The following is a 72,089-nucleotide window of genomic DNA, read 5'->3' as shown; positions in this document are numbered from 1 at the left end:
GAGGAAGGGCTTATGCCCGAAACGTCGAATTTCCTGCTCCTTGGATGCTGCCTGACCTGCTGCGCTTTAACCAGCAACACATTTTCATTTCAAAAGTGGCCAAGCAAATAAACTGTGCAACCGAAACATGATCTCCCAGCTCCTATACTCAATGCACTGCCCAAAAACAGCTAGCATACCGCACACCATCTTCACTGACCTGTCTACCTCAACCACTCTTTCAAGGAACTATCAAACTACGCTGCACGGTCTGTTTGTTTGTCAACACTTCCCAAGGACTTGCTATTAAGAGGTTGACTCCTATTCTGATAACATCTTTCTGAAATCGGGGAGACTACAATTGAATGCAGTATTCTAAAACTGGCCTCACCAATACCCTACTCAGCCACAACGTGACCTCCTAATCCCTATGCTCAGTGACAGAATCCCTACAATGTGGAAGCAAGCCATTCGGCCCATGAGACCATACCAACCATCGCAACAGCATTCCACCCTAACTCTGTAACCTACCATTACCCAAAGCTAATCCACCTAACCTGCGTGTCTTTGAAATTGTGGCAGGAAATTAAGAGCACCCAGAGGAAGTCCACGCAGACACACAGGAAGAATGTGCAAACACCACACAGACAGTGGAATCGAACCAGAGTCCATTTATTCGATCAGAATGTTCCAAATGCCACGTTCAGCACCTGATCTCCCTGAAACTCTACTTTCCAGAAACTATGCAGTTGTTCTGTGACCTTCAGGCGGAATTAAGCTGAGGAGGAGAAAACAGGGACAGGGTTGAGTTGTCGATCTATAAAATAAGTCTCCATCTTCCCCCTCTGTGTTCCCCCGTCTCCTCCCACTCTGTCTGTTACCCCCTCTCTCTCGCCAGCCCTTTGTTGGTCACCACCACCCCTGTCGCCGCCACCCATCGTTCTGTCCCCCATCTGTCGGTCTGTCGCGCCCTCAGTCTTTCCCCCTCTCTGTCAGTCACTCCCCGTCGGTTGCACACCCATCATTTCCCCCCCTCCCTATGTCAGTTGCACCCCCTCGGTCTGCTCCCCCTCTCTGTCGGTTACCCCCCTCCCCCCAACCGTCAGTCGCCCCCTCTGTTCCCCTCCTCTCTAATCCTACTTTCTGTCCTCACCCATTTCTGTCCCACCAGTCTCGATCCACCTACCCTCTCTGTTCCTCCGCCCACCCCCTCCCAGTCCCCTAGTTCTGTACTCCCCCACTGGAGGGAAAATATCTTCTCTATTTACCCTATCCATGCCCGGCCTGATTTTAAAAGTCTCTTTCAGGTCACCGTTCAGCCTCTGATGCTCCAAGGAAAACAGCCTATCCAACCCTGGCAAAATCCTATAATTCTGTTCTGACCCATTTCAAGTTTGAGAACATCCATGTGATCGGAAGGAGACCAGAATTGCATGGAATGTTACAAAAGTTACCGAATCAATGTCCTGTACAGCCGCAATATGACCTCCCAACCCCTATACTCAATGCTCTGACCAATAAAGGCTAGCAGACAAACTGCCTTCTTCACTAATCTATCTACTTGCTACTCTACTTTCAAGGAAGTATGAGCCTGCACTCCAAGGTCTCTTTGTTTAGCAGCACTCCCCAGGAACTTACTATTAACTGTATACGTCCTGCTAAAGTTTGCTTTTCCAAAATGCAGCAGCTCACATTTTTCTAAATTGAACTCCTCAGCCCATTCACCCATCTGATCCAGATCCTCTTGTACCCGGAGGTAATCTTTTTCACTGTCTACTACACCTCCCATTTTGGTGTCATCTGCAAACTTACTAACAATACCTCTTATGTTCACATCCAAATCATTGATATAAATGGCGAAAAGTAGTGGATCCAGCACCGATCCTTGTGACACTCCACTGGTCTCAGGCCTCCAGCCTGAAAAGCACCCGCTGCCTTCTACGTTCGAGCCAGTTCTGTACTCCATACGATCTAGCCTTGCTGACCAGTCTCCCATGAGGAACCTTGTCGAATGCCTTACTGAAGTTCATGTAGATCATGTCCATGCTCTGACCTCAGCAATCCTCTTTGTTACTTCTTCAAAAAAAACTGAATCAAAATCATGAAGTATCATTTCCCATGAACACAGCTGTTATTAATATCCAGGATTTAACTCTGTACATTGGGGTCTGCGTTGCCCAGTTATAGGTGTTAATATTCTGGATGAAGTTCAAGTACACCAGCATTTTGTCAGTGACTGTGTATTGAGTCTTGTTAATGTCAGCAACCCAGGTAAGTTCCTTTTGAAAAGCAGTCCCTGTATCCCTTGCCCACCAGGAAATAGTGTAAGTGTCCTTACCTCTGGACTAGGAGGATCAGGCTCAGAGTTGAGTAACAGCATCTTTGAAGAGGCTGATTAGTAAACGTGCCCAAGCCACCAGGCCATACTGCCTCCCAGCTGTCCCTGCCTGAGCCTCTAAACAGAACCTTCCTGTAGTTTCTCTCCTGTCAGACTCTCCCATTGCTCAGTTTGTCCAGGATTCCCTCCTGCTGCTGCACTGCTCCTGTCCCTCACTGACCTGTCCATCCCCCAGTGTCCTCCACATTCATTCATTGTTTACAATCCCATTACCATAGTTCTCCAGCCCCGCCCCTTCCTGTCCATAGAGATGGCTCAGTGGTTAGCACTGCTGCCTCACAGCACCAAGTACTCTGGTTCGATTCCGGCCAAAACCTGAGTTTGTGCATTCTTCCCGTGTCTGAGCGGGTTTCCTCCGAATGCTCCGGTTTCTGCCCACAATCCAAAGATGTGCAGGATGGCTGAACTGGCCATTCTAAATTGCCCATTATATTAGTTAGAGGGCATGGGTCTGTATAAGTTACTGTTTGGAGGGTCATTATGGACTTGTTTGGCCGAAGGGCCAGTTTCCATACTGTAGGGATTCTGATATATTGGGCAGCAGCTGCTGTCAATCACCCAGGCTCCTGTATGATCAGGAGCACGTACTGTAGGAGTGGAGACCAGTGTATGGGCACAGTGCTGGGCAATTGTGGGAGTATGCACAGTGCCTGGGAAGGAGGCTGTGGTTGTGAGGGATTCATCTGTCATTGGCAGCTTCCTCCCTCTGGGATCAGGACCCAGGGGAATGGCCTTTTTCTTGCTATCCTGACATGTGATCAGACTATCAGTGGTGCAGCGTTTTGCAAAAAGTTATCAGAACTTTTCTGTGAAGATTCAGGGTTGTTATGGAAAGGGACAAGGATGGGGCTGCAATTAGAGTTCTAATTTGGCTCATTTTAGTAAGATGGGTCTTGGCCAGAGTGTGCAGGATGGTTCTCATCAGGAGCTAGGAAACTGAATTCGAAGAGAGAGTGTGAGAGAACAGGGTATGGAGGAAAGGAGTGGGGGAATTGGTTTGGATTTCAGCTCACAGAAGAGAGAAATTGTGAGACTGAGGTTTAAAGCTTTGGGGGAACAAGGAAACTGCAGGTTAGTACTACAATTGTCTTATGAATTTCCATCCTGTATTAACGGTGGTAACTTGTGTGCTCTGTTGTCTGGTACTGAAAGGGTGGATTTGCAGATGAGAAATTCAAATTGAACTTCATGTTCAGTTTTGATAGTTACTTGATCCGTGCCAATCTGAATATCATTGGCCTTTTCATGTGGAAGGAAAGGTGTGTATTCTGTCCGTGGGCGAATATTTCAAATCAGTGTGACTGCAAAAGTACTGAGACACAGCCAAGTCCATGTCAGCATGGTGAGTGTGGAGACAGATTTAATTTGTTTTTGAAAGTTTGAAAAATCATGGCACATCTCCCAGGAACAATTAAGCCACAACTTTGCTTTGTAGAAGGACAAGTCTTTAATTAACCATGCAACCAGAAAGACACAAGGATACCTGCACCATGGGAAATACTATGGAAACGGGATTGTTGTAAAGGAGTTCATTCTCGATCATGGATTGTAATCCATGGGCGTTGTCGGTTCCAGCGCCGTGGGGCAATACTGGAAATATGAGGAATGTAATGTAGGTTTCAGTTATTAAACTGTAAAAAGTGCAGAACAATTTACAAGGATGTTGGCAGGGCTCAGGGGTCTGAGTTATAGGGAGAGGTTAGACAAGCGAGGATTTTTTTGTTTAGAGCAGAGGAAACTGAGGGGGTACTGTTCTAGAAGTGTATAAGACTATGAGAGGCATGGATAAGGTGAATGCAGTCAGTCTTTTTCCCAGGAACCAAGGATTGGACGGCTTGATTGGATCAGTTGAAGGTTAGAGGAGAAAAAAACAAAGGGAAGCTGAGGGGCAACTGTTTTACCCAGAGGGTGGTATGTATATGGACTGAGCTGCCAGTGGAAGTGGTTCAGGCAGGAACACTCAACAACAGGTAAAAGACATTTGGAACAAATACATGGATAGGAAAGGGTCAGAAGCAGATGGGCCAAGTGCAGGGAAATGGGGTTAGTGTGGATGGACATTCTGGTCGGCATGGGCCAGTTTGGGCCAAAGGGCCTGTCTCTGCTGCAGGATGCTATGACTCTAAGTGCATTTGCTATTTCTCCCCCTAACCCTGTTGGTATCTTGGGATGTATTCCGTCAGGGCAATGAGACTTGTCTACCTTTAGCTCCATTAACTTGCCCAGCTCTAACACTTTCACGATAATGGTTATTATCGAGGTCGTCACCTTCCTACGTCTCCTGATCAATTACTGCCATGCTCTTTGTATCCTCCACTGTGAGACTGACTGCTGTGTACTCATATTCCTGAACCCTGCTGGATAGGAATAACTCGGCGCAGAACTTAGAGGTCTTCTTTGTGTCTTTATTGATGTGGAGAGTGTACATGCAAAACACCTCCAGGCAGCATCAGGTAACTCCCCGCCTGTCCGATGTGCCACTCCCATTCTTATAACTTTGTGGCTTGTGACTTTGAATAGAGACTGTCTCTCAGTATTATTTCCATGGCAACGGCAGTTAGAAAGTCTAGTTCAGTTCAGCACTTTATGGTTAAATCACACACCCTCCCCCCACGCCCCTATGGATCCCTAAAGTATCTGACAGGCGCTTCAGTTTCAGTGGGGCTGTCTATCAGGATTCTGATGTGGAGGAGCCGGTGGTGGGGTGGACAAAGTTTAAAAACCACACATCACCAGGTTATAGTCCAACAGGATTATTTGCAAGTACAAGCTTTTGGAGTGTGCTGTGATTTTTAACTTGATCAGGATTATCTCTATGGTAACAGTGAAGTGCTTCAGCAATTACAGAGGCCATATGTTCCCCACACGATAGGTTCCCCTCGAGCAGTGTAAACTGGTATTCTGGCCCTGGGGATAGCTACTCATCACTTTTCTCTCCCAATCCCATCTAGCTTTCTGTTGATCTTTAAAGTTTTTCTAATCTCCTTGGACTTTGGCAATTTGTATGCATTCTATTTCAGTTTGATAGACTCTCTTATTTCCTGAGCCACCCATGGCAGATGACTCCTTTTCCTACAGTCCTTCCTTTTCCCTGATATATACTTTTGCGGAGCATTTCAAAAAATTGCTTTGATATTCCCGCACTCTCTGTCAACTTTCCCACCATAAAGTCTTTGTTTCCAGTCTACGTTAGCCAACTCCTGCCTCATCCTATTGTAGTCTCCTTTTGTTTAAGCACTGGATCTTGGGAGTGGATCTAATCTTCCAGCTTTCCATCTGTGGCCTTGGCTTTGTAATAAAATACAGGATAGATATTCTCAAAACTCTGGATGCTGCGAATGTACTACGCAGTCTAAAACCATAAATCCCTGTCTCCCCTCAGTTTAAAATTGCAAAATCATTATCTCCTACACGCGTCCTTACTATCTAAGATTGGAATGCTAATCCACCCGACTATCTGTCATTTTCCGAAAATCTCCTTTGGTGAAGGTAGTGATTTTTGGATTCAGCTTTCCAGTTATTACCGTAAGAAGATAAGCACTGGGCACAGGAGAGGCAATGCAGCCCTTCAAACCAGCTCCACCATTTAATACGGTGATGATTGAGCTCACCTCGGTCTCAGCTGGATGTTCCCACCTGCTCTCTCTCACCCTTCATCTCATTGCAAATACAACATCTGTATCTCTTCAAATTGGCTCATTGTCCTGGCATCCACCACATTTTGAACAGGGAATTCCATAGATTCACAACACATTGAGACAAGTATATTCTTCTTCATGAGAATAGAATAGAGTCCCTATAGTGCAGAAACAGTATTCATCCATCGAGTCCACACCAGCCCTATAATGAGCATCCCATTCAGACCCACTTGTTCCCTGTAACATTGCATTTCCCATGGCTAACGTGCATGGACACTCAGCAATTTAGCATGGGCAATCCACCTAACCTGCACATCTTTGGACTGTGTGAGGAAACTGGAGAACTGCACGAAAACATGCAAACATGGGGAGAATGGGTAAACTCCACACAGTCACCTCTGGTCTCTGATGCTGTGAGACAGCAGTGCTAGCCACTGAGCCACCTCTGCTTAAAACCTACTGCGCCTTATTAACCTCCCAATTCTCCAGTTGGCTGAATCTATGTTCCTCACGTCAGAAATCCGGTTGTCTAAGCGGATGTCTCAGTAAATCCCAGTGACGGCCCACATGTCCCGTGTGTCTGAAAGGGGATCCGATACACAACATCCTCCATCCCACACTTTTCATTCACGTTCCAGAGACAGGGCTCCAGTGGCTGCATGAGGACTGCAACTCCCAAATTCCGAGGCAGGGACCAAACGTCTGTGGGGAAACGTGGCACTGCACACGTGCAGAATGTGGGTGGGTTTTGGAGCATGTGCTTTGGTGTAACTAGTGGAAAGTATTTCACACAGTGATTGTCTGGAGGAGGAACGTATTTGCTTGTAGCATTGGTCTGTTGGGGGGTTAAAGTGTCACCACACCCACATGGGACCAAGTTACATTCCCAAAAGTCATAACCCTGGAACCGACCAATGAGAAACAAAGAAGGCTCTGACCTATTCTCCCAGACTGAAGGTTCCTCTTCTGTCCAGGATCTGCCACCACCCTTTCTGTTTCCTTTTGTTTCATTCTGCTGTTACATTATTGACTTGCAGTAACTGAAGGGAAAGGAAGTGAACCCAGAAAGGTTGCAGAGTCCAACCAGGGATGGGAAGTGGTGGCATGGATCTGTTTATCAACAACTCCATGAGAATGGGGAGGGTGTACACTCAGGAGTAGCAGAGCCAGAATGGTGGGAGAGAGTAAGTGGGCTGGAGGGTTACAGCTTTGGGGAAGAAAGGGAAAAAGATATTCTAGAGAAACTAGAATTGTCTGTTCTGAATTTCTCATCTGTACATATTCCTTTATACAGGGTGCTAGACGGTGAAGATTTGCAGACTGAAATCTCAAAATCATGTGCAGATTGTGATTAAGTTGCCTAGTGCTTAAAGAACCAAAGATGGAGAATGACTCTGCCAAAATCCTGCAACACTCTCCCTCCCAGCATTGTCAGTCTATCTATGCCAAATGGACTGCGAATGGTTCAAGACAGCAGCTCACTCCATCTTCTCAAGGGTAACTGGAGATAGGGAATAAATGCTGGCTGAGCCAGTGATGCCCATATCCTGGAAATGGTTGCTATCTCTAGTTGCTGAAACCCAGTTGATGTTACTGCAGGATGATGAGGGATGCTGAGTGCATCCTCCAGGAGGCAGCACCATCACATTACCCCTGCCTACACCCACACAGTAACACCGCAACATCACTGGAACAAAAGGCAGTGAAGCCAAAGGAGGACTTAGATATAGTTCTTCGAGGTAGAGTCATGAAAGGGGATTGGAACACAGCAGGAACAGGAGACTGAGCTGGGTGGTCAGCTGTTTCCCATTGAATGGTGGAGCAGGAGTGAAAGGCTGAATGGCCTCCCGCTACTATCTCCCAGGTATGTATATAGTCATGGAGCCTGGGTCGGAAGGTGTGGGCAGGGATTCTGCAGGAGATTGCACCTCCACATCAGTTTTCAGTGAGGGATGGTTTGGTGGATTTTTAAAAATATGTCTTTTACAAGGTTTGTGAATTTGGTTGAAAAATATTGTAGCTATTTATTCCACTATAAATAAAACTAAAAGAAAAGAAATGAAACTATCTGGACTTAAGTTTTTAAGAATTTCAAACGTCCTGTAAAACAAAATCCTGTCTATTCCCGGACACCATCACTTTCCAGTTATTCAAACTCCAGGGAAATATTTAATCCCTGTCTGAACCTTTGGTTTGATTTAACTGCTTTTCAATTCTCATTCTGTGAGCTGTGAAGTGTTCTCCTCCCCCCGCCCCCTCAAATTTCTCCGACCCAGAAGTGTTATCACACACAGCTGAGCAACCTTCCCTCGTTCATCATTACGCCATTTTGGGTTTTGTTAATATATAATCACCAGCAGGAAACCACCCGTGTAACCAATTGAATATTTACAAACAAAGCCCATTACGGGCAAAGCAAACCATTCCATGTGACAGAGTGGGAAGGGACCAAATCAAAGTAGAGTTGGGGGTGAGGGGGCAGCGGTGGAGATAAAGCACTGTATCCCCTGCGATGCCCACCTCTACCTAAACACATTGAAACATTGATACATACCACACGATCCTTCTCCAAGGACGCCCTGCTTTATCCACTATCATAGAATAGAATCCTGATAGTGTGGAAGGAGAGCATTGACCCATCAAACCCCACCAACCATTCAAAGAGCATCCCACCTGGAGCACTCCGTCCTTGTAACACTGCATTTCCCATGGCTGATCCACGGAGTCTGCACAATCCTGGACACTGTGGACAATTTCACACAACTGATCCACCTCACCCACAAATTTTTGAACTGTGGGAGGAAACCAGAGCACCTGGAGGGGGCTCTCATAGGAGAATGTGCAAACTCCACATAGGCTGTTGACCAAGGCTGGACTCCAACCTTGTACCTGGTGCTGTGAAGCAGCAGTGCTATAATCCCAATTAAATCAAAACAGATGATCCCTGCTCATTGTCACATTGCTGTTTATTGCCCAGAGAGTCTGGGAGATGCTGCAGCCAGAAAGATTTCCGATTATCTCATGAGGAAGAGAATTCAAAATTCGGGCCAGTGACTCGGGGCGCAGTGAAGTCACGGAGGTCTGGGAACCATCAGAAATGTAACAGGTTGTGAGCAAGGTGGGTTGAGACAAGAACAAAAAGACAGTGTCACACAGGGGAAGGCAGGAGAGATTAAATTGCAGAAATGGTAGTCCCTCAAGGCCATGGGGAATGGAGTTAGGGCTGGGAAAGAAACCAGGAAACAAGGTGAGCAGCTGTCAAAGAAATACATTGAAAAAACAGATTATAACAACATAGAGGGCAGAGTTCACAGTCTGAAATTGTTGCTCTCATTGGTGAGTACAGAATGCTGTAAAGCCTGGGTCATTCTATTGCAGTCAAGACATGCAGGATTGGCCAAGTGGCCTCAATATGTGCTGTAACTTTCTGATCAATTTATTGTGACATTTGGAATTCAGGTCGGATGATGTTCATAAATTCTCAAATTGGAGAAATGTTAAATAAATCACAATGATCACATTCTGCAGACTTTAGTCCGCAGCCCTGCCTGCTCCAGCATCTCAGTTACATCCATGTCCTTTTATTCTAATGTGATGCTGGTTACTGCCTCTGCCACCCCATCAGTGAGTTCCTGCTCCCCACCATCTCCGAGTGAAATGAATTCTCCCCTCCCCTTCTTTCAGAGAATTAGTTTCAATCTAAATCCTCCAGTTTCTGACCTCTCTGTTAGAGAATAGCTCCTTCCTATCCACTCAATCTGGATTCCTCAGCATTTTATCACTTCAATTATATCTCAGCTCATCCTCCTCGGAAATCATCCCCAGCCTATCCAACCTTTCCTCAGAGCAGAAATTCTCCAATTGTAGAAACATTCTGATCAATCTCCTCTGTACCCTCTCTGGTGTGATCACATCAACCTTGGAATGTGGGGATCAGAAGTGTGTGCAGTACTTTAACCGCAGTCAAACGAGTGTTCCTGACATTTCCCATGTCACCTCCGTGTTCTTGTGGTTGTTTCTCTCACAAAAAAGAATCCTGGTTTTCCCACATGGAACTGGGTGTGCACTCCATGGGTCTTGGATTCCCTACCATGTGTTTATTTGTTAAATAATCCTAAATTAACTTCAGATTAAAACAACATTATCAGCTACCCACCAATCAATTTCTTCCATTATACTCAAGTCACCTTACTTTTAAAATTTCTTTAAAATTATTACTATCGAAACACAACAGGCTTAAATTTGCTGATCAAGTATTCAGATGTCTCCACTGTTACAATCACTTCAAGATTGTCTTTACCTTCAGCTACATTGGTGAATTGAACATTGATTGTAAATATATGAATATCAAAAGGACTTGGGTTTTATGATAATTAATCCAGTCTGATGTTCTTGTTTGTTAATATCTTGAAGAAAACTGTCCTCAGAACTCCAGCTGTGCTCTGATTTCATTCACAACAGGGTGTGGCTGGACTGCAGATCTTAGATCTGTTCAGTTGTTTTCCGGATTGCTTCGCTCTGTCTATCACTTGTCGCTTATGCTGTTTGGCACACAAGTAGTCCTCTTTGGAAACTTTATCAGGTTAACACCTCATTTTTAGGTGTTCATGCTGCTGTTACTGGCATGCCCTCCTGAATTCTCTCAGTTGAACGAGGAGTGATCCTCTGATTCGATGGTAAGAGGTAAATTGGGGGATATGATGGGCCATGATTCTGTAAGTTTTGTTGGAGTACAATTCTACTGCTGTTGGTGGAAGGAAAGAGCTAAACTCTTACACTGTTGGCCCCATATACTACATGCAGTATCATGAACACTGATAGGCCAAGACATGAAATACGAGCAACACTGTACAATGATGCAGGATCACACCTGCAGCAAGGGGAGTTTGAGATCCAATTTGACATAGGAGTAGGGAAAGAAGCAGCTGATCAGATTGTCTCATTCATTGTCATAAAGAGACTCTATAAGATTATTGCACTCTTGGGGTAAGGATGGAGGAGGTTGGGGAGATGGAGAGCCCTTCAAAAGAAACTAATCTGCCTGAGAGTTGTGAAATAGAATTGATAGCCATGCATTTAACAGAAAGCTAATTGAAACTCTTTTTATCCCCAAAAGATAACAAGACTGATGGTGCTTCCAATCATCACCAGAAACAAACCCCAGAATACATGGTTCGGAGATGGATGTCAATTGCCAATCAACATCCAATTCCTGCAATCATTGAGCAAACTTACATGTGATTAACCAGTTCTGATGAACCAGAAAATCACTGTTCACTCTGTGCAGATGGACAGCGAAGTGGGGAAGTATTGACTGAGTGGTATTGTCGTGAGACAGTTAATCTATAAACCCCAGATAGTGTTCTGGAGACCTGGATTCAAAGCCTGCTGCAGCAGATGGAGGAATTTGAATTCAATAAAAAAAAACTTGTGAATTTAGAGTCTAATGATGACCATTAATCGATTCTCAGAAAAACCGATCTGGTTCAGTAATGCCCTTTCAGGAAGGAAGCTGCCATCCTTCCCTGGTCTGGCCTACATTGTGACCTCAGACCCACAGCAATGTGGTTGACTCTTACCTGCCCTCTGGGCAATTAGGGATGGGCAGGAAATGCTGCCGGGCCAGCAACACCCTCATCCTGTGAATGAATAAAGGGAAATAAAAGTCTCTACCTAGTGTGAATCTGTACATGTTCAACAATGTTGTGAACATTTCCAAAGCTAAGATCTCTGTGTGCAAAACTTTGAGCTGCCAAAACCATTGTTCTTTACTTGGCGTGAGAAAGAGAAAAAAAATCCTTCAACTTTGGCTATCAGTAAATTCCCTGGTGTCTCAGCAGGATGGATGCCTGAGTGAATCCCTCCCCCCCACACGCACAGAGCAGGTGAACAGCTCCCCAGTCTGACTGGTTTGGCCCATTTCCGGATGGGATGGGTAAAGAATTCCCTTCTGGCATTCCCCACATTTCCAGAGTCAGTCCCTAGTGTGACTGCACTGGTGTTTTGCCATTTCAGATAAATGCTCGCAGATTGTTACACACACTGTTAGCACCCCCCACCCCTCAAGGACCCAGTATAAAGCAGTAAACATTATCTCCTGCTGTGGAGGGACAGCCTGTATTGGGCTGTGTAGGAACACTGAGCAGATTTCCCTAAATGACAACTTACTTGGTGACCAGAGCAATTTAAGCAAGTCCAAATAAAATGCAGTAGAGCACAGAAAGAGGCCTATCAAATCCAAGCTGGCTCTCTGTCGCAAAAAATCCAATATTCTCATTCCCCATATGTACCCCAAACTCTGCAAGTTTATTTCTCTCAGAACTGATCTAATTGTTTTTATCAATCATTGAGCTTCTCTACTTGCGCCACCATAATAAGCAAAATGTTCTGCATATTTCCAGCCAATACAGTCAGTAGAATCACTTGCTCATCTCCGGCTGTCTCAAAACTTTACATCTGACCTTAATTCTTGTGCCATCACCTATCAAATACAGATATTTTTGTCTGCTATATCTAGGTCTATTATTGGACAGCCGGCGAGAGTTTCAAAGCAATCTCTACTTGTAGAGACTCTTCTTTGAATCTCTGCCTTACCCACAGTCTGTGGGCGGCACGGTGGCACAGTGATTAGCACTGCTGCCTCACAAGCGCCAGAGACCCGGGTTCATTTCCCGACTCAGGCGACTGACTGTGTGGAGTTTGCACGTTCTCCCCGTGTTTGCGTGGGTTTCCTGTGGGTGCTCCGGCTTCCTCCCATAGTCCAAAGATGTGCAGGTCAGTTGAATTGACCATGCTAAATCGCCCGTAGTGTTAAGTAAAGGGATAAATGTAGGGGTATGAGTGGGTGGCGCTGTGGCGCGTCGGTGTGGACTTGTTGGGCTGAAGGGCCTGTTTCCACACTGTAAGTAATCTAATCACAGAGACAGTATATTTAATAGGTACTAGACAAAGGTATATCAGTCACATGGGCGATTGTCATTACTTTGTTTAAAGCAGGTATTTATGAATTTACAAAGCTTGATAAATGATGATGTCCTGTGATAACGTGTGATGGATTACAGAAATTGATTATCATATTGTTCATGATTATGTGTTGATGGGAAGAGATTAAGGCAGAAAGGTTCTTCCGTCAGTAAATGGGGGATTCACTTACCTATGCTAATATGGAGGGGAGCTAAGACAAGGGAGGGGAAGGCAGTTTAATAGGGTTGTATCCAGGGTTCTCAGTCTTGTCTGGAAAGGGCACATTCCTCTGTCTGGGGTTACGGGGCAATCCACACGTGTGGCTGCAAGAGGTTCTATGTTGACATACTGTCAGCCTCCCCCCTTCTGAGGTGTTCTGTCTGTATTCTAAGAGTGTAGGCTTTCAGTTGATGAAATAAGGCCTTTGGCAAGGAATGTTTAATCCTTGAGTCCCCACGGTGTCCTGAAAGAGAAGCAAAAGGTACGGAACTGGCCCCTCTATGGTATTTTAACTTCCTCATTCTGACCAGGAATCTGTTGACCAGAATTGGATGCAATGATTGACTGTGACCTAACTAGAGCTTTGTCCAGGGTCAGCATCTTTTCCGTGAGTTTGTTAGTGTTCCCACATTAATGAAGCCCAGCATCCATTTGTTTTACTCAATACACTTTATGTTCTCTCTCCTTTAATGATTGGTACACATTGTCCCCCATTCCTGCTGTCCTGCTCTCTGTATCTGTGCCATTCAAATATATATTCCCTTTTGACATTGCTTCTCTCAAAATGCACAAACTTACTGTGTGTGCTAAAGAAGAGACATATTCTACTCAAAATATTATCTCTCGCTCCACACATTCTTCCCCCTGGAAAACAGAACAGTACAGCACCGGAATAATCGGCCCACCATGTCTGTGCGGATCATGATGCCATTCCAAACTAATTCCACCTGCCTGTACATGGTCCATATCCCTGCCAACCCTTGCCTGATTATGTGTCTGCCCAAATGCCTCTTAAAAGTTGTGATTTTTTTCTGCTTTTCCCATCTCTCAGGAAAGTACATTCTTGTCATTTACCACCTTCTGCATAAGAAACTTGTCTGACACAACTGTCTTTAACCTTGCACAGATGTTGTTGGAAATGCTCAGCAGATCATGCAGCATCTCTGAAGAGAAGTCAGTTCATGTTTCGGGTCTGGTCACCCTTCCTCAGAAACATTAACTTTAATTTATCTTCATAGAAGCTGCTAGAGCTGTTGAACTTTTCCCGATAATGTTTTTGTTTCTGGTTTACAGCATCTGCAGTTGTTTCAGTTTTCATTTCCTTTAAAATTGCCCCCACTCCCCTAAATATATGGCCTGTAGAATTTGCCATTTTCATCTTGGAAAAAGATTCAGATTTTTCACACTGTCTGAGTCTTTCGGATCACCCGCAGCCACTGACTTTCCCAAGACAAAACTCCAAGTCTATCCAACCTCTCCCAATCCAGGCAACATCCTGGTAAACCTGTTATCACGCTGTTCAAAGCCTCCACATCCTCCTTTTTATGTAGTGATCAAAACAGCACACAATACTCCAAAGGTGGCATAATGACAGTTTTATATTCACTCCCCTGACAGAAGAAGGCATTTATGCCATCCACCTCCTTCACCACTTTCAGGGAGCTGTGAACTTGCCCCTGAAGATCCCTGTGTACATCAATGCTGCTGAGAGCCCTTTGGCTTAGTGAATGCATTCCTCTGGCAATGAGCCTCTCAAAATACATCACCTCACACTTGTCTGGATTAAAATCTATCTTCGTATGGGTTTTACAACTGATCTCTTTTTTGCTTTATCCTTTGACAACATTCTTCATGATTCATAACTTCATCAATTTGTAACATCTAGAAACTTGCTAATTAAATCGTTTACATTTCCATGCTAATCATTGATATATGTTACAGACAATAGATGTTCCAATTCTGATCCTTGTGCAACAACACTGGCCACAGAACTCCAGCCAGCAACGTGCTGTAGAAGGAACATATTTCATTTAGTTAGTCAGTCAGTCAGAAAGCATTCCAGGCATTGGTGTGGCATTAGATGTTTCAAGATAATCACAATCCTGGTAAAAACATCCTGGAGCAGATTTTCAATTCTGTGTACCCTACCTGGGGACTCCCCCAGAACCAAATATAAAGCTGTATACATTATCTCCTCCTGTGGAAGGACAACCTGTGTTGGTCTGATCATGAACACAGAGTAGATTTACCTAAATGATAAGACAAACAACCAGAACAAGTTAAGCAAGGACAAAAAAATGTATTATGGCACAGAAAGGGGCCCATCAAATCCAAGCTGGCTCTCTGTAGCAGAATCCCTTATTCGCATTCTCCAACTGTCCCCAAAACCCTGAAAGTTTATTTCCCTCAGATCTGATATAATCGTATTCGTTAATCATTGACCATCTCTACTTGCACCATATAATAGGCAGCATGTTCTGCATATTTCCAGCCAATACAGTCAACGGGAACACTTGCTCATCTCCCACTTTCTCAAAACGTTATATCTGGTCTTAAATTTTGAGCCATCACCTATCAAGTGCAATTTATTTTATTGTCTGCTCTATGTAGATGTGTTATAATTTATCCATTTTATTCTATCAAGATATATTCAACTTGATTTCTTCAAAGAAAATAACATTTGATTTTTTCCAAATCATTCCAGGGACTGCATTTTCTTCATCAGTGCACCACACCAGTAAGTCTGTACTCCACACCGTGAAGATCACTCAGATCCTTCCTGAGCAGGAATCTGTTGACCTGAATTGGATACAATGATTGACTGTGACATATCCCATCAATGAAATTGCTTAATGAAACCCAGGATCCCATATGTTTTGATCAAAACACTTTGATTATGTCCTCTCTCCTTTAAAGAATTGTACACATTGTCCCCCCACCTTCCCTCAGTCTCTACTCTTTGTGTCTGTGCCATGCAAATATATATTTCCTTTCTACATTGCTTCTCTCAACGGTGTGTTCTAAAACATATTAACTCTCGATCCACACGTTGTACCCCCTGGAAAACAGAACAGTACAGCACCTGAATAATCGGCCCATCAGGATGCCATTCCTAAACTAATTCCACCTGCCTGGACATGATCCATATCCCTGGCAACCCCTTGCCTGCTTATGTGCCTTCCCAAATGCCTCTTAAGCATTGTGATTATTTCTGCTTTTACCACCTCCCCGGAGAGTACATTCTAGTCATCTACCACCTTTTGCATTAGAAACTTGCCTGACATAACTCCCTTTAAACTTTCACGTTATTGGAAATGCTCAGCTGGTCTTGCAGCATCTGAGAAAATAAAATTCCGTTAACGTTTTGGGTCCTTCATCAGAAACGTGAACTCTGATTTCTCTTCACAGATGCTTCCAGACTTGTTGAGCATTTCCAGAAACTTCTGTTTTTGTTTCTGATCAACGGCATCTTCTGTTCTTTCGGTTTTTATTTTCTTTATATTTCCCCCGTCCCCTGAAATCTATGGTAGAATTTGTCATTTCCACCTTGGATAAAGATTCAGATTATAGAACATAGAACAATAAAGCACAGAACATGCCCTTCAGCCCTCAATGTTGCACCGAACTGTGGAGTTTTCTCAACTCGTCCCCCTACACTATCCCAAAATCATCCATGAGTTTATCTAAGGATTATTTAAATCTCCCTAGTGTGGCTGAGTTGAATACCTCAGCAGGTAGGACATTCCACACACTTACCACTCTCTCCTTGTAAAGAATTTGCCTCTGACATCTGTCTTAAATCTATCACCCTTCAATTTGTAGTTGTGCTCATTCGTACAAGTTGACGACATCATCCTAAGAAGAAGACTTTCACTGTCTATCTAATCCATTGATTATCTTATATGTCTCTATCAAATTCCCCCTTAGCCACCTTCTTTCCAATGAGAACAGATCCAAGTCTCTCAGCCTTTCTCATAAGACCTTCCCTCCAGACCAGGCACCATCCTGATAAATCTCCTCTGCACCTTTTCCAAAGCGTCCACATCCTTTTTGTAATGGGGCGACCAGAGCTGTACACAATATTCCAACTTTGGCCACACCAGCATTGTGTATGGTTGCAGCATGATATTGTGGTTCCAGAACTCAATCCCTCTACCAATGAAACCTAACACGCCGTATGCCGCCATAACAGCACTATCCACCTGTGTGACAACTTTCAGAGATCTATGTACATGGACTCCAAGATCCCTCTGCACATCCACACTACCAAGATTCTTTCCATTGACCCAATATTCTGCCTTCCTGTTATTCTTCCCAAAGCACATCACCTCACATTTAGGTGCATTGAACTCCACTTGCACCTCTCGCAAGAAGTGAGACAAATCAGACATGATATAAAGATCCAACAGAGTCACTAAATTCATTTGGCCATAAAGAGAACATGATTATCTTGTATGTCAGTGAGCAAAGGTTTCAAACAACATTGTGTGTGGTCAAGCACCAACAATCACTCACACACACACACACACACACACACACACACACACACACAGGAATGTGAGTGTTCCAGTGAACTGACTGCAGAAATTATTTAACATTATCCAGTTAACAATCTAAAAATATTCACAGACAGAGAAGCCATAAATATGTTGTGTTTATGGGAAAGGATTCACCAGATCATCCAACTTGGAGATATGCGAGGAGATCAGCACCATGGAAATATCTGGATTGTGAGAAGGATTGAAAATTCACAGACCACCTGGAGACTCATTGACACAGACATTCTGTGTGAACAGATTTATTTTGTCATCCAGCTTTGTGTCACACTGTTGGTTTTACACTGACAAAAGGGTTTTCCCCTGTCTGTAGGGGGAAAAAAACTTTAAGATCTGTCAAGGTCTTAAATTCAATGGTCTTTATTTAACATCACGCTATTCACATGGGGGAGAAGTCATTCAGCTGTTCCATGTGAGGGAAGGTATTCACTTGGGGATCGAGCAGTGCCTTGCTCTTTCTTCCTTGATAAGAGACTCAAGCATTTTCCCTACTACAGATGTTTCACTAACTGAACTATACTTCTCCATCTTTTGTCTACCTTCCTTTATAAACAGCAGCGCCACTGCATTCCAATCTGCTAGAACTGCCCCAGAGTCCAGCAAATTGGTAAAATTATTGACAGTGCACCTGTTTTATCCCCCGCTGTCTCTTTTTGCACGCTGGGATGCATTACACCAGGACAGGAGACTTGTCTATCCTTAGCTCCATGGGCTTGCTCAACACTAGCGTTCCATAATAACGTTTGTTTCCAGGTCCTCACCGACTCCATCTCTTTGTCAATCACTGGCATGTTATTAGTGCTCTCCTCTGTGAAGACCGATACAAAATACCTGTTCAGTGCGTCAGCCATTTCATTACATCCCATAACTAAATGCCCCTCCTCGTCCCCTGAAGGACTAACATTTACCTCAGCCACTCTTTTTCATTTAAAGTTTTCATAGAAATATGTCTTTAAATTCTGTGATACATCTTTGCTCTCCTGTTCTTTCCTACGGTTCTTTATCACTCTTTTTGTGGCTTTCTTCTGATCTTTAACACTTTCCCAATCTTCCAGTTTCATGCTGTTTTTGACCACTTTGTATGCCTCATCGGTCAATGTGAGAGATGGGGAGGGAGAGTGGGGAGGGGACGGGAGGGAGAGGCGAGGAGGGAGGGGGAGAAGAGAGGGTGGAGGATGGGGAGGTGCGGGGATGGGGAAAGAGGCAGGGTAGAGGAAAGAAGGGGTAGAGAAAGGGCTGTAGGAGAGAGGGGGTAGGAGAGAGCTGGAAACGGTGGGCGAGAGTAGGAGGAGAGATGGGAGGAGAGGGTATGAGGAGTTGGATAGGAGAGGGAACAGGAGGACAGGGGGTGAGGAGCGAAGTGAGGATGGCGTGAGGGGCAGTAGAGGGGTGGAGGGTGTATGGGAAGGGGTTGTAGCAGAGAAGGAGAGGAATAAAGGAGAGGAGTAGAGGTGGGGAGCAATTGGAAGGTGGAGGACGGGGAGGAGGCAGCGCATGAAGTGGGGGACGTGTGATGGGGAAGAGAGGGGAGGAGAGGGGTTAGCAGTGAGGGGAAGGAGAAAGGGGAGGAAGCGATGACGTAGGGGGAGTTTGGCGTATGATGCGAGGGGGAGTTTGCGGTGGAGTAGGAGAGAGGGGGTGGGAGGTGGAGGAGAGAGGGACATGAGGGGTGGAGGATGTGTGGAGGATTGGGGAGGAAAAAGGGGAAGATGAGGAGGAGGGGAGGACGGTGGGAGGAGAAGGGGAGGAGAGAGTGGGGAGGAGAGGCGGAAACGGGGAAGGAGGGGTAAGGTGAGCAGAGAAATGGAGCAGAGACAGGGAGGAGGGGGCAGGAGAGATGGGAGAGTAGAAGGAAAGACAGGTGGGAGGAGAGGATATGAGGGGATAGGGAAGAAGTTCAGGAGAAGGGGTGAAGAAGAGGGGGACAGGAGAGGGGAAGAAGTGATTGTGGAGAAGAGGGGTACGAGAGGGCGGGGAAGAGGGAGAGGAGAGGAGGGGAGGTGAAGAAAGGAGAGGGTGTAAGAAGAGAATTGGTGAGGAGAGGGGATGAGGAGGGAGGGAATGAGGAGAGAGGGGAGAGTGGAGAGGTGAGCGGGGAGGGGAGAAAGATGAGAAGGAAGAGGTGATGGGGAGGAGAGAGGGGAGGGAAGAGGAGACAGTGGTGAGGAGAGAGGAGAGAGGAGACAGTGGTGAGAGAGAGGGGGGGAGGAGAGAGGGAGAGAGGACAGTGATGAGGATTGAGAAGAGAGAGTAGTGAGGAGTGAGAGGAGAGGGAGAGGGATGAGGAGAGCGGGGAGGGGGATAAGAGAGGGGTGGGGGAGAGTAGACAGTGGTGAGGAGACAGGGGAGGGGGAAGGAGAGGGGATAGGGGACAGTGATGAGGAGTAAGAGGAGAGAGTAGTGAGGAGTGAGAGGAGAGGGGAGAGAAGAGAGGGAAGAGGGGAGAGGAGAGAAGGAGGTGGAGGGAGGGGGATGAGGAGAGAGGGGAGAGGGATAAGAGAGGGGGTGGGCGAGAAGAGAGAGGGGAGAGCGGAGATGGGAGGTGGAGAGCATGGGGGAGGAGAGAGGGGGATGAGAGAGAGCGGAGGAGAGAGGGAGATGAGAAAGAGAGGGAGGAGAGGGGGAGGATGGCGAGGGTAAGTAGAGAGAGGGGTGTTTAGGGGAGGACGAAGAGAGGGAGGACAGAGAGGTGTAGGAGAGTGAGGGGCGAGGAGACAGAGGGGGATGAGAGGGGGGGACGAGAGAGAGGGGAAGGGAGGAGAGTGGGGAGGAGAGAGAGGGAGGAGAGTGGAAGGATGGAGAGGGAGGGGAGGAGATAGGCTGCAGAAAAGAGCGGTGGAAGAGAGAGGGGGCAGGGAGAATGAGGCAGACTGCAGCAGGGGCAAAGGATGGTGTCAGAGAGGGGGAGGAGGAGAGTGGGTGAGGTGTGGGGGCGAGGAGGAGGAGAGCGGGGAGATGTTAGCGGGGAGAGAAGAAATTAGGAGGAGGAAGTGGTGGCGTGGAAAGAGGGAGTAGACAGCAGGAGGCATGGGAGCAGAAGGAGGTGGTGAGGAGAGTTCGGGAGAACAGAGCAGTTGGAGGTGGGGAGGAAGAGATTGGGTGAAAGACAGAAGTGCAGATGGGTAGGATGGTGAAAGTAGGAGAGGAAAGAAAGGAGAGAAGTGTGAAGACGGGTGAGGGCAGGGTGGCAGAGGAGAGGGGAGGCGGAGCCTGGGGGAAAGAGAGGGGTGGGAAGATGGGTGGTAGAGTAACCCACCCTGACCTTTCTCGTCTGAACAGTTCACCTAACCCTTTGGGCAACTCCCCCATGACCAGTCCACCCTGACCTGCACACCATTGGGCCGGGTGAGGAAACCCGCGCAGACACTGGGGAGAATGTGCACACTCCACACAGACGGTCGCCTTGGGCAGGATTTGAACAGGGTCCCTGGCACTGTGAGGCAGCAGTGGTAAGCACTGAGCCACCGTGCGACCCTAATGAGAGAGAGAGAGAGAGATGAAGAGAGAGTGGGGGGAGAGAGAGTTGAGAGGGAGAGAGAAGAGTGAGGGAAGAGAGAGGGGAGAGAAGAGAGATGGGAGAGACAAGAGAGAGGGGAGGAAAGAGCGGGAGAAGAGGGGAGGAGGAGAAGAGAGGTGAAGAAAAGGTGGAGAAGAGAGAAGAAGAATGAGAGTGTGAGAGAGAAAACGAGAGAGGAGAGAGAAGAGAAAGAGAGAGCGAGAGTGAGAGAGATAGAAAAGGCAAAAAGGGAACAAGTGACCCCCAGCCCACACTCTGTCACAGACAGACAGAGACAGTAACAGGTCAATCCTCCCCCGGTCAGCCCGCATGGCTTGAAGGTAATGGCTGACTGAGCTCGGTTCAAATACTCCCAGAGTCTATCACCCAAACTCCATCTACTCCCCAACCTAGTTCATCCTGTCAGCTCCCAACATCCTCTACCTCCCCCAGGTATGGGATACATCAACAATCACCTAAGATTTGGTACAGATCGTCAGTGAGGATATGATGGCGAAATTATATGCAGTGATTGGTAATGACTGAGGATGCAACACTCAAACGCCAATTATTTCCAGTTTCTGATGAATCGATTGATCATGTCAGATTTTGATTAAATGTTTCTTTGGCGTTTCCTGTCTGTGAATTTTCTTCAAATATTCAAAGAAGTTTAATAAAGGCAGTGTCAGTCCAGGGGAGAAATCAGACAGACAAATAATTTCCTTTGTTTGATACTTTTGTGTGTATATCTTTCCTTGAAATTCTCAGAGAAAGAAGCTTACAAGATCCATCACTATTAGGTCAGAGAGAAAAGAATAATCAAAATAAAGTAAGAAATTGTCTCTAAACATGAACATTATTTCTCTCTCCCAAAAGGTGCCAGTCCTATTGGGTTCCTAATGCACCATCTCAATAATTTCAGAAACTCACATTATCCCACCTCCAGGTCGAGGGTGATCAGTATACCCACAACAGAGATCATCATACATTGTGAAGGATGGGAGCGTCCAGAGAGGGGATAGGCTCATTCATTTACCAGAAAGCTTCAGGAGTGATTTATGATGCAATGGAGCAACTGGAGTTGAAGCGAGATGCGACAGAGCTTATTGGCTTATACTTGGTATAAATAAGGAAGATGAAAACAAGATGTTCACATTAGCTGGGGGAAAAGGACGAAGAAATACAAAAATTAAGTTTGTGGATAGATTAACAGGGGGGATTTGATGAAGTGATTATATGGAAGAGATTCAATACCCACTGTATCTTAATGGATTGCATTTGGACTGAACAGCCTGAAGTTCTGTATTTAATTTCCAGATTGTGTCAAGCCGTGCGCTTGAATTATCCCAGTACCAGGGTCAGAGTGATGTAGCTCAGGCAGTCACAATGAAGGGTCTAGTTATCTTCCAGTTTGTGATGGTTCCTTTCCCTCTGGGTGTTTGCAGACCCCTCAAGCTCTCTGACGCTCTCAGTGATGAAAGCATGGAAATCAGTGACAGACTCTGAAAACAGTGAGAGCTCCAGCTGTTCCACCGCCCTTCAGATCCCCGCTAACCTTCCTGCTTTAGGGAAATCGGCACGCCTGGTTGGTGACAGGCTGTGTGGCTCAAATGGGCAGCAGGAGGCTGCAAGATAAAGGTTGGTAGTTTGAGACCTTGGTAGTTCTAGATCAGACGATGGGAATACCACCCTACCTCCATTTAAACCGGAAAATCCATGGCAAGGTTGAATTGCAGCCCAAACAATTGATGATTCTGTGTTTCCTGGCTCCACATGGAGTAAGATAGGGACAAACATTGTTCTCTCCATACCCCCGCTGTCAACAGAAAGTGGCCACTGCAGCTCCCTGCACAGCCCTGGGACACAGCTTACAGAAACTCCCCCCCTCATGAATAGTGCTTCCTGTGTGAAAATCTTTACATTTAATACAGTAACGGCTGCAATCCAACCCCTGTCCCCAAGATTAGAAGCTGCAGGATTTTGTGATGAGAACAGTGTTATGAAGTTGAAGACGTGCCCTCCACCTTTAAATGAGAGTGAATGCTGTTCGGAACTGAGCGCTGACAAATACCTGTGATGACCAGCTCGCAGTCTCAGCGTGTACTGGAAAATTGGAAAGATGTAACGGTTGGCTGTGAAACAAGCCAGTTTTGTTTGGTAATTAAGAAACAATTCCAATTTTACCAATCAATTTAAATCATGCCTAGGAATACTAAAATCCAATCGCGCTTCGATTTAGTGTTTAGAAACACTGCAGAACCCGAGGACTTCCATAATGTTGCCCCCACTGACTATTCCCCATGAAAAATGCCCAGGTCCTCAGTTGAGGATTTTTGCTGGGAACCTTTGCTCCTTGGCTTTGAACCGGGCCGCCTGCCCAAGGAAAGCAAACGTGGTATTGCTTTTAGTGGAAGGATCAGAGTCCAGGAACTCCACTGTGACACAGAATGGCCATCAGTCCTGTACACATCTGTGCTTATTTAGAACCCGGTTGGAGAAAAAAAAACAATGTTTCACACAGTAATGAAATGGGATTGTATTCATTTTCACCACTCGAGCATGTATGAGCGAGCAAATTCAAAGCCAGGTTTGTTGATGTGAACAGCAAGCTATAAAACTCTGCTCTGCTCGTGTCAGTCTGAAAGGCTGCCATTGGGAATAAGGGCTGTTCTTGCCGGATTTTGAAGCGGAGAGTTTTTGTGTATGAGGTGACTCCAATCCACAATACAATACAGGAAGCATCCCCGCCAGCAGCTGGTGTTCAGATTCGGCCAGCACTAAAATTTACACAGTTCAACACTTCACCTTTCCGTTTCCAGGAGCTGGTTATTCTCCAGCGTAATTGGCATCATTGAAAAATTAAGAAAATCATGTGAAATTGTTCACAAAATATAGATAAAGATGCTGTCAGGGGGGCACAGTTTGGAATGTAGGGCAAGTCTGAACGTGGGCATGACCTTAAGGAAGTTTCATAAAATGAATACTTAAGTTTTTGTTTTCGGCCATGTGGGGTGAGTTGAAAGCTGGAGAGCATAGGTGTAAGGTGGGACGGGTAAAATATAAAAGGGATTGAGGCACCTTTCCCACACAGAAGGTTGTGCGGGATGGAATCAGCGACCAGAGGAAGTGGAGGAGGCTCGTACACTCAGAAGATTTCAAAGGCAAACGGATGAGTTTCTGGATAGGAAGGGTTTAGTGAGATAGGGGCCAGATGCTGGGAAATGGGAGTTTGTTTAAAATGCATTTCCAGACATTTCGAAGCATAAATGCTGTTCTGGGTGCAGTCCGGGGCAATAAGCCATAAACGGTTCCCAGATCCTTCAGCAGAACAATTCCAAACTGCGCTCCCAACATATATTGAACAGGAAATTCGACGTTTCGGGCATAAGCCCTTCATCAGGAATCTAGTTCATGCCCGAAACGTCGAATTTCCTGTTCCTTGGATGCTGCCTGACCTGCTGCGCTTTAACCAGCAACACATTTTCAGCTCTGATCTCCAGCATCGACAGAACTCACTTTTTACTCCCAACATATAGTGGAAACTTAGTGTACCTCCACCTCCCGAAAAACTCTGAAATGAGGGAAAACAAAGAACCGAACATGAACGAGCCATGAAAATTGAAGATTCCCAAACACAGTTTCGATTACATTAGTTTGCTCGTCCGATCAACAATGTGGCAGTGCTTGCAGCTCACGTTTCCAGGGCAGAAGTGAAGGAAATTAGAGAAATTTAAGACCATATGACATTGCAATTAACTGGAATTATTTTTCCATTCTCTAGAACACCAAATAATGATAACTAAAGTCACTGCAGGATTTTGTTTCACACCAGCGATGAAATCCCAATCTCCGTTCGGTTTCAGTGGAAATAGTGAAAAACACAACTTGGCCGGAACATGATGCAGCAGTGGAACCGCTTGAGGTCCGGGCTTTCCGTGTGGGAGGCGAATGTGATCACTCCAGCATGGACACTGGCACATTGGAGAGGGTGCATTCTCTCAAATCGAAGATACATTTGCTATAAGCAAAGTAAGATGGTCGGGTTGGAATTTAAACACTGAACATTAACACTCTGCAGTAAAACCAGCAAAGCACACGAATGGTGAAATTCGCACGTTATAGTGACTCATTCAATCAGCAACAGCAATGAAAGAAATTACACTCTCAGAGGAACCTCTGGACTTGTGATTTCATAGCGTCGCTAGTATTAAGGTGAGCCCCGAGATCTAAGCCAAGTTGGAACTGAAACGGAGGAATTGACAGAGAGGCTACAGAATGACATCGCAACCTTTTGGTTTTCTTTAAATCACTGACGAGCAGGAAAATGTAAACGGGAGGGCGAGTGGGAAAGTGAGGCAGTTGCAGCTCTGGTGAATCTCCTTCTTTGTGAGTCACTCAGCAACAAGAGACGTGAAGGTGACTCATGCGGGAGAGCTCTTCACATCGAGAACAAAAAGCACTCAAGGGCAGTTAGCACCTCTTCCGCAGTGGGGGTGGGGTGAGTAGGACCTTCTGTTACTATGTTCAGAAACTGCCTTTTAAATTGACGTGAACAGAAACTGCATTTCTAATAAGCACCATGGAATTTAGCAAAATTTATTGAGTCGCTTCTCGTCGATTCGCACACAGGTTTCCAACTCAGTTGGTATCCATGTGGCTCATGTCCAGGTATGAACATCCCTGCAGCCAATTGCACGGTTAAGGTAAAAGGCAAGGAAAGTGACATCTCGAACTGGCCCCGAGGTCAGAGCATCCTCCCAATGTGATCTGTCGTTCTCGGATTGTAATGCTACCTCCGGTGTTAGGGTGGAGAACATTCTTTGGGACTCTTATCCTGCAAAACAGACACAGTGACTGAAACTATGCTGTACGGTATGATGTGGAACACGGCCTGCTCAGCTTTGTGCATTTTCCCTGTAGTCCGGTGTGTTTCATGTTCCGTGTAAACGTGGAAGTTGTCCTGTTTCGAGCAATGGGTGAAATCATTCAGCAAAGCAAGAATCGAAATTGAAGTAATGTCAAGCAGCTCATGGTGATTTGACCAAATCATAACCGAACATATATTCTCACGCAGTCAAAGATACATTTCTGGTTGAAAAGAGTCTGAGAAGATAGACACAGCTTACCATTGATTTTTGTCTGGATTGATGGGCTTTCATGATCTGCTGCGAAATTGTCATTGTAGCTGGGCACATCCCAGCAGCTGTGCGAGTCGGAGAGGGATCATGGAACCCTTTTCATTTGACTTAGCATGTGTGGTTATGCAGGAGCACAATTCGAAATGCAAGTAAATGCGCTGCCGCGCTGTCTGGTAGTGTGGCCGAGCGGTCTCAGGCGCTGGATCCAAGTTCCAGCCCTGAAAGGGGCGTGGGTTCGAATCCCGCCACTGCCATTTCAGCTGGTCAACTCCACCGCTGCAGCATTGTTAAAATCCCCGCTGCGTTGATATTCCAGGGGAATTAACTGTGGTGAATATTGTGAAGTCTCTCGGCTGTCATGATGGTGCTCGCCTCCCCTGCCGAAAATCGCAAACAGCTCAGCGCTTGGTTTACGTTCCAGGCAAGTTGAGGTTTTACTGGAACCGAATGGAGACTGTTATTTCATCGCTGTTGTGAAACAAAGTCCTGCGCTGAATCGATTCATCGTTATTTGGCTTTCTGGCGAATGGGAAATTCTTTCCACTGAATGTGTTATTGAATTTCTCCCATTTCCTTCATTTCCGTCTTGGAGACACCGGAAGGGAAAGGTAATCTAATCGAGACTGTGATTGGTGAAATTCACTTTTTTATGGCCCATACTTATTATATTCTTTCTTTCTCTCTTTTCAGCATTGTCCGTGAAGTGGTGGTGCACTAAGGCTGCAGTATGTTTGAAAGAGTAGTTTGGAATTGCCCAGTTGTTAGTTGTGAGGTTACTTTATGCCTCATGCCCTCGGACTGTCTCACATTTAGCATTCATGCTTCGCTGTGTCTGAACATGCATTAGGTATGCCAGTTTTGTTTGTGTTCCGTGTTAAATGCTTTCTGCTTGCGATTCGGTCAATACATTACGAGTTAACAGGGGTTCTGAGGTAACTTCCAGCAGCAAAAATCCTCAACTGAGGATCTGGAAAAATTTCACGAAGTATGGTCAGTCACAGCAAAAGTAAGGGAGTCGTTCGTTTCTGCAGTGTTTCACAATACTACCTTTCCCGTGAGCAGTCGAACAGTCTAAATGATTATGCTACAGACTGCGAAGGCAAGCTCCGCTAAAAAGTAATCCTTTCAAACACAACGTTATTGGGGTACACCGCGTGGAAACAGATACTTCGGTGTATCTCATCCATGCTCACCACATATCCAAAATTAAACAAGTCCCGTTCCACAGCATTTGGCCTCCATCCCTCTAAACCCATCCTATCCAGAAACTGATCCGATTACCATTGCAATTTTCTGAGTGCAATAGCCTCCTCCACTTCCTCTGGTAGCTCATTCCATACACGCACAACCTTGTGTGTGGGAAATGTGCCTCAGGTCCTTTGTCAATTTCAGAGCACTCACCTTAAACCTATGCTCCCGAGTTTCCAACTCACCCCAGCTTGGGTAAAACACGTAAATACTCAGTTCAAAACCCTTCCATAAAATCATGTCGCAGCCGTTATGCTGCCGGGAAAGTTGTCCCAGCCTATTCCACCTCACTCTACAGTCCGAACATTGACCACATCCTTGTCTATATTTTGTCACCAATTTCACGTCTGTTTCTTTTTTTTTAACTTTTTCAAGATGTCAATTACCCTGGATAACAACGAGCTGTTGGAAAAAGAAAGGTGAAACGGAGAATGGCTTCAACTTTCAGTGCTGGATGCCACAGAGCCGCAGCGCGGCCGGCGCAGGCTTGTTTCTGTAGTGTAGTGGTCATCACATTCGCCTAACACGCGAAAGGTCCCCAGTTCGAAACTGGGCAGAAACTGCTTTGTTCTTCAATTGCAGCCTTTTACACGGACAAGAACGGAGCTTTCTTGCTTGCTTTCCCATCTGCAAACCTGCCTTCGAAATCGCTCGAACAAATCTGCTCACTTTGTGAAATGTAATGCAATTCCATTAAATTAGTTTGCAAAGCATTGTAAAGGTTTTCTCCAAGCTGGGTCTGATCATATGCCATTCTGTTTCAGAGTGTAGTTACCGCGTTCTGAATCTTCCACAAAAAGCAGTACCGCATTTGCATTCCTTGCGCAGGCGGGCCGGTTCAAAGACAGCGAAGAAGCTGATGAGCTGGTGTCACAGTGCACCGCGGATTCCTCAACTGGTCTGTCTGACAAATGTACCCCAAAGTCGTCTCTGCAAGGCCTCATTTGGAAGCTGTCTGTCGTTATTCAACGTGCGAGAATTGGCAGCAGAGGTGCTGAATCATGGTTTGGATCAGTTCGCACGTTATAGTGACTCATTCAATCAGCAACAGCAATGAAAGAAATTACACTCTCAGAGGAACCTCTGGACTTGTGATTTCATAGCGTCGCTAGTATTAAGGTGAGCCCCGAGATCTAAGCCAAGTTGGAACTGAAACGGAGGAATTGACAGAGAGGCTACAGAATGACATCGCAACCTTTTGGTTTTCTTTAAATCACTGACGAGCAGGAAAATGTAAACGGGAGGGCGAGTGGGAAAGTGAGGCAGTTGCAGCTCTGGTGAATCTCCTTCTTTGTGAGTCACTCAGCAACAAGAGACGTGAAGGTGACTCATGCGGGAGAGCTCTTCACATCGAGAACAAAAAGCACTCAAGGGCAGTTAGCACCTCTTCCGCAGTGGGGGTGGGGTGAGTAGGACCTTCTGTTACTATGTTCAGAAACTGCCTTTTAAATTGACGTGAACAGAAACTGCATTTCTAATAAGCACCATGGAATTTAGCAAAATTTATTGAGTCGCTTCTCGTCGATTCGCACACAGGTTTCCAACTCAGTTGGTATCCATGCGGCTCATGTCCAGGTATGAACATCCCTGCAGCCAATTGCACGGTTAAGGTAAAAGGCAAGGAAAGTGGCATCTCGAACTGGCCCCGAGGTCAGAGCATCCTCCCAATGTGATCTGTCGTTCTCGGATTGTAATGCTACCTCCGGTTTTAGGATGGAGAACATTCTTTGGGACTCTTATTCTGCAAAACAGACACAGTGACTGAAACGATGCTGTACGGTATAATGTGGAACACGGCCTGCTCAGCTTTGTGCATTTTCCCTGTAGTCCGGTGTGTTTCATGTTCCGTGTAAACGTGGAAGTTGTCCTGTTTCGAGCAATGGGTGAAATCATTCAGCAAAGCAAGAATCGAAATTGAAGTAATGTCAAGCAGCTCATGGTGATTTGACCAAATCATAACCGAACATATATTCTCACGCAGTCAAAGATACATTTCTGGTTGAAAAGAGTCTGAGAAGATAGACACAGCTTACCATTGATTTTTGTCTGGATTGATGGGCTTTCATGATCTGCTGCGAAATTGTCATTGTAGCTGGGCACATCCCAGCAGCTGTGCGAGTCGGAGAGGGATCATGGAACCCTTTTCATTTGACTTAGCATGTGTGGTTATGCAGGAGCACAATTCGAAATGCAAGTAAATGCGCTGCCGCGCTGTCTGGTAGTGTGGCCGAGCGGTCTCAGGCGCTGGATCCAAGTTCCAGCCCTGAAAGGGGCGTGGGTTCGAATCCCGCCACTGCCATTTCAGCTGGTCAACTCCACCGCTGCAGCATTGTTAAAATCCCCGCTGCGTTGATATTCCAGGGGAATTAACTGTGGTGAATATTGTGAAGTCTCTCGGCTGTCATGATGGTGCTCGCCTCCCCTGCCGAAAATCGCAAACAGCTCAGCGCTTGGTTTACGTTCCAGGCAAGTTGAGGTTTTACTGGAACCGAATGGAGACTGTTATTTCATCGCTGTTGTGAAACAAAGTCCTGCGCTGAATCGATTCATCGTTATTTGGCTTTCTGGCGAATGGGAAATTCTTTCCACTGAATGTGTTATTGAATTTCTCCCATTTCCTTCATTTCCGTCTTGGAGACACCGGAAGGGAAAGGTAATCTAATCGAGACTGTGATTGGTGAAATTCACTTTTTTATGGCCCATACTTATTATATTCTTTCTTTCTCTCTTTTCAGCATTGTCCGTGAAGTGGTGGTGCACTAAGGCTGCAGTATGTTTGAAAGAGTAGTTTGGAATTGCCCAGTTGTTAGTTGTGAGGTTACTTTATGCCTCATGCCCTCGGACTGTCTCACATTTAGCATTCATGCTTCGCTGTGTCTGAACATGCATTAGGTATGCCAGTTTTGTTTGTGTTCCGTGTTAAATGCTTTCTGCTTGCGATTCGGTCAATACATTACGAGTTAACAGGGGTTCTGAGGTAACTTCCAGCAGCAAAAATCCTCAACTGAGGATCTGGAAAAATTTCACGAAGTATGGTCAGTCACAGCAAAAGTAAGGGAGTCGTTCGTTTCTGCAGTGTTTCACAATACTACCTTTCCCGTGAGCAGTCGAACAGTCTAAATGATTATGCTACAGACTGCGAAGGCAAGCTCCGCTAAAAAGTAATCCTTTCAAACACAACGTTATTGGGGTACACCGCGTGGAAACAGATACTTCGGTGTATCTCATCCATGCTCACCACATATCCAAAATTAAACAAGTCCCGTTCCACAGCATTTGGCCTCCATCCCTCTAAACCCATCCTATCCAGAAACTGATCCGATTACCATTGCAATTTTCTGAGTGCAATAGCCTCCTCCACTTCCTCTGGTAGCTCATTCCATACACGCACAACCTTGTGTGTGGGAAATGTGCCTCAGGTCCTTTGTCAATTTCAGAGCACTCACCTTAAACCTATGCTCCCGAGTTTCCAACTCACCCCAGCTTGGGTAAAACACGTAAATACTCAGTTCAAAACCCTTCCATAAAATCATGTCGCAGCCGTTATGCTGCCGGGAAAGTTGTCCCAGCCTATTCCACCTCACTCTACAGTCCGAACATTGACCACATCCTTGTCTATATTTTGTCACCAATTTCACGTCTGTTTCTTTTTTTTTAACTTTTTCAAGATGTCAATTACCCTGGATAACAACGAGCTGTTGGAAAAAGAAAGGTGAAACGGAGAATGGCTTCAACTTTCAGTGCTGGATGCCACAGAGCCGCAGCGCGGCCGGCGCAGGCTTGTTTCTGTAGTGTAGTGGTCATCACATTCGCCTAACACGCGAAAGGTCCCCAGTTCGAAACTGGGCAGAAACTGCTTTGTTCTTCAATTGCAGCCTTTTACACGGACAAGAACGGAGCTTTCTTGCTTGCTTTCCCATCTGCAAACCTGCCTTCGAAATCGCTCGAACAAATCTGCTCACTTTGTGAAATGTAATGCAATTCCATTAAATTAGTTTGCAAAGCATTGTAAAGGTTTTCTCCAAGCTGGGTCTGATCATATGCCATTCTGTTTCAGAGTGTAGTTACCGCGTTCTGAATCTTCCACAAAAAGCAGTACCGCATTTGCATTCCTTGCGCAGGCGGGCCGGTTCAAAGACAGCGAAGAAGCTGATGAGCTGGTGTCACAGTGCACCGCGGATTCCTCAACTGGTCTGTCTGACAAATGTACCCCAAAGTCGTCTCTGCAAGGCCTCATTTGGAAGCTGTCTGTCGTTATTCAACGTGCGAGAATTGGCAGCAGAGGTGCTGAATCATGGTTTGGATCAGTTCGCACGTTATAGTGACTCATTCAATCAGCAACAGCAATGAAAGAAATTACACTCTCAGAGGAACCTCTGGACTTGTGATTTCATAGCGTCGCTAGTATTAAGGTGAGCCCCGAGATCTAAGCCAAGTTGGAACTGAAACGGAGGAATTGACAGAGAGGCTACAGAATGACATCGCAACCTTTTGGTTTTCTTTAAATCACTGACGAGCAGGAAAATGTAAACGGGAGGGCGAGTGGGAAAGTGAGGCAGTTGCAGCTCTGGTGAATCTCCTTCTTTGTGAGTCACTCAGCAACAAGAGACGTGAAGGTGACTCATGCGGGAGAGCTCTTCACATCGAGAACAAAAAGCACTCAAGGGCAGTTAGCACCTCTTCCGCAGTGGGGGTGGGGTGAGTAGGACCTTCTGTTACTATGTTCAGAAACTGCCTTTTAAATTGACGTGAACAGAAACTGCATTTCTAATAAGCACCATGGAATTTAGCAAAATTTATTGAGTCGCTTCTCGTCGATTCGCACACAGGTTTCCAACTCAGTTGGTATCCATGCGGCTCATGTCCAGGTATGAACATCCCTGCAGCCAATTGCACGGTTAAGGTAAAAGGCAAGGAAAGTGCATCTCGAACTGGCCCCGAGGTCAGAGCATCCTCCCAATGTGATCTGTCGTTCTCGGATTGTAATGCTACCTCCGGTTTTAGGATGGAGAACATTCTTTGGGACTCTTATTCTGCAAAACAGACACAGTGACTGAAACGATGCTGTACGGTATAATGTGGAACACGGCCTGCTCAGCTTTGTGCATTTTCCCTGTAGTCCGGTGTGTTTCATGTTCCGTGTAAACGTGGAAGTTGTCCTGTTTCGAGCAATGGGTGAAATCATTCAGCAAAGCAAGAATCGAAATTGAAGTAATGTCAAGCAGCTCATGGTGATTTGACCAAATCATAACCGAACATATATTCTCACGCAGTCAAAGATACATTTCTGGTTGAAAAGAGTCTGAGAAGATAGACACAGCTTACCATTGATTTTTGTCTGGATTGATGGGCTTTCATGATCTGCTGCGAAATTGTCATTGTAGCTGGGCACATCCCAGCAGCTGTGCGAGTCGGAGAGGGATCATGGAACCCTTTTCATTTGACTTAGCATGTGTGGTTATGCAGGAGCACAATTCGAAATGCAAGTAAATGCGCTGCCGCGCTGTCTGGTAGTGTGGCCGAGCGGTCTCAGGCGCTGGATCCAAGTTCCAGCCCTGAAAGGGGCGTGGGTTCGAATCCCGCCACTGCCATTTCAGCTGGTCAACTCCACCGCTGCAGCATTGTTAAAATCCCCGCGGCGTTGATATTCCAGGGGAATTAACTGTGGTGAATATTGTGAAGTCTCTCTGCTGTCATGATGGTGCTCGCCTCCCCTGCCGAAAATCGCAAACAGCTCAGCGCTTGGTTTACGTTCCAGGCAAGTTGAGTTTTTACTGGAACCGAATGGAGACTGTTATTTCATCGCTGTTGTGAAACAAAGTCCTGCGCTGAATCGATTCATCGTTATTTGGCTTTCTGGCGAATGGGAAATTCTTTCCACTGAATGTGTTATTGAATTTCTCCCATTTCCTTCATTTCCGTCTTGGAGACACCGGAAGGGAAAGGTAATCTAATCGAGACTGTGATTGGTGAAATTCACTTTTTTATGGCCCATACTTATTATATTCTTTCTTTCTCTCTTTTCAGCATTGTCCGTGAAGTGGTGGTGCACTAAGGCTGCAGTATGTTTGAAAGAGTAGTTTGGAATTGCCCAGTTGTTAGTTGTGAGGTTACTTTATGCCTCATGCCCTCGGACTGTCTCACATTTAGCATTCATGCTTCGCTGTGTCTGAACATGCATTAGGTATGCCAGTTTTGTTTGTGTTCCGTGTTAAATGCTTTCTGTTTGCGATTCGCTCAATACATTACGAGTTAACAGGGGTTCTGAGGTAACTTCCAGCAGCAAAAATCCTCAACTGAGGATCTGGAAAAATTTCACGAAGTATGGTCAGTCACAGCAAAAGTAAGGGAGTCGTTCGTTTCTGCAGTGTTTCACAATACTACCTTTCCCGTGAGCAGTCGAACAGTCTAAATGATTGTGCTACAGACTGCGAAGGCAAGCTCCGCTAAAAAGTAATCCTTTCAAACACAACGTTATTGGGGTACACCGCGTGGAAACAGATACTTCGGTGTATCTCATCCATGCTCACCACATATCCAAAATTAAACAAGTCCCGTTCCACAGCATTTGGCCTCCATCCCTCTAAACCCATCCTATCCAGAAACTGATCCGATTACCATTGCAATTTTCTGAGTGCAATAGCCTCCTCCACTTCCTCTGGTAGCTCATTCCATACACGCACAACCTTGTGTGTGGGAAATGTGCCTCAGGTCCTTTGTCAATTTCAGAGCACTCACCTTAAACCTATGCTCCCGAGTTTCCAACTCACCCCAGCTTGGGTAAAACACGTAAATACTCAGTTCAAAACCCTTCCATAAAATCATGTCGCAGCCGTTATGCTGCCGGGAAAGTTGTCCCAGCCTATTCCACCTCACTCTACAGTCCGAACATTGACCACATCCTTGTCTATATTTTGTCACCAATTTCACGTCTGTTTCTTTTTTTTAACTTTTTCAAGATGTCAATTACCCTGGATAACAACGAGCTGTTGGAAAAAGAAAGGTGAAACGGAGAATGGCTTCAACTTTCAGTGCTGGATGCCACAGAGCCGCAGCGCGGCCGGCGCAGGCTTGTTTCTGTAGTGTAGTGGTCATCACATTCGCCTAACACGCGAAAGGTCCCCAGTTCGAAACTGGGCAGAAACTGCTTTGTTCTTCAATTGCAGCCTTTTACACGGACAGAACGGAGCTTTCTTGCTTGCTTTCCCATCTGCAAACCTGCCTTCGAAATCGCTCGAACAAATCTGCTCACTTTGTGAAATGTAATGCAATTCCATTAAATTAGTTTGCAAAGCATTGTAAAGGTTTTCTCCAAGCTGGGTCTGATCATATGCCATTCTGTTTCAGAGTGTAGTTACCGCGTTCTGAATCTTCCACAAAAAGCAGTACCGCATTTGCATTCCTTGCGCAGGCGGGCCGGTTCAAAGACAGCGAAGAAGCTGATGAGCTGGTGTCACAGTGCACCGCGGATTCCTCAACTGGTCTGTCTGACAAATGTACCCCAAAGTCGTCTCTGCAAGGCCTCATTTGGAAGCTGTCTGTCGTTATTCAACGTGCGAGAATTGGCAGCAGAGGTGCTGAATCATGGTTTGGATCAGTTCGCACGTTATAGTGACTCATTCAATCAGCAACAGCAATGAAAGAAATTACACTCTCAGAGGAACCTCTGGACTTGTGATTTCATAGCGTCGCTAGTATTAAGGTGAGCCCCGAGATCTAAGCCAAGTTGGAACTGAAACGGAGGAATTGACAGAGAGGCTACAGAATGACATCGCAACCTTTTGGTTTTCTTTAAATCACTGACGAGCAGGAAAATGTAAACGGGAGGGCGAGTGGGAAAGTGAGGCAGTTGCAGCTCTGGTGAATCTCCTTCTTTGTGAGTCACTCAGCAACAAGAGACGTGAAGGTGACTCATGCGGGAGAGCTCTTCACATCGAGAACAAAAAGCACTCAAGGGCAGTTAGCACCTCTTCCGCAGTGGGGGTGGGGTGAGTAGGACCTTCTGTTACTATGTTCAGAAACTGCCTTTTAAATTGACGTGAACAGAAACTGCATTTCTAATAAGCACCATGGAATTTAGCAAAATTTATTGAGTCGCTTCTCGTCGATTCGCACACAGGTTTCCAACTCAGTTGGTATCCATGCGGCTCATGTCCAGGTATGAACATCCCTGCAGCCAATTGCACGGTTAAGGTAAAAGGCAAGGAAAGTGGCATCTCGAACTGGCCCCGAGGTCAGAGCATCCTCCCAATGTGATCTGTCGTTCTCGGATTGTAATGCTACCTCCGGTTTTAGGATGGAGAACATTCTTTGGGACTCTTATTCTGCAAAACAGACACAGTGACTGAAACGATGCTGTACGGTATAATGTGGAACACGGCCTGCTCAGCTTTGTGCATTTTCCCTGTAGTCCGGTGTGTTTCATGTTCCGTGTAAACGTGGAAGTTGTCCTGTTTCGAGCAATGGGTGAAATCATTCAGCAAAGCAAGAATCGAAATTGAAGTAATGTCAAGCAGCTCATGGTGATTTGACCAAATCATAACCGAACATATATTCTCACGCAGTCAAAGATACATTTCTGGTTGAAAAGAGTCTGAGAAGATAGACACAGCTTACCATTGATTTTTGTCTGGATTGATGGGCTTTCATGATCTGCTGCGAAATTGTCATTGTAGCTGGGCACATCCCAGCAGCTGTGCGAGTCGGAGAGGGATCATGGAACCCTTTTCATTTGACTTAGCATGTGTGGTTATGCAGGAGCACAATTCGAAATGCAAGTAAATGCGCTGCCGCGCTGTCTGGTAGTGTGGCCGAGCGGTCTCAGGCGCTGGATCCAAGTTCCAGCCCTGAAAGGGGCGTGGGTTCGAATCCCGCCACTGCCATTTCAGCTGGTCAACTCCACCGCTGCAGCATTGTTAAAATCCCCGCTGCGTTGATATTCCAGGGGAATTAACTGTGGTGAATATTGTGAAGTCTCTCTGCTGTCATGATGGTGCTCGCCTCCCCTGCCGAAAATCGCAAACAGCTCAGCGCTTGGTTTACGTTCCAGGCAAGTTGAGGTTTTACTGGAACCGAATGGAGACTGTTATTTCATCGCTGTTGTGAAACAAAGTCCTGCGCTGAATCGATTCATCGTTATTTGGCTTTCTGGCGAATGGGAAATTCTTTCCACTGAATGTGTTATTGAATTTCTCCCATTTCCTTCATTTCCGTCTTGGAGACACCGGAAGGGAAAGGTAATCTAATCGAGACTGTGATTGGTGAAATTCACTTTTTTATGGCCCATACTTATTATATTCTTTCTTTCTCTCTTTTCAGCATTGTCCGTGAAGTGGTGGTGCACTAAGGCTGCAGTATGTTTGAAAGAGTAGTTTGGAATTGCCCAGTTGTTAGTTGTGAGGTTACTTTATGCCTCATGCCCTCGGACTGTCTCACATTTAGCATTCATGCTTCGCTGTGTCTGAACATGCATTAGGTATGCCAGTTTTGTTTGTGTTCCGTGTTAAATGCTTTCTGTTTGCGATTCGGTCAATACATTACGAGTTAACAGGGGTTCTGAGGTAACTTCCAGCAGCAAAAATCCTCAACTGAGGATCTGGAAAAATTTCACGAAGTATGGTCAGTCACAGCAAAAGTAAGGGAGTCGTTCGTTTCTGCAGTGTTTCACAATACTACCTTTCCCGTGAGCAGTCGAACAGTCTAAATGATTGTGCTACAGACTGCGAAGGCAAGCTCCGCTAAAAAGTAATCCTTTCAAACACAACGTTATTGGGGTACACCGCGTGGAAACAGATACTTCGGTGTATCTCATCCATGCTCACCACATATCCAAAATTAAACAAGTCCCGTTCCACAGCATTTGGCCTCCATCCCTCTAAACCCATCCTATCCAGAAACTGATCCGATTACCATTGCAATTTTCTGAGTGCAATAGCCTCCTCCACTTCCTCTGGTAGCTCATTCCATACACGCACAACCTTGTGTGTGGGAAATGTGCCTCAGGTCCTTTGTCAATTTCAGAGCACTCACCTTAAACCTATGCTCCCGAGTTTCCAACTCACCCCAGCTTGGGTAAAACACGTAAATACTCAGTTCAAAACCCTTCCATAAAATCATGTCGCAGCCGTTATGCTGCCGGGAAAGTTGTCCCAGCCTATTCCACCTCACTCTACAGTCCGAACATTGACCACATCCTTGTCTATATTTTGTCACCAATTTCACGTCTGTTTCTTTTTTTTTAACTTTTTCAAGATGTCAATTACCCTGGATAACAACGAGCTGTTGGAAAAAGAAAGGTGAAACGGAGAATGGCTTCAACTTTCAGTGCTGGATGCCACAGAGCCGCAGCGCGGCCGGCGCAGGCTTGTTTCTGTAGTGTAGTGGTCATCACATTCGCCTAACACGCGAAAGGTCCCCAGTTCGAAACTGGGCAGAAACTGCTTTGTTCTTCAATTGCAGCCTTTTACACGGACAGAACGGAGCTTTCTTGCTTGCTTTCCCATCTGCAAACCTGCCTTCGAAATCGCTCGAACAAATCTGCTCACTTTGTGAAATGTAATGCAATTCCATTAAATTAGTTTGCAAAGCATTGTAAAGGTTTTCTCCAAGCTGGGTCTGATCATATGCCATTCTGTTTCAGAGTGTAGTTACCGCGTTCTGAATCTTCCACAAAAAGCAGTACCGCATTTGCATTCCTTGCGCAGGCGGGCCGGTTCAAAGACAGCGAAGAAGCTGATGAGCTGGTGTCACAGTGCACCGCGGATTCCTCAACTGGTCTGTCTGACAAATGTACCCCAAAGTCGTCTCTGCAAGGCCTCATTTGGAAGCTGTCTGTCGTTATTCAACGTGCGAGAATTGGCAGCAGAGGTGCTGAATCATGGTTTGGATCAGTTCGCACGTTATAGTGACTCATTCAATCAGCAACAGCAATGAAAGAAATTACACTCTCAGAGGAACCTCTGGACTTGTGATTTCATAGCGTCGCTAGTATTAAGGTGAGCCCCGAGATCTAAGCCAAGTTGGAACTGAAACGGAGGAATTGACAGAGAGGCTACAGAATGACATCGCAACCTTTTGGTTTTCTTTAAATCACTGACGAGCAGGAAAATGTAAACGGGAGGGCGAGTGGGAAAGTGAGGCAGTTGCAGCTCTGGTGAATCTCCTTCTTTGTGAGTCACTCAGCAACAAGAGACGTGAAGGTGACTCATGCGGGAGAGCTCTTCACATCGAGAACAAAAAGCACTCAAGGGCAGTTAGCACCTCTTCCGCAGTGGGGGTGGGGTGAGTAGGACCTTCTGTTACTATGTTCAGAAACTGCCTTTTAAATTGACGTGAACAGAAACTGCATTTCTAATAAGCACCATGGAATTTAGCAAAATTTATTGAGTCGCTTCTCGTCGATTCGCACACAGGTTTCCAACTCAGTTGGTATCCATGCGGCTCATGTCCAGGTATGAACATCCCTGCAGCCAATTGCACGGTTAAGGTAAAAGGCAAGGAAAGTGGCATCTCGAACTGGCCCCGAGGTCAGAGCATCCTCCCAATGTGATCTGTCGTTCTCGGATTGTAATGCTACCTCCGGTTTTAGGATGGAGAACATTCTTTGGGACTCTTATTCTGCAAAACAGACACAGTGACTGAAACGATGCTGTACGGTATAATGTGGAACACGGCCTGCTCAGCTTTGTGCATTTTCCCTGTAGTCCGGTGTGTTTCATGTTCCGTGTAAACGTGGAAGTTGTCCTGTTTCGAGCAATGGGTGAAATCATTCAGCAAAGCAAGAATCGAAATTGAAGTAATGTCAAGCAGCTCATGGTGATTTGACCAAATCATAACCGAACATATATTCTCACGCAGTCAAAGATACATTTCTGGTTGAAAAGAGTCTGAGAAGATAGACACAGCTTACCATTGATTTTTGTCTGGATTGATGGGCTTTCATGATCTGCTGCGAAATTGTCATTGTAGCTGGGCACATCCCAGCAGCTGTGCGAGTCGGAGAGGGATCATGGAACCCTTTTCATTTGACTTAGCATGTGTGGTTATGCAGGAGCACAATTCGAAATGCAAGTAAATGCGCTGCCGCGCTGTCTGGTAGTGTGGCCGAGCGGTCTCAGGCGCTGGATCCAAGTTCCAGCCCTGAAAGGGGCGTGGGTTCGAATCCCGCCACTGCCATTTCAGCTGGTCAACTCCACCGCTGCAGCATTGTTAAAATCCCCGCTGCGTTGATATTCCAGGGGAATTAACTGTGGTGAATATTGTGAAGTCTCTCTGCTGTCATGATGGTGCTCGCCTCCCCTGCCGAAAATCGCAAACAGCTCAGCGCTTGGTTTACGTTCCAGGCAAGTTGAGGTTTTACTGGAACCGAATGGAGACTGTTATTTCATCGCTGTTGTGAAACAAAGTCCTGCGCTGAATCGATTCATCGTTATTTGGCTTTCTGGCGAATGGGAAATTCTTTCCACTGAATGTGTTATTGAATTTCTCCCATTTCCTTCATTTCCGTCTTGGAGACACCGGAAGGGAAAGGTAATCTAATCGAGACTGTGATTGGTGAAATTCACTTTTTTATGGCCCATACTTATTATATTCTTTCTTTCTCTCTTTTCAGCATTGTCCGTGAAGTGGTGGTGCACTAAGGCTGCAGTATGTTTGAAAGAGTAGTTTGGAATTGCCCAGTTGTTAGTTGTGAGGTTACTTTATGCCTCATGCCCTCGGACTGTCTCACATTTAGCATTCATGCTTCGCTGTGTCTGAACATGCATTAGGTATGCCAGTTTTGTTTGTGTTCCGTGTTAAATGCTTTCTGCTTGCGATTCGGTCAATACATTACGAGTTAACAGGGGTTCTGAGGTAACTTCCAGCAGCAAAAATCCTCAACTGAGGATCTGGAAAAATTTCACGAAGTATGGTCAGTCACAGCAAAAGTAAGGGAGTCGTTCGTTTCTGCAGTGTTTCACAATACTACCTTTCCCGTGAGCAGTCGAACAGTCTAAATGATTGTGCTACAGACTGCGAAGGCAAGCTCCGCTAAAAAGTAATCCTTTCAAACACAACGTTATTGGGGTACACCGCGTGGAAACAGATACTTCGGTGTATCTCATCCATGCTCACCACATATCCAAAATTAAACAAGTCCCGTTCCACAGCATTTGGCCTCCATCCCTCTAAACCCATCCTATCCAGAAACTGATCCGATTACCATTGCAATTTTCTGAGTGCAATAGCCTCCTCCACTTCCTCTGGTAGCTCATTCCATACACGCACAACCTTGTGTGTGGGAAATGTGCCTCAGGTCCTTTGTCAATTTCAGAGCACTCACCTTAAACCTATGCTCCCGAGTTTCCAACTCACCCCAGCTTGGGTAAAACACGTAAATACTCAGTTCAAAACCCTTCCATAAAATCATGTCGCAGCCGTTATGCTGCCGGGAAAGTTGTCCCAGCCTATTCCACCTCACTCTACAGTCCGAAAATTGACCACATCCTTGTCTATATTTTGTCACCAATTTCACGTCTGTTTCTTTTTTTTTAACTTTTTCAAGATGTCAATTACCCTGGATAACAACGAGCTGTTGGAAAAAGAAAGGTGAAACGGAGAATGGCTTCAACTTTCAGTGCTGGATGCCACAGAGCCGCAGCGCGGCCGGCGCAGGCTTGTTTCTGTAGTGTAGTGGTCATCACATTCGCCTAACACGCGAAAGGTCCCCATTTCGAAACTGGGCAGAAACTGCTTTGTTCTTCAATTGCAGCCTTTTACACGGACAAGAACGGAGCTTTCTTGCTTGCTTTCCCATCTGCAAACCTGCCTTCGAAATCGCTCGAACAAATCTGCTCACTTTGTGAAATGTAATGCAATTCCATTAAATTAGTTTGCAAAGCATTGTAAAGGTTTTCTCCAAGCTGGGTCTGATCATATGCCATTCTGTTTCAGAGTGTAGTTACCGCGTTCTGAATCTTCCACAAAAAGCAGTACCGCATTTGCATTCCTTGCGCAGGCGGGCCGGTTCAAAGACAGCGAAGAAGCTGATGAGCTGGTGTCACAGTGCACCGCGGATTCCTCAACTGGTCTGTCTGACAAATGTACCCCAAAGTCGTCTCTGCAAGGCCTCATTTGGAAGCTGTCTGTCGTTATTCAACGTGCGAGAATTGGCAGCAGAGGTGCTGAATCATGGTTTGGATCAGTTCGCACGTTATAGTGACTCATTCAATCAGCAACAGCAATGAAAGAAATTACACTCTCAGAGGAACCTCTGGACTTGTGATTTCATAGCGTCGCTAGTATTAAGGTGAGCCCCGAGATCTAAGCCAAGTTGGAACTGAAACGGAGGAATTGACAGAGAGGCTACAGAATGACATCGCAACCTTTTGGTTTTCTTTAAATCACTGACGAGCAGGAAAATGTAAACGGGAGGGCGAGTGGGAAAGTGAGGCAGTTGCAGCTCTGGTGAATCTCCTTCTTTGTGAGTCACTCAGCAACAAGAGACGTGAAGGTGACTCATGCGGGAGAGCTCTTCACATCGAGAACAAAAAGCACTCAAGGGCAGTTAGCACCTCTTCCGCAGTGGGGGTGGGGTGAGTAGGACCTTCTGTTACTATGTTCAGAAACTGCCTTTTAAATTGACGTGAACAGAAACTGCATTTCTAATAAGCACCATGGAATTTAGCAAAATTTATTGAGTCGCTTCTCGTCGATTCGCACACAGGTTTCCAACTCAGTTGGTATCCATGCGGCTCATGTCCAGGTATGAACATCCCTGCAGCCAATTGCACGGTTAAGGTAAAAGGCAAGGAAAGTGACATCTCGAACTGGCCCCGAGGTCAGAGCATCCTCCCAATGTGATCAGTCGTTCTCGGATTGTAATGCTACCTCCGGTGTTAGGGTGGAGAACATTCTTTGGGACTCTTATCCTGCAAAACAGACACAGTGACTGAAACTATGCTGTACGGTATGATGTGGAACACGGCCTGCTCAGCTTTGTGCATTTTCCCTGTAGTCCGGTGTGTTTCATGTTCCGTGTAAACGTGGAAGTTGTCCTGTTTCGAGCAATGGGTGAAATCATTCAGCAAAGCAAGAATCGAAATTGAAGTAATGTCAAGCAGCTCATGGTGATTTGACCAAATCATAACCGAACATATATTCTCACGCAGTCAAAGATACATTTCTGGTTGAAAAGAGTCTGAGAAGATAGACACAGCTTACCATTGATTTTTGTCTGGATTGATGGGCTTTCATGATCTGCTGCGAAATTGTCATTGTAGCTGGGCACATCCCAGCAGCTGTGCGAGTCGGAGAGGGATCATGGAACCCTTTTCATTTGACTTAGCATGCGTGGTTATGCAGGAGCACAATTCGAAATGCAAGTAAATGCGCTGCCGCGCTGTCTGGTAGTGTGGCCGAGCGGTCTCAGGCGCTGGATCCAAGTTCCAGCCCTGAAAGGAGCGTGGGTTCGAATCCCGCCACTGCCATTTGCGCTGGTCAGCTCCACCGCTGTCGCGTTGTTAAAATGCTGCTTCTATCGCCGCTGCGTTGATGTTCCAGGGGAATTAACTGTGTTGTGGAAACGTGCTGAATACTGTTAAGTCTCTCTGCTGCCATGATGGTGCTCGCCTACCCTGCCGAAAATCGCAAACAGCTCAGCGCTTGGTTTACGTTCCAGGCAAGTTGAGGTTTAACTGGAACCGAATGGAGACTGTTATTTCATCGCTGTTGTGAAGCAAAGTCCTGTGGTGCGTCGACTCGTCGTTGTTTGAATTTCTGGCGAATGGGAAAATCGTTCCGATAAATTTCGATGTCATATTTTATTGAATTTTTCGCATTTCCTTCATTTCCGTCCTGGAGACCTCGGAAGGGAAAGGTAATCTAATCGAGACTGTGATTGATGAAATTCACTTTTTTTTTACCCATACTTATTATATTCTTTCTTTCTCTCTCTTCAGCATTGTCTGGGAAGTGGTGGTGCACTAAGGCTGCAGTCTGTTTGAAAGAGTAGTTTGAAAGACCTCTTTGACATCTTCCGGGTTGGGCGGTAATCACTTTTGACTTCTGTTAATACAGCTGAAAATGCGTTGCTGGAAATGCGCAGCAGGTCAGGCAGCATCCAAGGAGCAGGAGAATCGACGTTTCCGGCATGAGCCCTTCTTCTAGAATCATTCCCGAAACGTCGATTCTCCTGCTCCTTGGATGCTGCCTGACCTGCTTCGCATTTCCAGCAACGCATTTTCAGCTCTGATCTCAGCATCTGCAGTCCTCACTTTTTCATCTTCTGTTAATATACTCAGAAACTGTCTTTTGGATTGACATGAACAGAAACTCCATCTCTCATAAGCACCATTGAATTTAGTAAACTTTCTGAGTCACTTCCCATCGATTTCCCACATTGGTTGCCACCTCAGCTGCCCGCCGTGTGGCTCATGTCCAGGTGTAGACATCTCTGCAGCAAGTTTCACGGTTAAGCTAAAAGACAAGTAAAGTGCCAACTCGGACTGGCACCCAGGTTTGAGCATCCTCCCAATGTGATCTGTCCTTCTCGGATTGTCCTGCTCCCTCCACTTTTCAGGTCGAGATCATTCGTTAGGGCGTTAAATCTGCAAAACAGATGTCGTAACCGTAAGTATGCTGCACCGTCTGATGTGGAACACGGCTTGCACAGTTTTGTGCATTTTCCCTGCAGTCCGGTGTGTTTCATGTTCAGTGTAAACGTGAAAGCTATTGTGTTTCGAGCAACGGGTGCAATCATTTCCCAAGGCAAGTATCGAAATCCCAGCCATGTCACACAGCTCTTGGTTACTTCGTTGTATCAGAATCGAATTTCCATTCTCTCATACGGTCATTATATTTGTGGCTCAAAGGAGTCTCAGAGGAAGGATCAGCTTCCCATTGGTTTTTGTGTGGCTTGAAGGGTTATCATTATCTGCTGAAAAATTGATATTGTAGCTGGGCAGATCCCAGCAGCAGTGCGAGCAGGACAGGGATGTGGGAAGTCTTTCCCTGTGTCTTTGCTGCTGTTGGTTTGCAGGCGCAATATTGATAGTGTAAGAAAATGGCAGACTCCGCTGGTTGGCCTTGTGGCCGAGTGGTCGAAGGCGTTGTGTTGCATTTAAATCGCAAATGAGGGTTGTGTTCGCATTCCACCATTTGTGTGCTTTGCCTGTTTAACTGCAGCGTGTTAATGTTCAGTGTTTAAATTCTAACACGACCAATTTACTTTGCTGATTGTACATGTATCTCCGATTTGAGAGAATGCACCCTCTCCAATGTGCCAGTGTCCATGCTGGAGTGATCACATTCGCCTGCCACACGAAAAGCCCGGACCTCAAGGTGTTCCACTGCTGCATCATGTTCCGGCCAAGTTGTGTTATTCACTATTTCCACTGAAACCGAACGGAGATTGGGATTTCATCGCTGGTGTGAAACAAAATTTTGCAATGACTTTAGTTATCATTATTTGGTGTTCTAGTGAATGGAAAAATAATTCCAGTTAATTGCGATGTCAGATGGTCTTAAATTTCTCTAATTTCCTTCACTTCTGTCCTGGAAACGTGAGCTGCAAGCACTGCCGCATTGTTGATCGGATGAGCAAACTAATGTAATCGAGACTGTCTTTGGGAATCTTCACTTTTCATGGTTCGTTCATGTTCGGTTCTTTGTTTTCCCTCATTTCAGATTATTTTTGGGAGGTGGCGGTGCACTAAGTTTCCAATATATGTTGGGACGCAGTTTGGAATTGTTCTGCTGAAGGATCTGGGAACCGTTTATGGCTGATTGCCCTGGACTTACCCCAGAACAGCATTTATGCCTCGAAATCTCTGGAAATGCATTTTAAACAAGCTCCCATTTCCCAGCATCTGGCCCCTATCCCACTAAACCCTTCCTATCCAGAAACTCATCCGGTTGCCTTTGAAATCTTCTGAGTGTACGAGCCTCCTTCACTTCCTCTGGTCGTTGATTCCATACACGCACAACCTTCTGTGTGGGAAAGCTGCCTCAATCCCTTTTATATTTTACCCGTCTCACCTTACACCTATGCTCTCCAGTTTTCAACTCACCCCACATGGCCGAAAACAAAAACTTAAGTATTCAGTTTACAAACCTTCCTTAAGGTCATGCCCACGTTGAGACTTGCACTACATTCCAAACTGTGCACCCCTGACAACATCCTTATCTACATTTTGTCAGCAATTTCACAAGATTTTTTTAATTTTTCAAAGACGTCAATTAGTCTGGAGAACAACCAGCTCCTGGAAACGGAAAGGTGAAGTGTTGAACTGTGTAAATGTTAGTGCTGGCCGACTCTGAACACCAGCTGCTCGCGGGGATGTTTCCTATACTGTAGTGTGGATTGGAGTCACCTCATACACGAAAACTCCCCGCTTCAAACTCCGGCAAGAACAGCCCTTATTCCCGATGGCAGCCTTTCAGACTGACATGAGCAGAGCAGAGTTTTATAACTTGCTGCTCACATCAACAAAACTGGCTTTGGATTTGCTCGCTCATACATGCTCGAGTGGTGAAAATGAATACAATCCCGTTTCATTACTGTGTGAAACATTGTTACGGTTTTCTCCAACCGGGTTCTGAATATGCACAGATGTGTACAGCACTGATGGCCATTCTGTTTCAGAGTGGGGTTACCGTGCTCTGATCCTTCCACTAAAAACAGTACCACATTTGACTTCCTTGGGCTGGCGGCCCGGTTCAAAGCCAAGGAGCAAAGGTTCCTCAACTGAGGACCTGGGCCTGTTTCATGGGGAATGGTCAATGGGGGCAACATTATGGAAGTCCTCGGTTCTGCAGTGTTTCTAAACACTAGATCGAAGCGCGGTTGGATTTTAGTATTCTGAGGCATAATTTAAATTGATTGGTAAAATTGGAATTGTTTCTTAATTACCAAACAAAACTGACTTGTTTCACAGCCAACCGTTACATCTTTCCAATTTTCCAGTACACGCTGAGACTGCGAGCTGGTCATCACAGGTATTTGTCAGCGCTCAGTTCTGAACAGCATTCACTCTCATTTAAAGGTGGAGGGCACGTCTTCAACTTCATAACACTGTTCTCATCACAAAATCCTGCAGCTTCTAATCTTGGGGACAGGGGTTGGATTGCAGCCGTTACCGTATTAAATGTAAAGACTTTCACACGAGAAGCACCATTCATGAGGGGGTGACGGGGGGGGGGGGGAGGTTTCTGTAAGCTGTGTCCCACGGCTGTGCAGGAAGCTGCAGTGGCCACTGTCTGTTGACAGCGGGGGTATGGAGAGAACAATGTTTGTCCCTGTCTTACTCCGTGTGGGGTCAGGGAACACAGAACCATCAATGATTTGGGCTGTAATTCAACCTTGCCATGGATTTTCCGGTTTAAATGGAGGTAGGGTGGTGTTCCCATCGTCTGATCTAGAACAACCAAGGTTTCAAACTACCAACCGTTATCTTGCAGCCTCCTGCTGCCCATTTGAGTCACACAGCCTGTCACCAACCAGGCGTGCCGATTTCCCTAAAGCAGGAATGTCAGCAGGGACCTGAAGAGCGGTGGAACAACTAGAGCTCTCACTGTTTGCAGAGTCTGTTACCGATTTCCATGCTTTCATCACCGAGAGGTCAGAGAGCTTGAGGGGTCTGCAAACACCCAGAGGGAAAGGAACCATCGCAAATTGGAAGATACCCAGACCCTTCATTGTGACTGCCTAAGCTACATCACTCTGACTCTGGTACTGGGATAATTCAAGCCCACGGCTTGATAGAATTTGTAGTGATTCTGTTCGCCGAGCTGGAAGTTTTTGTTGCAAACGTTTCGTCCCCTGGCTAGGAGACATCATCAGTGCTCTGGAGCCTCCTGTGAAGCGCTTCTTTGATGTTTCTTCTGGCATTTATAGTGGTCTGTCCTTGCCGCTTCCGGGTGTCAGTTTCAGCTGTCCGCTGTAGTGATTGGTATATTGGGTCCAGGTCGATGTGTCTGTTGAGGGAGTTTGTGGATGAATGCCATGCCTCTAGGAATTCTCTGGCTGTTCTCTGTCTGGCTTGCCATATGATAGTAGTGTTTTCCCAGTCGAATTCATGTTGCTTGTTGTCTGAGTGTGTGGCTACTAGGGATAGCTGGTCGTGTCGTTTCGTGGCTAGTTGGTGTTCATGTATACGGATTGTTAGCTGTCTTCCTGTTTTGTCCTATATAGTGTTTTGTGCAGTCCTTGCATGGTATTTTATAAACTACATTAGTTTTGCTCATGTTGGGTATTGGCTCCTTTGTTCTAGTAAGTTGTTGTCTGAGCGTGGCTGTTGGTTTGTGTGCCGTTATGAGTCCTAAGGGTCGCAGTAGTCTGGCTGTCAGTTCTGAAACGCTCCTGATGTATGGTAGTGTGGCTAGTCCTTTTGGTTGTGGCATGTCCTCGTTCCATCGTCTATCTCTTAGGCATCTGTTGATAAAGTTGCGCGGGTATCCGTTTTTGGCGAATACCTTGTATAGGTGTTCCTCTTCCTCTTTTCGCAGTTCTGGTGTACTGCAGTGTGTTGTAGCTCTTTTGAATAGTGTCCTGATGCAGCTTCGTTTGTGTGTGTTGGGGTGGTTACTTTCATAGTTTAGGACTTGGTCTGTGTGTGTTGTTTTCCTGTGTACCCTTGTGGTGAATTCTCCGTTCGGTGTTCTCTGTACTATCACGTCTAGGAATGGGAGTTGGCTATCCTTTTCTACTTCTCTCGTGAATCGGATGCCTGTGAGTGTGGCGTTGATGATCTGGTGTGTTTTTTCTATTTCCGTGTTTTTGATGATTACGAAAGTGTCATCGACATATCTGACCCAGAGTTTGGGTTGAATTTGTGGTAGGGCTGTTTGTTCTAACCTTTGCATAACTGCCTCTGCTATGAGTCCCGAGATTGGTGATCCCATGGGTGTTCCGTTGATTTGTTCGTATATCTGATTGTTGAATGTAAAGTGTGTAGTGAGGCATAAGTCCAGTAGTTTAAGTATGCCGTCTTTGTTGATAGGTTCCGCCTCCTGGTTTCTGTTATGTATGTCCAGTAGGTTGGCTATTGTTTCTCTGGCTATGGTTTTGTCAATCAAAGTGAACAGTGCCGTCACGTCGAATGAGATCATGGTTTCTTCTTTTACTGTGTGTGTATTCCTGATGGCGTCCAAGAATTCCTGTGTTGATTGTATGGAGTGTTTGGATCCGCTGACCAGGTGTTTCAGTTTCTGTTGTAGTTCTTTGGCCAGTTTGTATGCTGGTGTCCCTGGTAGTGATACTATGGGTCTGAGTGGGATGTCTGGTTTGTGTACTTTGGGTAGTCCATAGAATCTGGGGGTGTTGTTGCTTTCCGGTTTCATTCTTCGTAGGTCCGCTTTGGTTATCTGTCCATTTTTTTGTTGATTCCTTAGAGTGTTATTTATTCTATTGGTGAGTTGTGGTGTTTGGTCCGAATCCTTCATTTGGTAGGTGTTGGTGTCTGCTAGTTGGTGTTGTGCTTTTTTGATGTAGTCTGATTTATCTAGCATGACAGTCATTCTGCCTTTATCTGCTGGTAGTATGATTATGTTCTTATCATTTCTTAGTGCTTTCAGTGCTTCCCTCTCCTTGGTGTTGAGGTTATGTGTTTGTCTTTTTCTTATCATCATAGGTACGACCGTTTGTCTCACTGTTTGTTGTGTCTCTTCAGTCAGTCCATTGTTCCTGAGTGTGCATTCCAGTGCTGCTAGGAAGTCTGCTGTCTTGGTATCCCTGTGGTTGTAGTTGAGTCCCTTGGTCAGTATAGTTCTTTCCATGTCTGTGAGCTGTCTGTGGGAGAGGTTTTTAAACCAGGTGTGTGTTGTAGTGTCCTCTTTTTTGTGTGTTACTTTGGCCAGTTTTTCTTTTAGTGCCTTTTTTTTGCGATGTGTTGTCCTGTTCTGTCCTATAGTGACAGCCTGTTCTATGGTCCGGGTCCATTCATGACTAGCGGTCTTTGAAATTAACGACTTTTGGCGCGCAATTTCTTGTTTGTGTTTGTACAGTCGGTTGTGAGCGTCTGTGATCTGGAAATTAAATACAGAACTTCAGGCTGTTCAGTCCAAATGCAATCCATTAAGATACAGTGGATATTGTATCTCTTCCACATAAGCACTTCATCAAATCATCCCTGTCAATCTATCCACAAACTTAATTTTTGTATTTCTTCGTCCTTTTCCCCCAGCTAATGTGAACACCTTGTTTTCATCTTCCTTATTTATACCAATTGTAAGCCAATAAGCTCTGTCGCATCTCGCTTCAAATCCAGTTGCTCCATTGCATCATAAATCACTCCTGTAACTTTCTGGGAAATGAATGAGCCTATCCCCTCTCTGGACCCTCCCGTCCTTCACAATGTATGATGATCTCTGTTGTGAATATACTGATCACCCTCGACCTGGAGGTGGGATAATGTGAGTGTCTGAAATTATAGAGAGGGTGCAGGAGGAACCCAATAGGACTGGCACCTTTAGGGAGAGAGAAATAATGTTCATGTTTAGAGACAATTTCTTACTTTATTTTGATTATTCTTTTCTCTCTGTGATGGATAGTGATGGATCTTGTAAGCTTCTTTCTCTGAGGATTTCAAGAAAGGATATATACACAAAAGTATCAAACAAAGGGAATTATTTGTCTGTCTGATTTCTCGCCTGGACTGACACTGCCTTTATTAAACTTCTTTGAATATTTGAAGAAGATTCACAGACAGGAAACGCCAAAAAACCATTTAATCAAAATCTGACATGATCAATCGATTAATCAGATACTGGAAATAATTGGCGTTTGAGTGTTGCATCGGCAGTCATTATCAACCACTGCATACAATTTCTCCATCATATCTGTATATATCTGTACCAAAGTCTTAGGTGATTGTTGGTGTATCCCATACCTGGGGGAGGTGTGTTCCAGGTAGAGGAAGTTGGGAGCTGACAGGATGAACTAGGTTCGGGAGTAGATGGGGTTTGGGTGATAGACTCTGGGAGTATTTGAACAGAGCTCAGTCAGCCATTACCCTCACGCCATGCGGGCTGACCGGGCGAGTATTGACCTGTTACTGTCTCTGTCTGTCTGTGACAGAGTGTGGGCTGGAGGTCACTTGTTCCCTTTTTGCCTTTTCTATCTCTCTCACTCTTGCTCTCTCTTTCTCTTCTTTCTCCTCTCTCGTTTTCTCTCTCACACTGTCATTCTGCTCTTTCTTCTCCACCTCTTCTTCACCTCTCTTCTCCTCCTCCCCTCTTCTCCCTCTCTCTCCTCCCTTCTCTCTTCTCTCTCCCCTCTCTCTTCCCTCACTCTTCTCTCCTCCTCTCTCCTCTCCCCGCCCGCGACTCTCACTTCATCTCTCTCTCTCATTAGGGTCACACGGTGGCTCAGTGGTTACCACTGCTGCCCCACAGTGCCAGCGACTGTCTGTGTGGAGTGTGCACATTCTCCCCAGTGTCTGCTTGGGTTTCCTCACCCGGCCCAATGGTGTGCAGGTCAGGGTGGACTGCCCATGGGGGAGTTGCCCAAAGGGTTAGGTGAACTGTTCAGATGGAGAAAGGTCTGGGTGGGTTACTCTCCTACCCATCTTCCCACCCCTCTCTTTCCCCCAGTCTCCTACTCCCCTCTTCCCTGCCACCCTGTCCTCACCCATCTTCACGATTCTCTTCTCTCTTTCCTCCCCTACTCCCACCATCCTACCTTTCTGAACTTCGGTCTTTTACCCAATCTCCTCCTCCCCACCTCCAACCGCTCTGTCCTGCCAAACTCTCCTCGCCACCTCCTTCTGCTCCCACGCCTCCTGCTTTCTACTCCCTCTTTCCACGCCACCAACTCCTCCCCCTTACCTCTTCTCTCCCCGCTAACATCACCCCCGCTCTCCTCCTCATCGACCCCACACCTCACCCACTCTCCTCCTCCCCCTCTCTGACACCCTCTTGTGCCCCTGCTGCTCTCTGCCTCATTCTCCCTGCCCCTCTCTCCTCTCCCTCTCTCTCTTCCACCCCTTTTTTCCGTGCCCTCTCTCCTCCCCCTCTCTCTACTCCCCCTCTCCATCCTCTCACTCTCCTCTCCTCTCTCTCCTCCCCGTCTGTCCTCCCCTCTCTCCTCCCACTCCGTCCCTCCCCCTCTCTCGTTCCCCTCTCTCATCCCCCTCTCTCTCCTCGCCCCTCACTCTCCTACACCTCTCTCTCCTCCCCCTCTTCGTCCTCCCCTAACCTTACCTCTCTCTCCTTCCGCTCTCCATACTCCCCCTCTCCACCCACTCTCTCTCCTCTCCCTCTCTCCTCCCCTCTCTCTCCTCTCTCTCCGCCCCATCTCTCTCATCCCCCTCTCTCCTCCCACTCTCTCCTCCCCATGCTCGCCACCTCCCATCTCCCCTCTCCCCCTCTCTTCTCCCGACCCCTCTCTTATCCCCCTCCCCCTCTCCTCATTCTCCTCCCCTTCTCCTCCTTCTCTCCTCTCCCCTCTTCCCTCACTCCTCTCTCCCTCCTCTCATTCCTCATTACTCTCTCCTCTCTCTCCACACGACTGTCCCCTCTCTCCTCTCTCTCCTCCCCCTCACCTCTACTCCATTCTCCCGCTCACCTCTCCACTCTCCCCTATCTCCTCATACCCTCTCTCCTCATCCAATCTCCTCACCCTTCTCTTCTTCCACCCTCTCCTTTCTTCACCTCCCCTCCTCTCCTCTCCCCCTTTCCCGCCCACTTGTCCCCCTCTTCTCCACACTCACTTCTTCCCCTCTCCCGTGCCCCTCTTCTTCATCCCTTCTCCTGAACTCCTTCCCTATCCCCTCGTATCCTCTTCTCCCACCTGTCCTCCCTTCTACTCCCCCATCTCTCCTGCCCCCTCTCCCTGGCTCTCCTCCCTGTCTCTGCTCCATTTTCCTGCTCACTTTCCCCCTCCTTCCCCCACTTCTGCCTCTCCTCCCTACTCTCTCCTCCCCTTCACCTCCCACCGTCCTCCCCTCCTCCTCAACTTCACCTCTTTTCTCCCCAATCCTCCACACATCCTCCACCCCTCATGTCCCTCTCTCATCCACCTCCCACCCCCTCTCTCCTACTCCACCCCAAACTACCCCTCACCTCACACCCCAAACTCCCCCTACGTCCTCGCTTCCTCCTCACTCTCCTTCCCCTCCCTCCTAACCCCTCTCCTCCCCCTCTTCCCATCACTCGTCCCTCCACCTCATTCACTGTCTCCTCCCCGTTCTCCACCTTCCACTTTCTCCCCACTTCTACTCCTCTCCTTCATTCCTCTCCTTCTCTCCTACAACCCCCTTCCCATCCACCCTCCACCCCTCTAGTCCCCCTCACGCCATCCACCCCTCACTCCTCACCCTTTGTCCTCCTGTTCCCTCTCCTATCCAACTCCTCCTACCCTCTCCTCCCATCTCACTTCCTATTCTCGCCTACCGTTCCCAGCTCTCTCCTTCCCCCTCTCTCCTACAGCCCTCTCTCCACCCCTTCTTTCCTCTGCCCTACCTCTTTTCCCAATCCACCTATCCCCGCACCTCCCCCTCCACCCCCTCTCTTCTCCCCCTCCCTCCTCGCCTCTCCCTCCCGTCCCCTCCCCACTCTCCCTCCCCATCTCTCACATTTACCGTTGAGGCATACAAAGTGGTCAAAAACGGCAGGAAACTGTAAGATTGGGAAAGCGTTAAAGATCAGAAGAAAATCACAAAAAGAGTGAGAAAGAATCGTAGGAAAGAACAGGAGAGAAAAGATGTACCATAGAATTTAAAGACAGATAGCAGAGCTTTCTTTGAAAATTTTAAATGAGAAAGAGTGGCTCAGGTAAATGTTGGTCCCTCAGGGGATGAGAAGGAGCATTTAGTTATGGGATGTGATGAAATGGCTGAGGCACTGAACAGGTATTTTGCATCGGTCTTCACAGTGGAGGGCACTAATAACATGCCAGAGATTGACAAAGAGTTGGAGTCAGTGAGGACCTGCAAACAAACATTATTACAGAACGCTAGTGTTGGGCAAGCTCATGGAGCTAAGGATAGACAAGTCTTCTGTCCTGGTGTAATGCCTCCCAGTGTGCTAAAAGAGACAGCGGGGGATAGAACAGTTGCACTGTCAGTAATTTTTCCAATTTGCTGGACTCTGGGGCAGTTCCAGCAGTTTTAATACAGTGGCGCTGCTGTTTAAAAAGGAAGGTAAACAAAAGATGGGGAAGTATAGATCAGTTAGTGTAACATCTGTAGTGGGGAAAATGCTTGAGTCTCTTATCAATTAAGAAAGAGGAAGGCACTGTTGGATCCCCAAATGAATACCTTCCCACACATGGAACAGCTGAACGACTTATCCCCCATTTGAATAGGGTGATGTTAAATAAAGACCATTGAATTTAAGACCTTTACAGATCTTAAAGGTTTTTTTTCCCCGCAGTCAGGGGAAAGCTCTCTTGTCAGTGTAAAGCCACTGGTGTGACATGAAGCTGGTTGACAAAATAAATCAGTTCACACAGAATGTTTGTGCCAATGAGTCTCCAGTAGGTCTGTGAATGTTCAATCCTTCTCACCATCCAGATATTTCCATGGTGCTGATCTCCTCGCATATCTCCAAGTTGGATGATCTGGTGAATCCTTTCCCATAAACACAACATATTTATGGCTTCTCTGTATGTGAATGTTTTTAGATTGTTCACTGGATAATGTTAAATAATTTCTGCAGTCAGTTCACTGGAACACTCACATTCTTATATGTGTGTGTGTGTGTGTGTGTGTTTGTTGTGTGTGTGTGTGTGTGTGTGTGTGTGCGCGCGCGCGTGTTGGGGCTTGACCACACGCAATGTTGTTTGAAACTTTTGCTCACTGACAAACAAGATAATCATGTTCCCTTTATGTCCAAATGAATATCGTGACTCTGTTGGGTCTTTATATCATGTTTAATTTGTCTCACTTCTTGCGAGAGGTGCAAGTGGAGTTCAATGCAGCTAAATGTGAGGTGATGCACTTTGGGAAGAATAACAGGAAGGCAGAATACTGGGTCAATGGAAAGATTCTTGCTAGTGTGGTTGTGCAGAGGGATCTTGGAGTCCACGTACAAAGATCCTTGAAATTTGCCACCCTGGTGGATAGTGCTGTTAAGGTGCATACGGCGTGTTAGGTGTCATTGGGAGAGGGATTGAGTTCTGGAACCACAATATCATACTGCAACTATACAAAATGCTGGTGCGGCCACAGTTGGAATATTGTTTACAGCTGTGGTCGCCCCGTTACAAATATGATGTGGAAGCTTTGGAAAAGGTGCAGAGGAGATTTATCAGGATGGTGCCTGGTCTGGAGGGAAGGTGTTATGAGAAAGGCTGAGAGACTTGGATTAGTTCTCATTGGAAAGAAGGCGGCTAAGGGGGGATTTGATAGAGACTTATAAGATAATCAGAGGATTAGATAGGGTCGACAGTGAAAGTCTTTTTCCTAGGATGATGACGTCAGTTTGTACGAGAAAGGACAACTATAAATTGAGGGGTGATAGATTTAAGACAGATGTCAGAAGTAAATTCTTTACACAGAGAGAGTGGTAAGTGTGTGGAATGCCCGACCAGCTCAAGTGGTCAACTCAGCTCCATTAGGGAGTTTTAATCAATTCCTTAGATACTCTCATGGATGATTTTGGGATAGTGTAGCGGGACGTGTTGGGAAAATTCCACAGGTCGGTGCAACATTGAGGGCTGAAGGGCCTGTTCTGCGCTTTATTGTTCTATGTTCTATAATCTGAATCTTTTTCCAAGGTAGAAATGTCAAATTCTAGAGTCCATAGATTTCAGGGGACGGGGGAAATTTAAATAAAATAAAAACGGAAAGAACAGTAGATGCGGTTGATCAGAAACAAAAACAGAAGTTTCTGGAAATGCTCAACAAATCTGGAAGCATCTGTGAAGAGAAATCAGAGTTCACGTTTCTGAGAAAGGACCTGAAACATTAACGGATTTTTATTTTCTCAGATGCTGCAAGACCTGCTGAGCATTTCCAACAACATGTGAAAGTTTAAAGGGAGTTATGTCAGGCAAGTTTCTAATGCAAAAGGTGGTAGATGACTAGAATGTACTCTCCGGGGAGGTGGTAAAAGTAGAAACAATCACAATGCTTAAGAGGCATTTGGGCAGGCACATAAGCAGGCAAGGGGTTGGCAGGGATATGGATCATGTTCAGGCAGGTGGAATTAGTTTGGAATGGCATCCTGGTCTGCACAGACATGATGGGCCGATTATTCCGGTGTTGTAATATTCTGTTTTCCAGGGGGTACAATGTGTGGAGTGAGAGTTAATGTTTTTTAGAACACACAGTGAGTTGATACATTTTCAGAGAAGCAATGTAGAAAGGAAATATATATTTGGATGGCACAGACACAAAGAGTAGAGACTGGGGGAAGGGAGTGGGGGGACAATGTGTACAATTCTTTAAAGGAGAGAGGACATAATCAAAGTGTTTTGATCAAAACATATGGGATCCTGGGTTTCATTAAACAATTTCATTGACTAGTTAGGTCACAGTCAATCATTGTATACAATTCAGGTCAACAGATTCCTGCTCAGGAAGTATCTGAGTGATCTTCAGGGTGTGGAGTACAGACTTACTGGTGTGGTGCACTGATCAAGAAAATGCAGTCACTGGATTGATTTGGAAAAAAATGCTATTTTCTTTGAAGAAATCAAGTTGAATATATCTTGATAGAATAAAATGAATAAGATTATTACACATCTAGGTAGAGCAGACAATAAAATAAATTACACTTGATAGTTGATGGCTCAAAATTTAAGATTAGATATAACATTTTGAGAAAGTGGGAGATGAGCAAGTGTTCCCGCTGACTATTGGCTGGAAATATGCAGAACATGCTGCCTATTATGGTGGTGCAAGTAGAGATGAACAATGATTAATGAATACGATTATATCAGATCTGAGGGAAATAAACTTTCAGGGTTTAGGGAAAACCTGGAGAATGAGAATAAGGGATTCTGCTACAGAGAGCCAGCTTGGATTTGATGGGCCCCTTTTTGTGCCATAACATTTTTTTTTGTACTTGCTTAACTTGTTCCGGTTGTTTGTATTCAGGGGTTACATTATCATTAAGGTAAATCTGCTCTGTGTTCATTCTCAGACCAACACAGGTTATCCTTCCACAGCAGGAGATAATATTTTATACTTGGTTCTGGGGGAGTCCCCAGGTCGGGTGCACAGAACTGAAAATCTGCTCTAGGGTGTTTTAACCAGGATTGTGAATATCTTGGAACATCTAGTGCCACACCAATATCTGAAAAGCTTTCTGACTGACTGACTAAATGAAATATGTTCCTTCTACAGCATGTTGCTGGCTGGAGTTCTGTGGTCAGTGTTATTACACAAGGATCAGAAATGCAATATCTATTGTCTGGAACATATATCAATGATTAGATGGAAATGTAAATAATTTAATTGGAAAGTTTCTGCATGGTAGAAATTGATGAAGTTGTGAATCGTGAAGAATGTTGTCAAAGGATACAGCAAGAAAGAGATCAGTTGGAAAACCCATACGGAGATAGATTTTAATCCAGACAAGTGTGAGGTGATGTATTTTGGGAGGCTCATTGCAAGAGGAATGTATTCCCTAAGCCAAAGGCCTCTCAGCAGCATTGATGTACACAGGGATCTTCAGCGGCAAGTTCAAGCTCCCTGAAAGTGGTGATGGAGGTGGATGGCAGGCTTGCTTTCTTCAGTCAGGGGAGTGAACATAAACCGTAATAAGGTGATCTTTGGAGTATTGTGTGCTGTTTTGATCACCATATAAAAAGAAGGATGTGGAGACTTAGGACAGTGTGAGAAAACGTTTACCAGGATGTTGCCTGGATTGGGAGAGGTTGGAAAGACTTGGATATTTGTCTTGTGAAAGACAATGGCTGCGGGTGCTCCGAAAGGCTCAGACAGAGTGAATAATCTGAATCCTTTTCCACGGTGAAAATGGCAAATTCTAGAGGCCATAGATTTAAGGGGAGTAGGGGCAAGTTTAAAGGAAATGAAAACTGAAACAACTGAAACAACTGCAGATGCTGTAAACCAGAAACAAAAACATTTTCGGGAAATGTTCAGCAGGTCGAGCAGCTTCTATGAAGATAAATTAAAGTTAACGTTTCTGAGGAAGGGTGACCAGACCCGAAACATGAACTGATTTTTCTTCACAGATGCTGCATGATCTGCTGGGCATTTCCAACAACATGTGCAAGTTTAAAGGCAGTTATGTTGGCAATTTTCTTGTGCAGAAGGTGGATCAGTGACTGGAATGTACTTGCCTGAGAGATGGGAAAAGCAGAAACAATCACAACGTTTAAGAGGCATTTGGGCAGACACATAAGCAGACATGGGTTGGCAAGGATATGGATCATGTACAGGCAGATGGAATTAGTTTGGAATAGCATCATGATCTGCACAGACATAGTGGGCCGATTATTCCGGAGCTACACTCTTCTGTTTTCCAGGCGGTAGAATGTGTGGAGGGGAGTTAATAATTTGAGTGGAATATGTCTCTTCATGAGAACACACAGTAAGTTCATTCATTTTGAGAGAAGCAATGTAGAAAGGCAATATATATTTGAATGGCACAGACACAACGTGCAGGACAGCAGGAATGGGGGACATTGTGTACCACTTATTAAAGGAGAGAGAACATAAAGTGTTTTGAGTAAAACAAATGGGATGCTGGGCTTCATTAATGGGGGAATGATAACAAACTCACGGAAAAGATGCTGACCCTTGACAAGACTCTAGTTAGGTCACAGTCAATCATTGCATCCAATTCTGGTCAACAGATTCCTGGTGAGAACGAGGAAGTTAAACTACCATAGAGGAGCCTGTTCCGTACCTTTTGTTTCTCTTTCAGGACACCGTGGGGTCTCAAGGGTTAAACATTCCCCTGCCAAAGGCCTTATTTCATCAACGGAAGGCCTGCACTCTTTCAATACAGTCTCTTGAATCAGGGGAACCACTGCTGTCTGTTCACTCTGTTCATACCTCTTATGCTCTTATACACCTCTGTCAGGTTCACTTTCCTCCCACAGTGTACACAGGTTCAGTAATTGACCATGCTAAATTACCCATCATGTGCAGCTCGGTGTATTATCTATGGGAGATGCAGGGACAGGGTCGGGGATGGGTTAGCCATGGGAAATGCAGGAATGGGTTATGAGGTGGGTCTGCGTGCAATGCTCTGCAGAGGTTCAGTGTGGACTCAATGGGCCAATGTCCCAAACAATAACAAAAATAAAGGTTAAATCAAACAAAGAAAGCTACTGAGGTTCTGCATCAAAAGGGAACAGAGTGCTGGGGAAACGGAGCAGGTTTGGCAGCCTCCGTCGAGAGAAAAACAGAGTTAGCATTTTGAGTCCACTCACCATGCATCAGACATGAAAGCAGCTGGGAAATAGTGTAATATGTGTTGATGGATTGTGTTGAATATATGGCGAAATAGAGACATAGTAAAATATAAACAAAGGGACTGTGGATAATCGGCTGGTATGGAAATAAATTGGGTGATCATTTTCATTTATTTTTCACCTTTTCCCAAATTTCTGAGTATCATGGCCATGTAGATATATAGCCAAGTCCCTGTTTCAAGTGAATTCTGTCCCCTCTATCTCTCCATACTGGGTGTGGTCATCTTCTTGTCTTTATTAATGAGACACGGGTGTTGTTGGCTGGGCCAGCATTTATTTCTCTTTCCGAGTTCATTTCAGAAAGTGCTGAGAACTGCATCTCTGAACCACTGCACAGCGACGTGCTGTAGACTGGCCGTGCTCAGGTCTGTCTGGTCTTTGAGACCTTGTAGTGTATAACTGAATATCAGACTTGGACATTGCAAAGAGCATTTGAGATTCTACCACTGCTGACGGTCTGGAATCACATGTAAGTCAGACCAGTGAAGATAGCAAATTTCTTTCCCTGAAGGACACTAGTGAGCCAGATGTTCTCAATTTTTACAACCATCAATATTTCATTAAATTGCTAATTCCAAATATTTTATTGAATTCAAATTCCAACATCTGATGTGGCAGGATTGTTGTCCGGGTTTGGGTCATTACCTGGGAAAGGTATACCATTGGGAAATATTTGTAGAAATCTCAGAATTTATAGTCTAGAGAAAATACCGCTAGACCATCACCTCCCCAGCATCTCCACCATCAATAGCGGTGTTGCTGTTATCGTGACTGACGTACAGAAAATTGTGCAGTTATATTGTTAACTATTTCCATGGCGAGCAGAAGTAGTCATATTTCAGGGACGGCACAGAAATGTAACAGTTTCTCAGCCAGGAATAGAAATTGGGGAGAGGTAGGCATTTTATACATTGAGTGGGTGTGCCATATATGTAAGTACTGACTTGCTCCTGACATTAGAAAGTCAGTGTAGGTTCTCTGGATGGTTTTCTTGGATTTGTGTTGTCAGCTGCTGCATACATTCAGGAGACCAGGGAAACTGGTGTTCCTACTCTGTGCAAGGTGTGGGGATATATCTTACAGTGTATCTGGGTCTGCAGAGACTGCATAGGGAGGAGCAGGGCACTGCACTGTCCTTACTGGGATTTCTGCGAATATTTCCCAATGGTATACCTTTCACAGATGCAAAGAGTGAAGCCAGTTTATTTCAACAATGAGTTGTGCAGTCTCACACCAGGGAGAGGACTGTACTCAAAATGTCCATCAACCATTTTGATTCTGGAACTTGTCAGATAGGAATGGGGGACATATCCATTATGCCAGAGTCTCACGTATTCACAAGGTGACAGAGGCCATCTCTGTCCAGTCAGGTGAACGCATTGGTTCAGTCCTAACAGAAGATGCAACAGAAAATCTTTTTGCAAGTATTAGAGAACACGGTGACTGCAAAAGCGAGGAACTTCAGGAAATTTAGAATTAGTAAAGTTTAAGTACTCGAACAAACTTAATGAGTTGAAGGTTGGTAAGCTGCTGGCCCAGATGAATGATGAGTTTAGAGGGCTACAAACATAGGGTTGGAGAATTGAGCTTGCTGGATGGCTCTTTTTGGAGCTGGTTCAGACACGATGGAGCAATGGCTTTCTTCTTTCCTGCCTTTTCCTTAATTATGTGAGAAAGGTCGAAGCTTTATAGATTCTGTAAATGATCCCGCATACTAGAAAGCAGCTTTACGACCACACATATTTACAACAGGATGTAGGGTGAAAACAGAAAACCAACTGGGGGATAGGTTTATGTCACGAGTGAGGAAACTATAAGCATTTTTTGTAATTAATCATAAATAGATCATTGGAGAACAATGATATGATTGAGCAGCATCAACCTAGAATCAGGACAGGAAAGATATGTTTGAAAAACGTACTGGGGTTTATGGAGGATATTGGTTGTGACACCGACGAGTGAAAACTAGTGCGAATGGTGTACTTAAATTTTCAGAAGAAGGTTAACACGGTTGCACACAGGTGAGTGAAAAGAAGTTACAGTCCTGGGTAAGGAGGGATATCCTACATGGATTGCGAATTGGATGATGGGGAGAACACAGAGACTTGGGTCCTCCTTTGGACAGAAAGTCACGATTGATTGGGGATCACATGCATCAGTGCTTGGAACACCGCTACTTGTAACACAAAGAAGTAATTTGAACGTGAACAACTCATACAGTCCTTTACAAGTTGTAATTATTAGAAGGTGAGAGGTTGGGAAGTGCTTTTGGCAATAAAGGACCTGGATGTCCTTGGTCATAAGTCACGAACAGCATTCATGCAAAGCATCCATTAATCAGGACAAAAAATGAAATGGCAGCCTTAATTGCAAAATGAATCATTTGTAGGAGTTGTGGAGTGTTGTTGAGGCTGTATTTGGGCTATTGTGCACAGACGTTCTCTCCTTAATAAATCAATGATCACAGAGGCAGTGCAAAGCTATTTTATTAGAATAATCTCTGGGATGATGGTAGCATGAAGAGAGCGTGAAGGAAATGGATGTTTAATTTGTAGCACGGTGAGAGAATAAGGGTTGACTACATTGAAACTTGAAGATCATGGACGAACACACATTATTTCCACTGAAAGACATTGTTGACATGAGAAATTGCTTGACATGAGAAATTGCATTTTCCCCAGGATACGTGCTTATTGGATGTTTTTGTAGCTCTGTGGAGCCCCCATGTTGGTTGAGAGATTGCTTCAGGCGCTGACTGAATGCTTACCACCTCAATTTGCAAATGACGTGTGACCCTGCACTGAGCGTCACATTGTTCACAAACCTATCAGCAGAGACAATGTCTTACTTCTGAAAGAGTTAGCCATTCCCAATAGCTTCTGCCCTCCATAGAGAACATGATTCTACCTTCTCAGAGATGAAAGATGCTTCCTTGAGATTTCACGTGAAACATTTTTCTTCTCTCATCACCATCAGCAAACCACGTTGATGTATCAATTGTGTACCATTAGCAATGGAGCCAGGAGGAACAACATGGAGCAGTCTGCCCATGCAGTCCCTATTTCATTGGTTTGTCATGTTGGGGCATCGATAAAATCCTCCTATTTCTGTCCAAGTGGCTCGAGGGGCTGAATGACTGCCTCCTGGTGTCAGGGGAGAAGCTCAAGGGCCTGATTGGGCAATCCCTGGTTCCTGTTTAACAGCTCAATATGTTTGACTGGGCTCCTTCTCTTCCTGTCTAATAGGCAGGAGGGATTGAATCGACTATCCCTATTCTTATCCAATAGTGTTGATGGACTGAATGAACTCCTCACATTCCTGTGAAGCGTGCTTGAGGTGCTGAATGAGCTCTTTCCTTTACTGTAGTAATGCACATTGTTCAGCAGTACTGTTGCATGAATTTTACCAACTTTTAATAGCACAAGCCTGAATGATGCCCGGGTCGTGCTGCACTTGGACACAGGGGCTGAGGGAGGACACATAATTCTGAACATTGTGTGATCTCCATTGACCTTCCCAGTACTGAGCTTATGATATGGGGAATGACATTGAGGAGGAATTGAGGAAGCTTGTGCTGTGAATCTCCCGCAGAGATGTCCCGGGACTGAGGTGGTGGATGTCCAAGAACCACAGCCATCTTCTTTGTGCTGAATCACTCCAACTGGTGGGGAGATTCCTCCGAATATCCATTAAGTTCTATTTTCTTCAGGTTCCTTGATACCATCATCAGTCAAATACTGCCTTGTTATCAAGGCCAGTCACTCTGACCTGGTGTTTATAGATTTTGTTGATGTCAAAAAGTCACCGTGTATTTGTGCAGTATGTTTCCTTCTCACAGAGGGGAGTGACCGTCGGCACGTCTCTATTCCAGAGAGGTAGGGGAAATAGATTACTGAGACACTTGAATGATAGGGATGGATGAATGTTTGACAGGTCAGGCACTGTGAGGCAGCAGTGCTAGCCACTGTGCCACCGTGCCGCCCACAATGTCTACAACAAGACCAGGGGAACTTCTGTAAAGAGAGAGGAGGGGACTGTTTCACAGTAACACCCACTCTTTTCGCAAGAACATTTTCCAACCCACACCAAATCATGTTAGACTATATTCAGGTGCTGAATGGCCATCTCGGTTTCTATGCACCAGGCAGTAGGAGCAAGTGGTCTCTAACTGCTATTGAGTAGCAGATTGAGGGGCTGAATGGAATGGAATGAACTGAAAAACAGGTCTCTGCCCCACCAGGGACTATGATTGCGACTGATCAGATTGCGGTTCCAGTCCCATGTTCCACACTGCAGATCATTGAGTCACTTTCCCGTCAAATATTTAACTAACGAGTCTTTGAGTAAATGCAAACATACAGGTACCACAATCCTGTGGGGCAGAGAATTCCCACTCAAATGGCCTTTTGAGAATTCCTCCTTATCCCTGTTCCTAACAAGGTTAAAGAGTCATTGTTTCTGTTTCTAGTCCCACTCCTCCAGATGTCACGACAAATTATCAGTGTAACTAAGTGTGTGATATTGTAAATGATATCCGTCTCAGACTGGGTTAGGAACAAGTCAGATAGGTTTCCTCAATTTTTAAAATAATCTAATCCAAAACCAAAGTACCGTTACTCGAATTACGATGGATACATAAATGATATACAATTTGGACATTGACAATATGTACATCAACATTGATTTTGCATAAATCTGAGACGTAGAAGCATGCACACAAAGACACACACACATGCACACAGACACATACACATACACACACAGACACACACACGTCTGAAGGCAGTACGTAAAAAAATGAAATTGCAGAATATTAGGTCAGAAGAGCTTTGTCCAAATAACAGTTAATTTCATGACAAAAGCAAAATTGTAAATGTTTCAATTGTTATTCTGCCTCTGATGTCATTCAGCATCACAGAAGCTGCTAGCGCTGGGATTTCTCCTGGAACAGTTGGATTTGGCTGAATTCCCTTTCCTGCAGTCAGTGGCGAGATCCCAATGAATCCTCAGCAGGAACCCTTAAAGAATTTAAAGATGGCTGATTGGTTTTCAGCTCTCATATGTTGTTGTAGAGAAGTACAAGTAGAGATGGATCAATGGCTGTTTGCTTCTAGGACAGGTTACATTTTCTTCCTCTCTGATCTGAAATCTGCAATAATGTGACCCGAACACCAACCTGGTCTATATCAGGTCTGGTTAAACATTCCCCTGATTGCATGACTCCATCCCTGTTATCTTCTCCATTTTGAAATGATTTATAATTTATCATTTGAAGGCATGTTTATATGTGTCTGCATAATTTTTGTACAATAAATGTATGTCTTCATAGTACCTGTATTAAAATGAGTATGTTGTTTTCTAAAACTGAATCCTTAGTTTTATTCTCTCATCCATTAGCTAGGCCCGAATAAACTCTCCTCACGGGCTTATATGATTCAATATGAATATCTCTCATTCTCAGGCGTGAAGTGTTCTGACCTTCTAGAGGCCATGAGGGGCATGGAGGCGGGGAACAACCAAGGTTACTTCCAAGGCCGGAGGAGTCCAAACCAGAGGGTACAGATTTAAGGTGGGAAGGGCAAGATTATAAAGATACCTGAAGTGTCACATTTTTATGCAGTGGGTAGTGTTGTATGGAGCGAGCTGGCAGTGAAAGTGGTGGAGGCTGGTACAATAACAACATTTAAGAGACAATGAATGGTGTATGAATAAGAAGGGTTCATAGCACTATTGGTCTTATGTTGGCAAATGGTACTACATCGGATTGGAATATCTAGTCGGTGCAGATGAGCTGGACTGAAGGGTCTGTTTCCTTGCTGTATGACACTATGATTCCATCTGGCCTTCATTTTAGCAAAGAGTCAAGTGAAACATCTGTAAAAAGCTTCGAAAGCAATTGCATATTTTTCTTTCAGTTTAGTGTTTCATTACTACACACAATATATCCGATGTAGTCTCAGCATTGTCTTGTACACATGCAGTCAAACATCCTGATGATTATACTCAATAGCCTTTGCATGAAACAGCATCATTCGCTGCACTTTCCTAATCACTTGCTGAATCTGCTGACTAGCTTTATGTGGCTCATGTACCAGGACGTCCAAATCCCTCTGTACCAATGAGCTCATCGATGTTTCTCCATTTAAGTAGGTTACTGTTATTTTATCTGTTCAACACAACACTGACTTCCCTTAACCCACATTATACTGTTTTCTGCCAAAGATTTGTTCACTAACGATCTCTGTCTGTATCCTATTGCAGAGTCTCCATGTCCAGTTAAATGACTATCTTGGTGAATGAGCTAATTGAGCTCCAAGCCAATCAGTCCTCTCATCCAAGACATTGGTATAGACTGTAAATAGTTGATAATCTCACTCTGATCCCTGAGACACTCCACCAAGTTACAACTTCACAACCTGAAAATAATCATCTATCCCGAATGTTTATTCCCAGATAGTTAACCAGGTTTCCCCTGTTGCTGGGCAGAAGGCTGGAAAGGTTGGATGGCCTCATCTTACATTGTGTAATGTACTTAGCGGGCTGCATGACTTCAATCTATTCCTGCATAACTCCTTCGAGGGCAGAATGGTCTCCTCCTGTCTCATTATCATGATGCTGACTGGCTGAATGAGATCTTTCTTTACCCCTGTAACATTACGGAGTGCTTGAGAGAACAACATATGGGTTAGGAGCAACAACTGGCCATTCAGCCCCTCGCACCTCCTGCACCATTCAGAATATGCTTTGTTGACGTGATTGTAACTAAACGTCACTTTCCTGTCTGTTCCTAATAAACACGGTTATCTTGTTTATTAAAGATCTATGGAACTCATCCTTGAGTGTTTTCAGTAACCCAGTCTTCACTGCTCCTTGGGCACAAGAACACCACAGATCACACAACCCGAAAGAGAAACAAACATCCCTGTCTCAGTCAGAAATGGGAATGTCCTTCTTCTAAAAATGTGTTCCCCTCAAATCAATCACCACTCTTTTGATATATAAGGAGTCGACAATCAGAAAGAAGGTATCAACCACCCAGCCCCTCAAACCTGTCCACATTCCTATTAACTCTCCTAAATCAAATACTTAGCCAATTCAGCCTCCACTGGCCTCGTGGAAAGACAATCCCAGGCACCACAAGATCAAATGAGCAATGAACCCTGCAGCAGAATTAGACCATTCAGCCCATCTTGTCTGCCATGGCATATGATCACGGCTAAAATATTTCTGAATCCCATTCTCCTGCCTTCTCTCACTGACCATTGATAACTTGTTAATTAAAAAAAGCATGTATCTCGGTATTAAGGGCAGTGTGAGCCTGTATGTGGGGTAATGTTCGTGTGTTTGTGAGTAAATGTCCATATCTACGTGCGTATCTCTGTGTGCATGTCTTATATGTGTTGGTGTCAGTATCTTAGTTTGTGTGTCCATCTGTCTGCATAGCTGTGCAATGTTGTTTTTGAAGTAGATACATTGAAATTGGAATCAAGGTCTCCCTCCTCCATTCTCTCAGTCTGTCCCTTTTGTTCATAGAGTTCACAGAATTGCTACATGTGGAAACAGGCCCTTTGACCCAGCGCATCCACACTGACCCTTCGAAGAGTAACCCACCCAGACCCATTTCCCAAGTATCCTATGTTTACCCCTGATTAACGACCCTCACCGACAATCCCTGAGCACTATGGACAATTTATCTTGGCCAATTCACCTGATATCCATTTCGTTGGACTGTGGGTGAAAACCAGAGCACACAATGGAAACCCAGGCAAACACGGTGGGAATGTGAAACTCCACATAGACAGTCGCCTGAGGATGGAATCGAGCCCGTGTGCCTGGCACCGTGAGGCACCAGTGCAAACCACTGAGTTTTATGATTAGATTCTTACAATGCCTCCCTCTGCTGGCCTCCCCGCACAACTGAATCAGTGGCAAAGTTTTTAACTCTCTGAGAAAATAATAAATCCTTTGCTGTGAATCTGTCAAATTGCATGGCTGTTTGGTTTTTTCCAATAATATCTTTGGAAGCACAGAACAGTTTCGTCTGATACTAAGCGATGTTGTTCCTGCGTCATTACCAACACCACTGGGCCTTTTTCGGGACTTTTCAATACTTTCTCACGTAACTTTTAAGCATTGAAAGTCATAGAATGAAAAATAAATTCATCTCATCTCCTAATAAAATAGTTCACTCAGGGGTGAGCATTTACATTCTGACAGGTCCAAGTGTATTTGCAGCCCTCCAGCTGCCGGCATGTGTGTGTTTGTTGGGGTGGGGGTGGTGGTTTGGGGGGGAGGTGTATGTGTTGAAGGTGCTGTCAGTTTGGATGGTGATGTGAGATGCTGCCCTCTCTCCCACCCAGACTGAATCTTCAAAGGTTATCACCCTCGGCCGCTGTTACTGCAGTAGGGTGTGGAGTCCAGTTGAGGGAGAGATTGTGTCATTTTAAACACCACAGGCACTCTCTGACCTGCACCCATGTATAGATACTCACAGAGTCAAATTCAGACACACAGGGAAATTGGGCATGGGGGGTGCGGAGATGGATATTGGGCACTCCACCACTCGGCTTTGCTCTTTAAACCCTATTCCGAGCTGTTTCTGGTGGAATAGAAGAGGTGTAGGTGGGGGGAGGGGGAGGTGGGAGATGGTGACTTGTCCAGAGGGAGTCAATCAACAGTGTTGTATTGATGCGGCTCTAATTGTGAAGGAGCTATAGTAGAGGGGAAAGAGAGTGTGTGTGTGAGAGAGAGAGAGGAGGGAAGGTGCTGCATGCTGGGTGGTGAGCCCAGACCATGATTGCTGGGTCTGGCGGTGTGGCCTCCTCTGGGAAGAGAATGGTCCCCTTCTGTACTAGACCATCCACTTGGACATCCGTGTCCCTGTCATGGGCAATTATGTGGTGTAATTGCCCCTTATCTGCCATGCTCAGGGTAAACCGTGCAGGGCAGCTCTAACTTGAGAAAGCTCAAGCATGTGCCGACTGAGCTTTTAAAGATGGTACCAGTGTCAAGTATCACAGTATACCAAGCTGTGATAGGTGGGAGAATCGGGCTGGTATTGAGGGATAGGGACACCATGGGGTGGGGTGGGTAGCTAATGAGGTGAGTCGGATAAGATGGCATCAGGAAAGAAGCTCAGCCTCGTGCAGACAATCCCTCTGTCACACTCAATGGAAATGCCACTGAGACAAATTATTGTTTGGTTCAACCCAATCAGTCGAATACTCTGTGACCCCAATCCCAGTGACAACCCTGCAGCTACTTGACCAATGCTCTCCATCTCAGGGAAGGAGCTAAACGTCACCTTACCCTTGGGAAGTAAGGCAGTGGGCAGGGGTTGGTTGAGGTATCAGTGTGGCAGCACTTTATGGAAAGTCAATATAATTTTACCAGTTTTAAAATAGAGATGGAAAGGGATGAAGCAGGTCTAAAATTTAAAGTTCTAAATTGTTGAAAACCAATTTTGATGATATTAACTGAGAATTTACCATAGTCAATTGGGACAGATATTCGCCGAGAAGGGGGGTTACTTGAGAAGTGAGAAGCCTTCAAAAATGAAATGTCAGGAGTACAGAGACATTATGTCCCAGTTAGCGTGAAGGGTAAGGCTGGTACGTGTAAAGAATGCTGGAGGATTGGAGAAATTGAGGTTCTGGTCACGGATGAAAGGGAAGAATGTGTCAGATATTGACAGCAGGAATTGAGGGCTTTTAATTCATTCACGGGATGAGGGCATCCCTGACTAGGCAAGCATTTATTACCCATCACAAATTTCCCAGAGGGCAGTTCGCAGTCAACCACATTGCTGTGGATCTGGAATCACATGTAGGCCAGATCAGGCAGTTTGTTTCCTTTAAGGGTGTCAGTGAACCAGATGGATTTTCCAACAATCGGAATGGTCATCATTAGCCTCTTAATTCCTGATTTATATTGAATCACTCGAAGATTCTGAAGGCAACAAGAGTATACTTAAGAGGGAAATTGGGAGCATAAAAAGAGGACACGTGATAACTTTGGCAAATAGAGGTAAGGAGAATCCAAAGAATTTCTACAAATACTTCAAGAACAAAAGAGTAACTAGGGAGCAATAGGACACCCTTAAAGATCAGCAAGGCTGCCCTTTTGCAGAACCACAGGAAATGGGGGAGGTACTGAACGAATATTTTGTATCAGTATTTACCGTGCAGGAGGATATGGAAGCTAGAGAACTTGGAAATAAGTAGTGACATCTAGGAAAGTGTCTGCATTACAGAGGAGCTGCTGGAGGTCTTAAAATGCCAAGGGGGGAAAATGTCCTGGCTTTTATTGGATGTACGCTAGAACTCTGTGGGAAGCTATGGAAGTGATTGCTGGGCCCCTTGCTAACATCAATAGTCACAGGTAAAGTTCCGGAAGACTGAAAGTTGGGTATTGTGGTGCCACTACTTAAAGGATTTATGGAGGGTTATAAGGAAAAGCTAGTGACCCTGACGTCAGTGGTGGGTAAGTTGTTGGAGGGGAGTATGAGTCATCGGATTTCCACGCATTTTGAAAGGTACCGACTGATTAGGGATAGCCAACATAACTTTGTGCAAGCAAAATTGTTTCTCACTGACTTGACTGAGACTTTTTTGAAGAAACGATTAAAAAGATTAATTAAGATAGAGTGGTGTACATTGTCGATATGGACTTCACTAAGGCGTTGAATAACTTTGTGCATGGTCATCTGTTTAACAAGGTTGGTTCATATGAACGTCATTTGGATGCAAAACTAGCTCAAAGGTAGGAGGCAGAGGGTGGTGTTAGAGAGTTGAAATGTCCTGGAAAAGGTTTGCAATGTTCCCCATGTTGTGCAGAAAGTCCAGTTTATGGAGTAATCCTCTAGCACGGCCTGCACAGCTCTCCATCTTAGCCGTTACCTTACCCCAGTTTATGGTGTCTGGTTCTCTGAAACAGATTCAGAATTTGAGGGAATGGACCATTCCAGCAGATCCAGCAATGTATTTATTCTTTATTTGCATTCTTGTGAATTGGCCCAGTGTTGTCTCATTTATCCAGTTATTCCAATCTCCCCCATCTCCTTATCCATATTTTCAGCAAGTGATCAGTTAATACGTTCTTTTTCTGTATCTTTTCCTGGCCTTAGCTTTTGACTCCCTCCCGGATCTATTACTGTCATTGTGAAGCTCAGAAACAGTGAAATGGTGCGTGTCAGGCTGTTGTTCAATTCCCGATGTGTCCCATGTGGTTCTCCATGGACAAAGGTGTTCCAGCCGCTTTGACTCACGTGTTTGAATTCTTAGTATGCACCTGCTTACGGAACGCCTCTGTTTGTCTTTCTCTCTCTTGATCGTGCTGTCAGTAACACGAGGAAAATCCTTGAGTATGATTGTAAAGGAACAGGCACCTAACTTGGAGCTGAGGGGCTTCTGACTGACTCCTGTTATTGAAACTTTAGTGGAGGGGCTGGGGATGGTTTGCTGGAGATTGTGCTGTGAGCTGCCTCAGAAATGCAGGGAGACCTGAGGATTTGCTGACCCAACTCTGGATCATGGGGACTGGAGTTATTGCATCTGGGTCTGTAATATGAACAACAAATGGAGCAGAGGCTGCAGAGAAGTGAAGCTCTGAAACCACACAGTGAGTTTCTGTGGGGAAAGAGATTTGCTATATCTGTCTGTGTTTTCGCCTGGACGAGCACATACCCTCACTCTTCCCGTTACATACACTGATGCACACTTTCCATATCTGCTCCACACACACTCTCCCTCTTACTCTCTCACATGCACACATGCACACTCCATTCTGTCACACGCACGCATGCACTCTCTCCCTCCCGCACTCACACACACACTCCTCACTCTCTCTCACGTACATAGAGTGTCTCTCTCTCTCTCCCCCACCCCCTTCACACAGACCCCCGCTCTCCTACATACGCACACACATGTATACACATATAAATCTGCGGGGTGAATTTGCATTTGCCCATTTGTATTTGCAGATGCATTTTATTTTGTTCAAAAACATAAAATTTGTAGACAGTCAGTCAATGTGCTATTTTACAAACTCCTACTTTGTAAATAAAACCAATCTGACTCCCGATGAAGTCACAGACAGCGTCCAAACAAGACCTCACACTTAGAATACATTGTCTGACCGCAAGTGTTACTTCATTTACTTGAAGTTATTTTCAGGAGTGACATGAAATAAATTCTGCGATTTGTATATTAATCAATGAAACTTGCATCTCCATTCTAACTGATTAGGTATTTAAGAGCCATTTTAGGTGTGAACAATTCATGTGCATAAGTTGTACAACCCTTTGATCTTTTCTTATAACGTGTGTGTTTAATGTCTTCCTCTCTCTTACACCTGATGAAGGAGCAGCGTAATGAAACCTTGTGTTTACAAGTAAACCCATTGGACTCTAACCTGATGTCGCTTGATTTTTTAACTTGTCCAAACCAGTGCAAAACCAATGACTCCATTTCATGGTTTTTACTGGTTAGCTAATCCACTCCCCTGGCAAGTAAACTGTTCCTAACCCATGTGTCCTTGTCTTCCATATTAATATTTTGCGAGGCACGTTATGCACTCATGTCTGAAAGTCCAGATATAATACATCTATCTGATCCCCATTATCAACCTGGCTTGTAACAGCTTTTTAAAAGAAAGTTAGTCAAATCATTCAGACATGATATATCCTTCATAAAATTATATTGACTGTGCTGGATTGTGGCTTGACTTTGGAAATCTCCTGCTATTAATTTCTTCATAACGGATTCTAAAAAAATGTATTCAATCCCAATAATTTGCTCACTACTTTTCATTCCCCAGTGAAGCTGGTCTTCGAAGTCCTTCCCTTTCTATAACCTCTATGTTCCCTTTCACAACTCCTGTGTAACAGGCACAAGGCTGTAAAAGATCTGCTCCAATTGCTGTGTAACAGGCATGAATGGCTGATTGGACTCATTCTGTTTCTGCTTTACACACCCGCTTTGCTGAATGTCATCCTGCTGTTCCGACATTATAGTCTCAGTGGACTTGCATGTCCTCCTCCTATTCCTGACCAAGCCGCTCAAGATCCTGATGCTAAATGGGAGGTTTGGGGACTTATGGAATCTCCCTGGTCAAATGTCATCTGTCAAGGGCTGAAATATTTAGGAAAGTTGTGTTGCCCACACTGGGTAGCTCAGTGGTGAGCGCTGCTGCCTCACTGTACCAGAGATCCCAGTTCAATTTCAGTCTCCAGTTTCCTCCCACACTCCCAAGATGCGCATGTTAGGTGGTTTGGCCACGCTCAATTACCCATAATGTCCGGGGAT

The 72,089-nt window shown here is 45.4% G+C and overlaps 5 non-coding genes across 5 annotated transcripts; all 5 read left to right on the top strand.

Moving 5' to 3' along the window:
- The first annotated feature begins 27,905 nt into the window (after positions 1 to 27,905).
- Positions 27,906 to 27,978, top strand: trnav-aac (transfer RNA valine (anticodon AAC)). The gene has a single exon. It is a non-coding gene; the product is annotated as a tRNA-Val (tRNA).
- A 3,220-nt stretch (positions 27,979 to 31,198) lies between these two features.
- Positions 31,199 to 31,271, top strand: trnav-aac (transfer RNA valine (anticodon AAC)). The gene has a single exon. It is a non-coding gene; the product is annotated as a tRNA-Val (tRNA).
- Positions 31,272 to 34,489: 3,218 nt separating this feature from the next.
- On the top strand, positions 34,490 to 34,562 carry trnav-aac (transfer RNA valine (anticodon AAC)). Its single transcript has one exon. It is a non-coding gene; the product is annotated as a tRNA-Val (tRNA).
- Positions 34,563 to 37,781: 3,219 nt separating this feature from the next.
- trnav-aac (transfer RNA valine (anticodon AAC)) lies at positions 37,782 to 37,854 on the top strand. The gene has a single exon. It is a non-coding gene; the product is annotated as a tRNA-Val (tRNA).
- Positions 37,855 to 41,073: 3,219 nt separating this feature from the next.
- trnav-aac (transfer RNA valine (anticodon AAC)) lies at positions 41,074 to 41,146 on the top strand. The gene has a single exon. It is a non-coding gene; the product is annotated as a tRNA-Val (tRNA).
- The last annotated feature ends 30,943 nt before the right edge of the window (positions 41,147 to 72,089 follow it).

The sequence above is a fragment of the Hemiscyllium ocellatum genome, unplaced genomic scaffold (genome assembly GCF_020745735.1).
Source record: "Hemiscyllium ocellatum isolate sHemOce1 unplaced genomic scaffold, sHemOce1.pat.X.cur. scaffold_452_pat_ctg1, whole genome shotgun sequence".
NCBI classification, from domain to species: Eukaryota; Metazoa; Chordata; class Chondrichthyes; order Orectolobiformes; family Hemiscylliidae; genus Hemiscyllium; species Hemiscyllium ocellatum.
The sequence above is the reverse complement of the archived record's forward strand: the minus strand, read 5'-3'. Positions and strand labels throughout refer to the sequence as shown.